Source organism: Engystomops pustulosus, chromosome 5, assembly GCF_040894005.1.
Source record: "Engystomops pustulosus chromosome 5, aEngPut4.maternal, whole genome shotgun sequence".
Lineage (NCBI taxonomy): Eukaryota > Metazoa > Chordata > Amphibia > Anura > Leptodactylidae > Engystomops > Engystomops pustulosus.
Window position 1 is genome coordinate 73,849,584 of NC_092415.1, and position 72,089 is coordinate 73,921,672.

Here is a 72,089-nt window from a genome sequence, read left to right on the forward strand (position 1 = left end):
GGCGGCGCTGCGCTGCCCTGAGAGTGGCAGCATCTGGGCTGGACTTCCTGAAATGCGCACAGATGCGGCGCACCTTCGTGAGCAAATCAGACAGATTGGGGTATGTCTTGAGGAAACGCTGAACTATCAGATTTAACACATGGGCCAGGCATGGCACATGTGTCAGTCTGCCGAGTTGCAGAGCCGCCACCAGGTTACGGCCGTTGTCACACACAACCATTCCCGGCTTGAGGTTCAGCGGTGCCAGCCACAGATCAGTCTGCGCCGTGATGCCCTGTAATAGCTCTTGGGCGGTGTGCCTTTTGTCGCCTAGGCTCAGCAGTTTGAGCACCGCCTGCTGTCGCTTAGCGACGGCACTGCTGCTGTGCCTAGAGCTACCGACTGATGGCGCCGTGCCCACGGATGGTAGTTCGGAGGAGGAGGTGGAGGAGGGGTGGGAGGAGGAGGAGGCATAGTAGGCCTGAAACACCTGGACCGAGGTAGGCCCCGCAATCCTCGGCGTCGGCAGTATATGAGCAGCCCCAGTGTCAGTCTCGGTCCCAGCCTCCACCAAGTTAACCCAATGTGCCGTCAGCGATATATAGTGGCCCTGCCCGGCAGCACTCGTCCACGTGTCCGTGGTCAGGTGGACCTTGTCAGAAACGGCGTTGGTCAGGGCACGGATGATGTTGTCTGACACGTGCTGGTGCAGGGCTGGGACGGCACATCGGGAAAAGTAGTGGCGGCTGGGGACCGAATACCGAGGGGCGGCCGCCGCCATGAGGTTGCGAAAGGCCTCGGTCTCTACTAGCCTATAGGGCAGCATCTCCAGGCTAAGCAATCTGGAGATGTGCACATTAAGGGCTTGGGCGTGCGGGTGGGTTGCACTATATTTGCGTTTCCGCTCCAGCGTCTGGGGTATGGAGAGCTGAACGCTGGTGGATGCTGTGGAGGATCGTGGAGGCGACGATGGGGTTTTTGTGGCAGGGTCCTGGGCAGGGGGCTGACTAGCAGCTGACACAGGGGAAGGAGCAGTGGTGTGCACGGCCGGAGGTGAACGGGCTTGTTGCCACTGAGTGGGGTGTTTAGCATTCATATGCCTGCGCATACTGGTGGTAGTTAAGCTAGTAGTGGTGGAACCCCTGCTGAGCCTGGTTTGGCAAATGTTGCACACCACAGTCCGTCGGTCATCCGGTGTTTCCTTAAAGAACCTCCAGACTTCTGAAGATCTAGCCCTCGCCGCAGGAGCCCTCGCCACGGGAGCTTCACTAGTTGACACATTTGGCGCTGATGCACCAGCTCTGGCCCTGCCTCTCCGTCTGGCCCCACCACTGCCTCTTCCAACCTGTTCTGGTCGAGGACTCTCCTCCGTCTCAGAAGCACTGTGTTCACCCGGCCTCTCAACCCAGCTTGGGTCTGTCACCTCATCATCCTCCGATCCCTCAGTCTGCTCCCCCCTCGGACTTCCTGCCCTGACAACAACTTCCCCACTGTCTGACAACCGTGTCTCCTCATCGTCGGACACCTCTTTACACACTTCCACTACGTCAAGAAGGTCATCATCACCCACAGACTGTGACTGTTGGAAAACCTGGGCATCGGAAAATTGCTCAGCAGCAACCGGACAAGTGGTTTGTGACTGTGGGAAGGGTCCAGAAAACAGTTCCTCAGAGTATGCCGGTTCAAATGCCAAATTTTCCTGGGAGGGGGCAGACTGGGGGGGAGGAGGCTGAGGTGCAGGAGCTGGAGGAGTGGCGATTTCGGTGACATGGGTGGACTGCGTGGAAGACTGACTGGTGGTGGACAAATTGCTCGAAGCATTGTCAGCAATCCACTACATCACCTGTTCGCACTGTTCTGGCCTCAACAGTGCTCTACCACGAGTCCCAGTAACTTCAGACATGAACCTAGGGAGTGTAGCTCTGCGGCGTTCCCCTGCTCCCTCATCAGCAGGTGGTGTCTCACCCCGCCCAGGACCACGGCCTCTGACCCCTGCAGTAGTTGGACGCCCACGTCCCCGCCCTCGTCCTCTACCCCTAGCCCTCGGGTTAAACATTTTTAAAATGAGAGTTATAACTTTATTTTTTTTTTTACTTTTTTTTGTTTTTTTTTGTGTTTTTTTTTTTTTTTGTGTTTTTTGTTTTTTTTTGAGTTTTTAAAACCAAACAATGCTATCCTATTGCTATGGCTATTTTCTAGCCAAGTATCAAAGCACACTACTATGCCAGATGAGATGACACTGAGTTAGTGCCTAATTGAAATCCAACCCCTACTAAATTTTCCCACTTCGGTCTTTGCTATGGATATGTGCGTCACTAAGCGCAGAACACAGCGGTCGCAAGTCTCACTACAAATTGCTCAGAATTGGCTAGTACATGCACTGCAGAAAGTACAGCCACCAGCAGATCAACCAGAAATCAAATATATAGAACGCTACTGTATGCGTAAGTAAGCTCTTTGTATTCTCCTATGGCTATTTTCTAGCCAAGTATCAAAGCACACTACTATGCCAGATGAGATGACACTGAGTTAGTGCCTAATTGAAATCCAACCCCTACTAAATTTTCCCACTTCGGTCTTTGCTATGGATATGTGTGCCACTAAGAGCTAAACACAACGGTAGCAAGTCCCCCTGCTAATTCCTCACAAAATGGTACTAGATGCAAATTAAAATAAAAAAAGTAGAACGTTATTGTAGCCCTAAGAAGGGCTGTTGGGTTCTTTGAGAATCACTCCTGCCTAACAGTAAGCTAATAGAACACCCTAACGCTTTCCCTGACCAGCAGCAGCTCTCTCCCTAGCGGCATCCAGACACAGAATGATCCGAGCTGCGCGGGCAGCGGCTAGTCTATCCCAGGGTCACCTGATCTGGCCAGCCAACCACTGCTATCGACGTGTAAGGGTACCACGTCATGCTGGGTGGAGTGCAGAGTCTCCTGGCTTGTGATTGGCTCTGTTTCTGGCCGCCAAAAAGCAAAACGGCGGGAGCTGCCATTTTCTCGAGCGGGCGAAGTATTCGTCCGAGCAACGAGCAGTTTCGAGTACCCTAATGCTCGACCGAGCATCAAGCTCGGACGAGCATGTTCGCTCATCTCTAATCTATCCTTATACCACATGATTTGAGTAGGTGTTCTATCCCGTAGAGGTATAGTCTCAAAAGGTCAGCAAGGTTCTTCAGAAAATGTATGCTCAGATACTGCAACAAAGCTGTGTTGCTTATAAATAGAAGTTTTTAGTGAATGTTTGTAAAGTCTGCATAAACAATAATGTTTTGAAGCTGTGAATTAAACATATTTGGGCACATTTACTAAGGGTCCGCTGGGTTTTTGGCACTCACGATCGGATTTTGGTTCATCGGCGCTGGCTTTCATGCAACACAAATATCAGGGGGGGGGGGGAGGGACAGGCCGTCGGACGATCCAACAGTTTCTGACAACACTTGGGATTTAACATCTCAAATTGTGTCGCAAGACCAAGCACTTACATACACCAGGAATAAGAAGGTGAACTCCGGCGGACCTCAGCGGAGAAGCAACACATGGAGGATCTCGGCTGCACGATCTTGGTGACTTCATCTTTGTTGGACCGTCCGGATCAGGGATCACGACAGGACCGGGTAAGTAAATGTACCCCATTGACTTGAAAGTTAAAGTTAGATATTTTAGCAAATTTCAAGAACCATTGTACTATGCAAGGAAAGCCTCATTAAAAACTTGGAGGAGATTTTGATTCTCTATCCTCCCATGATCAGGTTGTGCATAAGTGAGCCTAGATGCTGGGATCTGAGCGCATTTTTTTAGGTCAACGTTTAGGAGTAAAAATGGTATACTGTAGGGCAGTGGTGTCGAACCTATGGCACGGGTGCCTGTCTCTTTACCTCTCCACTGCACTCCTTTGCAGCCATCTTCATCTATCCCCTGATCCCATGATACCTACCACATAGAAGGGAAGCTATTAACCTTTCTTGAGTATACAGCACAGACTAAACTTCATGTAACCCACTACTAGTTTCTGCTACTTATTTCATGCTCCTCCATGTGATGAAAGCTTTCAAATTAGTCATAATATAAATCTTGCGTGTACAGACTATGCAGTGATCAGTGGATTTACTAGTTGAAGTTTATGGGTTTTGCGACTAAGGTCCTTTATTGGATAAACCAAGGCAGCATGGGAATTGAATGCAGCATGTAGAAGACTTAATACTAGGGCATAGACAGGGACAGGGTAGACTGCACCCAATTTGTCATTTAGGAAGACTTTTGATTAGTAGTTTCATAACAGAAAAGTGCTATTATTGTGTTTTGAAAGAGGTATTCAATCATACTAACTAGTGATGAGCAGACCGAACCTCAAAATTCTGGTCTGTACCACATTTGGTGGGTTCGGCATCCACTACTCCTAAAGCCAAACCATTCATGCTTTGGGGTTATTTTGAAGGAATAAGCTCCAAGCTAATTTATTGACTACTGAGCAAGCAATCAACCAGCTTACAGCCTATTAGCAACTTCAGGGATGTCATCTGTGGGCATGGCTGTGATTGTACAGGTCCGATATATGACTCTGCAGTGCAAGAGCATGGTCACATGTCCAGACACCATTACACAGAGGAGACAGAGTTAGGGAAGGATGTCGCTGTTCATATTCAGATAGGCAGGGGCGTCCCAAATACCAATGTAAAAAATTGTCCTTTGAGGGCACTTGGGTATGGACAGAAAGCTACTGTGATTAGAAACAGATGAACATCTTAAAGTATTTGCTGTTGTTAGGAACTGCATTGAGGTACTGATGAGTGCGGGACCGGACCACACTATCAGCTTTTAATGGATCATCGGCAATATCTTAAAGACACAATCTCAGGATGGTTTGCAGTTGCTTTCAAATATGAAAGGAGCTGATCAGAGATGAGCAAGCACTAAAATGCTCGAGTGCTCATTATTCCAGACGAACTTTTCCCGATGCTCGAGTGCTCGTATGGAATAACGTACCCCATTGAAGTCAATGGGAGACTCGAGCATTTTTAACTGAAAGAACACATTGAAAGAACACTGAAGAACACATTGTAGATGCTTGCAGATGTTTTCACTGAAAGAACACATTGAAAGAACACTGAAGAACACATTGCAGATGTTTCTGTACATCTGCTAACTTATCAGAAGACACACGTGCTGAACGGTGTTCTTCACAATAGTATGGGAAGCACAAATGTTTCCATACATCTGCAATGTGTTCTTCACACATATTGTTCTTCAATATAAGTAAATGCTCGATCTTGAGCGGGTGAAATACTTGTCCGAGCAACGAACCGTTTCGAGTACGCTAATACTCGAATGAGCATCCAGCTCGGACGAGTATACTCGCTCATGCTTTAGCGTTTGCCATTTCATCAAAATCTGAAAGTTACTGTCACATTATAGCTTGCAACTGTATCAAAAGCTGAAAGGTGTTATTGCATTATAGTTTTTAGTCTTTGCATCATGGAGCAATATCTTAAAGGCACAATATCAATATAGTTTGCCATTCAACAAAATCTTAAAGACACTATCGTATTATAGTTTGGAGTGGTATAAAAATTTAAAAGGTGCTTTTGCATTATAGTTTGCAGTTCCTGCATCACCCAGCAATATCTTTAAGGCACAATTTCAGCTTAGTTTGCTGTTCCATAAACAACTAAATGACGCTGTCACATTATAGTTTGCAGTTACATCAGAATCTAAATCTTGCTGTAACTGTCAGGTTCGCAGGGGAGAATGCTTGGACTTCTGGTACTTCTGGTGGTGTTAGCAGCGTTCTTCACCTCTGGCACGTATCCGCACAAACTCCACCTCTCGCCCGCTACCAGCGGTCTCTGGCACGCGCCCTGGGCAGCAGCTGCTATGACCTTGCGCTGTTTAGGGGTTGTGTTCTGGACTGCTGGGAATTGTGGTACCTCTGCATGATGCTTGCCATTGTGCTTGGTTATTCTGCCCCATGAGGGGTTTATTCCCAGAAGTTGTCCAGCTCCTATCAGATTCTGGAGGTGGAGTTCTGGCTGCATAAATTGCAGCTTCAAAAGTCACCTGTGCCAGTGTTTGAAATCCTTTTCATCGCTTGCTCTCTGCATTAGGTTTGACTTGCTCTGTGTCTAAATTGTTGTGATCTCGGCTAGGTTTTGACATTGACTCTTTACTTACTAATTTTCTTCTTGAAGTACCCTCTCGTTGTGACCCTGGCTAGTTTACCACTCTTTTGTGTTTTATGTTTGTCAGTCTGTTCGTGTTTTCCCTTCCGGCACTTTTCTAGTGTATTTTGAGTCTTCAAATAGTCACCCCAAGGGACAGAGGTTGGGGTAAGCTCAGGGCATACTAGCCCCAGTCTTCTGTGTTACCCAACCCTAACAGTAACATTATAATTTGCAGTTCCTGAATAACAGAGCAATATCTTAACAATACAATATCAATATAGTTTGTAGTTGCATCAAAATCTTAATGGTGCTGTTGCGGTATACAGTAGTTTGCAGTTTCAGCATCATCCAATATTTGCATCAGTGGTAACTTCCACACTTAGACCTTTTTGTGTCATACAGCCCTCAACACTAATGATGTTATTATTTTTTCACCTATATCCTCAACAGTACTGCAGGTTTTTTTTTTTTTTTTAATGAGGACAGGTAAGTAGCCATGGGGGTGCTGCTGTTTGTGATGGATGTGGTGCTGCAAGGAGAGATCACATTCTGTCTATGCTTGCTCCAAGTTCCACTGGTGTGAGTAGGCTCCAGGGTGTGCAGCATATACTGCTCAGACCCAATATGCCACTTGAAGCGGAGGTCAACTAACTGGTACACGACCGCCCGTCGTGTATTACAGCGGCGGTCGGATCCTGCTGCATGGAGAGGGCTCACGGGCTGAGCCCTCTCCATAGCCGGTAAGTCTTTGCTGCATATTGCAGCAAAGACTTACCGGTAACACCCGCGATCGGTGCTATCGGTTATTACAGCGATCGCTTCCGCCAAAGCTGCCGGCAGCATCAAAAAGATAGCGGCGCATGGGCGCTGCCATCTTACCTAGGATTTTCGCTCCCCGTGATTTATCTCCATGGTAGCCTCGGGTCTTTCGAAGACCCGAGGCTGTTTCGTTTTAACTCCTTCATTTAAATGTGCTGATACCACATTTTAATAAATGAAGAGGAAAATCCCCATATACTGCCATACTGTAGTAGGATCTATCAGACAACCTAGGGTTAAAGTGCCCTAGGGAGTCTGAAAAATAGTTAAAAGAAAAACAAAAAAAGTTTAAAAAAAACCCTAAACATTCAAATCACCCCCCTTTCCCTAGAACTGACAGAAATATAAATAAACAGTAAAAATCATTAACATATTAGGTATTGATCCGTCCAAAAATGCCCGATCTATCAAAATATATTCACGGTTTTTCAATCCGTTTAACCCTGTAACGGAAAATAGTGCCCAAAGTCGAAAATGGCACTTTTTTGCCATTTTGAAAAATATAAAAAAATCTATAAAAAGTGATAAAAAGGTTGTACAGTACTAAAAATGATATAATTGAAAATATTATCAAATATCACAAAAAATGACACCACCCACAGCTCCGTACAACAAAGTATAAAAAAGTTATTAGCGCCAGAAGATGGCAAAATCAAAAAAATTATTTTTGTACAGGAGGTTTTAATTTTTGTAAATGTATGAAAACATTATAAAACCTATACAAATTTGGTATCCCCGTAATCATACCGACCCAAAGAATAAAGTAGACACGTCATTTGGGGCGCAAAGTGAAAGACGTAATATCCAAGAAAATGGCGCAAATGCGGTTTTTTTACCATTTTCACTGCATCTGGAATTCTTTTCCCGCTTCTGAGTATATATATTTTAATATTTAATACCATCACTATGAAGTGCAATTTGTTTTGCAGAAAACAAGCCATCACACAGCTCTTTACGTGTAAAAATAAAAAAGTTATAGATTTTTGAAGGTGGGGAGTGAAAAATGAACATGAAAAAACAGGAAAGGGCCCAGTCCTTAACCGGTTAAGTAGGAGACCATGCCTCAATTTCCATGGCATTATCTTCACCACAATCACCCCCTTTCAAATGACTCTCCTAGTTAGAAATCTGTGGCGCATCCACCTGCTTCTGTCCCAGATATATAGTAAAAGATTCCAAAGACATTGTGGTGAAGGATGAGGATGTGGTGGGCAGACCATCAGACGAGATCTACTATGATGATGAAACCCAACTTCTAATTGTCAATGGTTAAAGAGGACCTGTCACCAGATTTTGACCACCCTGACTAACAATGCCTGCTGATAAAGGGTTACAGGTTCTCCCCATATCACCTAAAATTAGCTGCCCATGTGGGACTGTACCTTAATAACAAATATTTTTCTGATATGCAAATTAGTTTTTGTGACTCATGTCTGGTGTTTGTGACTCTCAGGCTGGCAGTGAACAATGTCCCATTATTCTTACTGACAGCTGTGCCTCTTCAAATCACTGCCTCGCCTCCTTGTGCTTAGGGACTAACTGCTAATATTACTACAGATATACACTCACCGGCCACTTTCTAAGGTACACCTGTCCAACTGCTCGTTAACACTTAATTTCTAATCAGCCAATCACATGGCGGCAACTCAGTGCATTTAGACATGTAGACATGGTCAAGACAATCTCCTGCAGTTGAAACCGAGCATCAGTATGGGGAAGAAAGGTGATTTGAGTGCCTTTGAACATGGCATGGTTGTTGGTTCCAGAAGGGCTGGTCTGAGTATTTCAGAAACTGCTGATCTACTGGGATTGTCACGCACAACCATCTCTAGGGTTTACAGAGAATGGTCCGAAAAAGAAAAAACATCCAGTGAGCGGCATGTCTGTGGGCGGATATGCCTTGTTGATGCCAGAGGTCAGAGGAGAATGGGAAGACTGGTTCGAGCTGATAGAAAGGCAACAGTGCCTCAAATCGCCACCGGTTACAACCAAGGTAGGCAGAAGAGCATCTCTGAATGCACAGTACGTCGAACTTTGAGGCAGATGGGCTACAGCAGCAGAATACCACACCGGGTGCCACTCCTTCCAGCTAATAACAGGAAACTGAGGCTACAATTTGCACAAGCTCATCGAAATTGGACAGTAGAAGATTGGAAAAAACGTTGCCTGGTCTGATGAGTCTCGATTTCTGCTGCGACATTTGGATGGTAGGGTCAGAATTTGGCGTCAACAACATGAAAGCATGGATCCATCCTGCCTTGTATCAACAGTTCAGGCTGGTGGTGGTGGTGTCATGGTGTGGGGAATATTTTCTTGGCACTCTTTGTTGCTGACATGTTGCTGACCATGTACATCCCTTTATGACCACAATGTACTCAACATCTGATGGCTACTTTCAGCAGGATAATGTGCCATGTCATAAAGCTGGAATAATCTCAGACTGGTTTCTTGAACATGACAATGAGTTCACTGTACTCAAATGGCCTCCACAGTCACCAGTTCTCAATCCAATAGAGCATCTTTGGGATGTGGTGGAACGGGAGATTCGCATCATGGATGTGCAGCCGACAAATCTGCGGCAACTGTGTGTTGCCATCATGTCAATATGGACCAAAATCTCTGAGGAATGCTTCCAGCACCTTGTTGAATCTATGCCACAAAGAATTGAGTCAGTTCTGAAGGCAAAAGGGGGTCCAACCCGTTACTAGCATGGTGTACCTAATAAAGTGGCCGGTGAATGTATAAAGCTCTATGTACAGATGAAAAATATTGTGCCATTTTTTTTACACAGTGCCTTTTTTACATTCATGACATGTGACCAGTGACATAATCACAGGTCTTTCAGCCTTCTAAGAATAGCAAACTGTACACCATGTATGTGATTAAACGAAATCACAGCAGCCTCCATGGAGGAGGAGAGGAGTAGAAGTCCATGAAGGCTGCCGTGACTTCATGTAGTAAGATACATGCATGGGGTACAGTTTGCTATTGTTAAGAGGCTAAAGTACCTGAGATGATGTCACTCTGGTCACATGACATCAACTGTGACCACTAAGGAAGCATGAGGCATGGGGAGGAGTAGATGGGAGGGCCTGGCCAAACAGGAGACACCCACTTTGATGCCAGAAAATATAAGATAAAAGGTTTTTTATGTAGATGTAATGTAAACAATTTTTAGTTAATAGAAGGGTGTCAGTTGATTAATATAGCTCTATAGGAGCCTGACACTGGCTGTATATATGCAAATGTGGTGGCAGGTCCCCTTTAAGGATCACAATAGTGACGGCTTGGTGGTAGAAGAAAGTGAATGGTGAAGATGAGGTCCTAGACCCACATGAGTGGAAGGCAGTGATAGTCTGGATTAGGAGGTGGTGGTCAGGAAGCCAGCAGGACAAGCAAAAGGGTTCCAAGGAAACAAACAGAGCCAACAAAGTCCATCCTACAGGGATGTTTCACTATATGCAATTATAACTTTAGAACACTATAACTTTCTGAGATGATTTTTAAAGATTTTTTGTGGCATGTTTTACTTTACCTTAGTGGTGTATTTTGGTTGAAATGTTTTGCATTTATTTATGAAAAATGTCAAATTTGGCAAAAATATAGAGAAATGTGCGATTTTCTGATTGCTAAATGTTCTGTTCATCATATAGTTAGTCGATCATCCCAAATAAGTTACTGCATTTTTCAGACTATAAAACGCTTCTTACTATAGGACGCACCCCAGATTTAGGCTTCCAAAAAAGGAAAAATATATTTACACCAATTAAAATATCCCTGTTAGTCACACTAAAGCACAACACACACAGATTTGCTCCATCCATACATTTTACACACACAGCTCTGCTCCATCCATACATTTACACAAACAGCTCTGGTCCATCCATACATTTACACAAACAGCTCTGCTTTATCCATACGTTTACACACACAGCTCTGAATCTTCCATACAGTTACACACACAGCTCTGCATCTTCCATACAGTTACACACACAGCCCTGCTTCATCCATACAGTTACACAAACAGCACTGCTTCACCAATACAGTTACACACAGGGGTGGGGGAGAATTCTTTATAACTATTTAAAGGATTTGTAGTTATACAGCTTCCCTTTAACAGTTGCGGGTGCTCACCGTATATAATATAAGAACCATCAAAAAACGAAAGCACTCCTATAAGTAGATTCTGAAGGTTATTTTTATTCAAGTGACACTGAAAACATAATGGGACTTATTTACTAAGCGTGCGCAGCCTCACTTTTGTCTGATTTTCCGACATTTTTGGGGATAGTATGGTTATGACAGGTATTTAACAGTCGATTGGGTCGCAAGCGATCGGATTGTGGCACAGCTGCGCAGGCTTTCATGCGACAGGAATTGGGTTTGGGGGGGGGTGTTTCAGTCGGACAATCCAACTGATTTGCAATGAGCGCTGGATTTAACATTCAAATTGTGTTGCAAGATCAAGCACTTACATGCACCAGGAAGAAGAAGATGAACTCTGTCAGACCTGAGCGGTGTGCGACACATGCAGGATAACAGAAACACAATCTTGGTGAATCGCGGCACAGTGCATTCTCATTGGACAATGCATTTTCAGTGAACTCCTCCGGACAGGAAAATAAATGAGCCCCAATGTGATGTTTTGGGCATAGACAGCCTTTGTCTAAAAGAGCTTTGGAGGGATATAGATGAACAGCTGTGGTTTGGCGTTTTGGAAGGGCGCAGCAGCATATGGGATCAGGGAGAGGACATGAATTTACCTTCTTTATTGGTATTTGCAATATAGCATAACTTGCGTGTTTTATGCAAATTAAGTATTTTCCTATTTTTATGTTAAGGTATGATTCAGATGGCTCTTCAAGTTACAAAGTTCTTTATTGGATACTTTTGATATGGACCAATTCTGAATACATTCAGGTGTAGTAATTTAACAAATTAGCAGTTAGTCATTGTTAAACATTTCCTTAAATATAATTATTGAATTCTTCTACTGTTGATGATGTGAACTACAGAATCAGAATGTTGCCTCATGGGTTGAATAAACAGGGATTTTTTGCACCCTTATTATAACCCCTTTTGAGGCTGCAGTGGTCCATGCATTGTGAAACAAATAGAAAAACAGTCTGTAGTGAATACAGGGAACCGGCTATTTTCTGTGAGTTGTGTTAAACACCTTCAGTCATGTTGACCAGTGCTTTATTTGTAGGATGATGTGTTTTCTCTTGTTTGGAGGTTTGAGGCCTTTCAAATTGAAATTGGAGAGAAAATGAACCTGGAACATATTGAGAAAGAAAATAATAGGAAGAATAACTAGGAAGAATAATAGAGGAACAGCACAAATCAGAATTGTAAGACGCTGCAATGCTGCAAAAAGGTTTTTTCATAGTGAATGAAATAATAATAATAATAATAATAATAATAATAATAATATTATAATATTTATATAGCACACACAGATTAATTATATACTTACAAGCATGTCAAGAGAACAGGTTTTTAAAAAAAAAAAATACATAAGTAAAGATTTAGAGGTCTTTTAAGAAACACTTAAAAGTGGAAATATGACATATACCTTGTATTCATTTACAAAGCATTACTTCTAACTAATTTCAGCCCAAGTCCTATATCCCTCCTGGAGTATTAATTTCTGGGCTCAGTTTTTCTCCTAAAGATACCTTATGTATGTCATGTCTATGATGATTCCATCAGCAATAAAAAAAAAGCTTATGACTTGACCTATTTTCATAAGAAGATATGTATGCAAAGACAATCTCAGGTTAAATAAGGAATAATGACAGAACAAAACATAACTAAGATCATCCCATCATGTTTCTAAGATCTTATCAAAGTTCTCAATCCCATACAAGAAAGATATTAATCATAAAGAATAGTCTAATACTTTAATTCCTTCCTTCTGAGATTATTGAAAGCACAGGGCATTCTCTAGTATATTGGCCAGTGAATAGACTATAATTCTTTTGTGTAGATAAGTAATGTTTATTTGATCTTTATACATAGATAATCTTAATGTTTTATAAATACAAAGACAAAGCAAACATAAAGTATATGTAGACATTTGTTTGTAATCTTTTAGGCTCTAATGACACAATTGACTTTTATGGTACTGTAAAGACCAAGAACCAGGGATGTCGAAGACCCTGATTCTTCGTTGTGACTAACACAGCGAAATTCAGTTAGTTGAAAATAACAGTTTAAAAATATCTAAACAACATTAAAACATTAAAACGTAGCAACTAGTTGCTTAACCTACTATACGCTTGTCAAATGAATGATTAATTACATGTGGGGTCCTCTGTTACTCAAGGCTTCCCATTCACCTGGAGCCAAAACATCTCTTCCATACCATTTCCATAAATTGGCCATATCCTGTTCTTATGATGTCCATTATTTTTCCTCCAAAATACTATACTCAGTGGAGGGAATTCATTAAGAATGGAATTTTGAACCTCAGTCTTAATTTCCATTATGCTGGCTCACCACACTTGTGATTTACTAAAAGCTGCCATCTAAGTAATTCCAGAAGTGATCTCCACCTGACAGACTGGGGGCCAGATATATAATCTTTTTTTGCAACTTTTTGGTGTGTTTTTTGCAAATTTTTTGGCTCAAGTATGTGTTTTTTGAGAGTTTTTTGAGACTTTTCAAAAATAAGTGGCACATGGATTTTAGCCATGTTCTCCTTATTTAACTTAGTAATCCAGATGATCACATCTATCTAAGCAAATTTTGACATTAGACAAATATGGCGCAAAATACATTTCAGGTGCAAAAAACAATGCAAAATAGAAAAACTTAAGATAAATCTGCCCCAGGTCTGACTTGAAGATTTCAGCTATAGTTCAGCACCCAACCCAAACTGTTTGAAAAGGGACCTTTCTACATTCCTTGAAAACTGGCATACAGGCCAATGTAAATCTCCCCCAATGTTTAGAGTAAGCTAGGAAAATAAATCCAGTGCACAGCCATGCTTATTTCATATGGGACTACGCACTCATTCCTTGTGGAATGGACACCTACAAAACCAAAAACGCACACCATGTTACGCACATGTTGCACATATATTTTGCACCCTGTGCTGCATTCATCCCAATACTTACCTATCCTTTATTACTTAGAAGTCAGATTTAATCAACTGGTTTAGCTTTCTGCATTTATCAATATATTTTTCTTCTCATCAGTAAAATCTTCCCATTTAACCAGAGAATTTTCTTTTAGACTTATAACCTTATGCCTAAACAGGGGCCTTACTATGTAACTATCATGGCTTTCCTGTTGTATGGGGAGCCTAAGGGTATTTATTTTCTTCTTTTAGTAGTACCAAGAGTCCTTGACCACACGTTTTTCATTCATTCCTAAAATACAGTGGGGGTCATTTACGGGTCTGTCAGACGCATTTTCGTCGGGTTTCCCGATGATTTCCATTTTGTGCCGAATCGCCCTGAGATTTTGGTATACACGATCGGATTTTGGCGCATCAGCGCCGGCTTACAAGCGACATAAATCAGGGGCAGTCCTTCGGACAACCCGACGGATTCGGACAAACCGCAGAATATAAAAAAGGTTTTGTGTCGCAAGATCAAGCACTCACATGCACCGGGAAGAAGCAGATGAACTCCGGGGGACCTTGGCACAGCAGCGACACATGTAGGAACTCGGACACACAATCTTAGTGAATTGCGCTTGCCCAAATCCTCGTCGGAGAACGCACCGCGGGATCGCGACGGCAATGGGTAAGTTAATCTGCCCCAGTATGTTTCAATGCACACCAATCTAAGGGCACAAAAAATGCTTTGTTATAATGCATTTCTAGAGTTTCTGGTGAATGACTTCCACTGGTGGTGTTTTTTGAGTGGGTTAACGTACACAACAGCACTAGAATTAGCGACACATTTTTTATGGTGTAGTGGCTATTTCTGGTTACTGCAGAAATCTCCCATCCATTTAAACAGAAGAAAGCTTGAAAGGCATGAGAAATTATATAAGGCAACGTTGTGTAAGCTATTTATACTCCTATATTTCAACATATATCTCTCCATATTATTGTATGTTGTCAGTTCTCCTGAGTTTCTATGGGTTCTCATTTGTTAGCTGCAAATAAACCCCTTCAAAAAAATCGTAGAAGCATTTTTTTTCCCTTTTTAACCCAAATGCTTGGGAATTTTTCTTCCATCTTCTGAACAGCTAAAGAACACAATTTTGCTTGTACCACTTACTTAATTTAATGCATTGTATGGTTCCATGGGTTACATGTATCTTTTATGTTACATTATGCTCAAATGTTGTACTACAGTCTTTTGTGATTATTATGACATCTTATACTCTGTATAATATAGTTGCTTTATTGTTTTGCTTTCTTTTTTTATTCTTTTAATAAACTTTGATAGCAAAAAATAAAATAAACAATTCTGCTAGTTTATGCACAGCAGAAAAATATTAAATACATTAATTATTATTAGTAGTAGAAGTAGAAAAAAGGAATATCATAAAAATAGTATAGGTGTATTACTATCATCGGGGATACAGATAGCAATATGTGTAATATGATCTAATATCACAGTGTTATCACTGTAGTAAAGTAAAGCTTTTGTGTCCATAAAAATATTACCACTAGTATAGCTTTTAATCTAATATTAGTTGTAAAGCATTTTGTAATCTTATGCAGCATGTGGGTAGCAGGGATGATCTTGAATTAGCATGCAATATAAATCAGCTTTACATTTGTATCAGATTATGCTTATATTATTTTTTATCTGTTTGCTGACAATGTTACAATGTTCTTTATTCCATCCAAGTAAGATAATCAGTGTAAATTTCAGAAAAAGTAAATAATTAGGTCTTTAAAATTCTACGGAAAAGGATCCTACTATTATAAAAAATGATTAACGTTATAATAATAATGATAATAATAATTATTATTATTATTATTATTATTATCATCAATGATAGTAGTACAATAAAACCAAAGTTTAATAAATTGTCTGATAACAGAATTAACCTCAGTCTCCTTAAGTCTTATACCTTACACGGTACAGTTAAAGGGGTATTTCCAAAGACAAGATTCTTAAATATACTCAGGATAACAAAATTACACTAATTCAAATACAATGTTATTTAACTACAAAACTTCAACATTTCACTGATATAACTCCAACCTGTCCCTATCAATCATGGTGCATACAATTCTGGTTCTATGGTCGAGCATGGCAAATAGCTTTTCCTGTCTGCTTGATGCAGTGTGGTCTCTGCCCCCCTACCCCCCATTACAGGAGGAGCTCACATACAGACACTTCCTGCCAGCAAGCAGCAGTGTGCACAGACTTACACTACAATTTACAGCTAAGGTCTTTATCCAGTGAGAAGGTGGGCATTGATCTAGCAGAGCGGACAGTGTTTGGTATAGCTCAGTTAGTTGTAGCAGAGTTGTAGTATATCATTGTGCGCTATATGCATCTCATGGATCTCATCTCTCAACTCTCTTTCTCATATCCATTTTTCAATGTGTCATGTACTAGTGAATGTTTACAAGCTATATGAAAGTGTATATTAATCTGTACCCTGATAATCTGAGCACATTGCCAGCATACAAAATCCTGTGGAACAAAGGAAACATAAAGTATCTACTTAGAGAGTCCCTTCCCACACTCTGATATTTTACACTGACCATCACTGAGTTGTAGGAGCTAAAATAGCAATAAAACTGAGTAAAATTATAAAGTATGTCTGGGCTCGGGGTCAGTGAACCCCCTGGACCACCGCGGATGATGACACTAGCCGAGACCTGGAACCGGAATCTAAGTGGCACCTGGTCTTCACCAGAGCCCTCCACAAAGCAGGAAGGTCTTGCTGCAGCATGGTGTCACCAGGTTGTTCCACAGGTGAGAATTGTCCACGGTGGCCACCAAGGTCGAAGTACCAATTCAGCTGGCAGTCTCGAGGTCGGGGACAGGCCAGTCGTCAAGGCAGGCGGCAGTGGTTCAGAGTCTGGAACGGAGCAGGAGATCAGGGCTTGCAGCGGAGGAGCAAGGTCAGGTTCAGGTCCGGGGTCACAACAGGAGAGCAGAATACAAAAGACACACAGGGAAAGCTTTCTCATAAGCTTGGAGCACTAAGATCCAGCAGGGGTAGCTTGGAGAAGCCGACCTTTAAGGAAAAACCAGAAGTGACCAGTGCAAACCTGTGCCTGTGAGCGCGCCGACCAGCAAAGACGGGAGCAGGAATGCAGAGAGGTGAGTGAGGACCAGGTGACGGGGCGCCGCCACAGAGAGGGGCATTGTGTAAACATCACTAGGGGATTAAAATCTGAGAAATTTCTGTCATGGGCAAACCCCTTTGAGTCCCGATTTCAGAATTCATAATCCAAGTTTTGATATTATATCTGTTAATGGCTTTGCTTGTATGTTGATAAAATGTTTTGAGATTGTATTGAATTAGTTTAATGAGGAATTCTGTAATTTTACTTAAATGTAAGCAGTATATGATTGTCCATCACACTCTGAAATAATTTTATGCAAATTGCACTTTACATTTATAGCCATGTGGAGGATCACACAATGTATAGCAAATTTTCTCTGTCACTGTGGAATGAATGCCAACCCATGTTCTTATAATTTTAAATGCATTTAAAAATGCACCAATGTGCACAAAGTCTAAAAATTATTGTATAATTTATAGTATAATGTACATTAAGTGGGATGAATTAGCTTGATACTTTAAAGGAAACCTGTCAACAGAAATTTACTGAACAAACCACTAGCAGAATGTTTCTTATGACAATTACAATGCTCCCCAAAATGCAACACAGCAATTTAAATACAGATGCTGACTGAATGCCTCCAGTACTGATCACAGATGTAACTGGTGGGGGATCAGGTTCAGGTACTGAAACAGATGTTTTAATTTTTTATTTGGGTGAGTTTGAATATTCATGGGTCTAAACATCACTAGAGATTTACTGCTTAAAAGCACATTTTTATTTAGTTATTCTAAAAAGGGGTTGCTTTTCTAAAAACAAACTCCACTCCTGTAACTGTAGGATCCATCTATGAGGAAGGTATGGTTTCTTTTTAATAATTTAGCATTAACAATTTGTAAAAGCCCTTTCATTTACTCTTAACAAACGCCACATACAAAATTCAAATAACAAATATTCTCTTTTGTAAGAAATTTCAGGTAGAAAGTATGAAAGCTAAGATAATTCAAAGCATCTATGCATATTCTTTCTTGATTTTTTTATAGCAATAATAGTCTTAAGTGCTTAGTATGGTTCCAGAATAGTTTTTAAGACAATGTAAGACACATGCAGTATAACAACTGTGACATAATGAGATACAAAGGGTGAGAGTGTTTTTGATAATTTTTTTAATAGCATTGAAATACTGTATCTTAGTGAGAGATCTCAAAATGCTTAAAAGTGGTTGTTAGAAGAAATTTACTGTAGGAGTGATGTATTGAATTAATGGTAACATCATGTCAGAAATGGATTTATTCAGCATTTATTTGGTGAGGTCACCTTCCCTTTGAAGAGTGATACACTAGATGAAACATTGACCATTGCTAGGGAAAGGGTAATTGAAAATGATGCTAAATTTTGAAGTCACCTACTTTATTCAAGGTTGTTAAAATCCACTGCAGATAACACATGGCTCAAACCCCAGATGTTAATGATGCTTTAAGTCTATTATTGTATACTGAACTTGTTAAAATTAGTTGAAAAACCGTGAATTACATTTTTTAAATATTGTATAAAAGCAAATAAATGTAGATGTTATATTTTTATTGTTTATATTGTTATTCTGTTTTACCTGTTTATCAATAACCTTGTAGAGGTAATGTGCATTAAAATAATGTATGCCCCAGTTTTACACTTCTTTAAAATCTATTTCACAACATGTTTGCATGGTCTAGTAATCATCACACCCTTCCAAACACTTTCTGGATGTGGAAACTGATGTCTCATAAGAGAATTGTCTGTCCACTTCCCAGTACTTGCCATAAAAAATCTTTGGGTCTTGCAAGCATGTTCTTTATTTCCATATCATTTGATCATTTCATAATTGCTAGTTTTCTAACCATCTGTTTGTCTCTTGATTCTGTACTGCATTGTTCTCTTGGTTTTGAGATGTATTTTTATATTAGATGAGATTGTATTTGATCATTCTTCTGTGTTTGTTTGTCCTGTTTTTTGTTTCCTTTTCAGTTTGGCACAATATAGGAATGTGAACCAGTTGTCATCTACCATCTGCTGGATGGGTCTAGCTTTAGGGTTCACTGTCATTGTCTTTTTCTGTTCCATCTTGTTATCAGTTCCTAAACTGCAGAATTATATACCCCTTCCAACTCTTTTTCACTGCCCTTATAGTCTCTACATAACCCTACCCTTATATTAAAACTGATTTAGTATTATTCTTCTAGCTAGGAAAGCCTCTCTACCTTTGTAGCTTGGTATCATAGACTTGGCCATCTGCTGAATCTGCTTATATATCACTAATTGAATAATAAGTTTTTCCCACACACAAACCATCTAATTTTGTCCTTATTCTGATGGTTTCATTCAATGCTCTGCCCCAGAACTGCCTTTTTCTATCTATAACTTGTGTATTAGAGCACATAGATTCCAAAGGATTTTACTCCCTGCTAAGGTTCTGCTATTTTATGATCCTTTTCCTCTACCTTTATAAAACTAAATCACCCTCCCACCTGCACTAACAATCACAGTTAGTTCCTTAGTATCACAAATCCACTGCCTTTGGATAATCTTTTTTTCTGCCTAGTATTTAAACAACAAAACCTTATGCTGCCTCAACATGAACAACATTTCTCAAATCTGTGTTTTACTTCATGCCTGAAGAAGGAGAAGCGTACCTCCGAAATGTAGCAGCAGCTTGTTTGTCGGGCCACTGGACCCACTACACAGTGTGGACTGATTCATACCATTGCTGACAAAATTCAGGATTGGTAATGTTTGTTACAAACATGTACTTTTCTACTGTATTTATTAGATGAAAAAATTGTTACATAGAAGAAAGAATATGAAATTTTGCATTGATACTAATTGTATTGTTTATTGTTAACAATACTGCCTTATGAGGTGGCTTGGCATCTAATGAATACTAGCTGAATTGGATCCAGATTGTTGCTGTGTGAGCAAAACCTATAATTTTTATGACTTTACATGTTCTCCCGATGTTTGTATCTTTTTCCTTTTGGGTTTTCCAGTTTCCTTATCGCAAACCTGTCCAGCAAATAGAGCAACCTGTCCAGCAAACAGAGACTGTGCAACTGGTGGCAAACTAACCCAACAATGTCCCCACAGGCTTTCCCATTATCAGGAACCCACTAACAGACCCTGAGAGACTCTGCAAAGTGAGAGGGAGAACTTACTTTGTCTCACAGCTACTGGATGTTGGAGTGGACAGATAACATGAAGTCATAGCAAAACAAGCCAATAACCAACAACAAGTGTGAGTCAGGTAAAGTGGGGTTACACTGGTAGAGACAAGACACAAAGGGACGAACAACAGATAATATATGGATAAGCAAAGTCAGACAGAACCAGGTCAAATCGAAGATGGTGGCGAGGCACAGAATTGTATAGTTAGAGAATGGTTGAATAAACGTAGCTGAGGTCGGACACACAAAATAGCAAAAGCAGTAGACTAAGTGTAGGGCTGCAATAACCAGCAACCTCTAATGGAATAGGGTGGAATATAAAGGTAATAAAGGCTGCCTTCAGCAGCTGACTGGTTCACACAATCTTATACGGAGAACATGGCACACACCAATTCTGAATTTTTCAAATGATTTTTATTTCAGTGATTTTATCACATAGCAAAGCCTTCACCATAGTAAAAAGAATTTTTAAAGAGTAATTTTTCACAGATCTTTAAATATTTAGTACGACGTTTCGGTCATCACGACCTTTGTCAAGTAGGATCTGACCTAGGGTGGAAAAACATGCAGTAAATACAAGGCTAGAGTATGTTATCTAGGGGGGAGGGGAGAGGGTATAGTGCAAATATATACATATATACAAGACGTCCTTTGTAATAGACATATAAACATCTTGGTATGTAGGTATTGAGATACATATCATTGGTAACATTGGCAAGACACAAAAAATGAAATGGTGAGAGAGAGAAGTATAGGGTAGCGTTTGTGGAGAGGAATCTAGGTATGGAAAAGCGATATATAGTGGGGTCGATGGGGCAGCAAATCAGGGAGAGAAAGGGCTGTAATACTTACATGAGAAGTCTGTAATAGGGGGGAGTAGTGAGGCCGCCAGTGTGTGGCCGCGAGGTGGTTTAAATAGCGTGTGCGCGTCACCGGAAGTGCACTGCGCATGACCGGAAGTGACGTCCGGGACATCGCAGTGCAAAACCGGAAGTGACGTCCGGGTTGCTGTAGCAACGGAACGCTGTGTGGGGACAGGAGCGCCGGCACATCGCGCACCCTGCAGAAATGTAGGGTGTGATGTGTCGCATCTGGCGGGCTAGGGGGGTATATATTGGAAAGGAGGAGTATATATTGGAAAAAAGGGGAAGAGCTGTAGGGGAACAAAAGATTGAGTAGAGAGTAAGTTATATGAGTAAAGTTGTTGTATGGATAGTAATAGAGTATCAGCCTAAGATTAGGTCTAATGATTGGGTGTACTATGTGTGGTAATTACCATCCTGGGAGAGAGAGAGAAGAGCGATGCAGATTCTATGCTGTTATTTTTTCTGTAAGAGAAGGGAAATAACATAAGTTAAAGTAAATCACATCCATGTAGCATAGAAACATACAAATATGAAAATACATAAGACATTAGGAAAAGGTCCGGTCATAAGCCCTATTCAGGCCCAATGGTTCGATTGTCTGCAGGGTGTGGATCCAGTAGGATTCACGATTACGCAAGAACGCTATCCTGTTGCCCCCTCTGCGGGGGGTTTCCACCTGTTCGATTATTTGGAAGCGTAATTGAGAGGGGTGGAGGTGGCACTTGACAAAATGCGCTGGAACTGGTAATAAAGTTTGATTTGTCCTTATCGTTGATTTGTGCTTGCTAATCCTGTCCTTTATGGGATTTACAGTTTCTCCCACGTATAGGAGCCCACATGGACATTTGAGAAGGTAGACCACGAAACGTGAATTACAGGTGAAGTATCCTTGTATAGGGTACCGTTGTCCGGTCCTGGGATGGCAGAAGGATTCCCCACGAATGATGGAAGAACATTGACTACAATTAAGGCAGGGGAATGTGCCTTTTTTAGGGGTGGACAGAAACATTTCCTTAGTTTTTTGAAAGCTTCCTATGTCAGCCCGTACTAGCCTATCCCTCAAATTCTTTGTGCGTTTATAGCACATGAGGGGGGGAGATTGGAATTCCTGGATGTCGGGGTAGGCTTGTTTGAGTAGTGGCCAGTGTTTTTTAATAGTTCTAGTCAGAAGTGGGGAAGTGGGATGGTATTGGTGAATGAATGCTACTCTTTGGGGTTTCTCTTTGGGTTTATTGTTGGTTTGTGTGGTGAGTCTCCTCTCTGTTTCCGTTAGAATGTTTGTGGGGTAACCTCTCCTCTGAAATTTAGCTGCCATTTCTGTCATTCTTTCCTTTTTCTTTAATGGGTCACTGACTATTCTGTTCACTCTATTGAATTGGGATATTGGGAGTGATTTCTTGGTCTGTGGTGGATGTGAGCTGTGGAAATGTAAGAGTGTATTTCTGTCGGTCGGTTTGACATAAAGATCTATAGAGATGTTTCCTAGGGAATCCTGTATCACAAGTGTGTCTAGAAAGTTCATCTGGTGGGTATCATGATGCAGTGTGAACTGCAATTCGGGTGTGACGGAATTGAGGTAGTTGTGGAAAGTGAGTAAGGAGTCCAATGAGCCCCTCCATACGCAGAACACATCATCTATATATCTTCGCCAATATAAGGAGGATTGCTGAAACGTCTCGTTGTTGTATACATGGTCCTTTTCGAAGAAGGCCATGTATGTGTTGGCGTATGGAGGGGCTACGTTGGACCCCATAGCAGTTCCCTGAGTTTGGAGGTAGAATTTATCTCCGAAGAGAAAGAAATTGTTGTAAAGAATGGTATGTAGGAGTTCCAGGATAAATTCTCTTTCGTGTTCGCCTATCTGGTCTTGATCTAGGAGTCTGCTAACCGCATCAATGCCTTTTTCGTGGGTGATAGACGTGTACAGGCTGCATACATCCCAAGTCACTAGGATCGAGGGTTGTGGAAGGGGAGAAAGGGCTTTTATAGAATCCAAGAATTGTGTGGTGTCCAGTATGAAGGATGGGGTTTGTTTGACCAGAGGGGTGAGAATTTTTTCGAGGTAAATAGATAGGGGTGCTAGTAATGAGTCAGTGGAGGCCACGATGGGTCTGCCCGGAGGTTTATCTAGTCTTTTATGGATTTTGGGAAGGGTATAGAAGACTGGTGTTATGGGATGGTGATTGACTAGGAATTGTGCGGTTTTGGAATCGATGGTACCTAGGGTCAGATATTTGGTGATGATGTTGTGGATCGATTGAGTGATTTGTGGTGTGGGGTCTTTCTGAAGTTCTTGGTACGTAGTGGGATTTCCTAGTTGGGAGTGAATCTCCTGTATGTAGTCAGTTTTGTCCATCACTACGATGGCACCCCCCTTATCTGCTGGTTTTATGACCAGGTTTTTAGAGTCTTGTAGATTCTTAAGGGCCTGTTTCTCTAGGGGGCTGAGATTGGAATGGTATTTGTATTTATTTTTCTTTATGTTGTCTTTGAGCTTCTGGACGTCGCTCTCGACTAGTGAGATGTAGGTCTCGACTGGGTGATGGTGGGTGGGTGGATTGTATTTACTCTTGTTTCGTAACCCTAGTTTGTTAATAGTGATGTTGGAGGTATTATCCGAGTCTGTGGTGGTGTATGGGGATTCTGCAAAGTGGGTTCTGAGATGTAGAGACCTATAAAAGCGGTGTAAATCGTCTTCTAAGTTGAAGGTGTTAAGCGGGGTTGTGGGACAGAAACTTAAACCTTTGCTCAATACGGCCATATCTATAGGGGTTAGTGTTTGGGAAGAGATGTTGACCACCTGGTCACACTCACCTGGGATCGGGTCTGAGCTTTGGGTGGAGGAGGTTGTTTTCTTCTTGCGCCCTCGTCTCGTTGGTCGTGTGTGTCTTGTGTTTGTGGATCCTGATGTTGGTAGGAGGGAGTGGGGCGACCGTGGCCTAAAAAACGGCGTTTGCGTGAGTCGTTGGATCTATCGCCACTTGATGACGAAGATCGGCGTTGAGAGCGTCGTCTTTGTCGGTAGCCTTGAAAGTTTGAATCCTGCCACTTGTAGACTCTTTTTTGTTGGTAATCCTCCGTGTCTCGTAGAAATTTGGTCCTCTTCTTATTCTCTGTTTCAACTCTGAATTCTGAAATGGTTTGATCCACTTTATCTTTGAGTTTTGTCCAATCGTCTGGAGGTAGGGAGGAGCTTAGTTGTTGTTCGATAGACTTGAGAAGATTGGAGGTCTCTGTAATATTTGCTTGAAGGGTCTCTACGGTTAGGAGGATCAGGTCAAATGAGCATTTGTTGAGAATGCTTTCGAATTTTTTGCAAAATTCCGTATCTTCTTTAAAGAGAGTGGGAAACAAGTTGCAGCGGAGCCCTCTGGGGATTCTTTCCACCTTATAATATTCGGTCAAGGTTGCACAATGGAGTTTATAAGCTGAGAACTTTCTGTATTCCCTTTCAAAGTCCCTGGCTCGTATTTCTGAGGTCGGAGTTTGTAGGAATTGACTTGTCAGTGTTACCTTTTCAATGATCTCGTTTGCTTCTTCTTCATTGTATGAGAAGGTATTAGTCGACATCTGGACGTATTAGGTGCTGGTCCTAGGTGAGAGTGTTGACACGTAGAACAATAGTGACCGCACACTTGAGGGGGGTGGTGCTCAATGTAGGATTCTCAATCCACGTTCAATCTTATACGGAGAACATGGCACACACCAATTCTGAATTTTTCAAATGATTTTTATTTCAGTGATTCTATCACATAGCAAAGCCTTCACCATAGTAAAAAGAATTTTTAAAGAGTAATTTTTCACAGATCTTTAAATATTTAGTACGACGTTTCGGTCATCACGACCTTTGTCAAGTAGGATCTGACCTAGGGTGGAAAAACATGCAGTAAATACAAGGCTAGAGTATGTTATCTAGGGGGGAGGGGAGAGGGTATAGTGCAAATATATACATATATACAAGACGTCCTTTGTAATAGACATATAAACATCTTGGTATGTAGGTATTGAGATACATATCATTGGTAACATTGGCAAGACACAAAAAATGAAATGGTGAGAGAGAGAAGTATAGGGTAGCGTTTGTGGAGAGGAATCTAGGTATGGAAAAGCGATATATAGTGGGGTCGATGGGGCAGCGAATCAGGGAGAGAAAGGGCTGTAATACTTACATGAGAAGTCTGTAATAGGGGGGAGTAGTGAGGCCGCCAGTGTGTGTGGCCGCGAGGTGGTTTAAATAGCGTGTGCGCGTCACCTGAAGTGCACTGCGCATGACCGGAAGTGACGTCCGGGACATCGCAGTGCAAAACCGGAAGTGACTTACTTTAACTTTTGTTATTTCCCTTCTCTTACAGAAAAAATAACAGCATAGAATCTGCATCGCTCTTCTCTCTCTCTCCCAGGATGGTAATTACCACACATAGTACACCCAATCATTAGACCTAATCTTAGGCTGATACTCTATTACTATCCATACAACAACTTTACTCATATAACTTACTCTCTACTCAATCTTTTGATCCCCTACAGCTCTTCCCCTTTTTTTCCAATATATACTCCTCCTTTCCAATATATACCCCCCTAGCCCGCCAGATGCGACACATCACACCCTACATTTCTGCAGGGTGCGCGATGTGCCGGCGCTCCTGTCCCCACACAGCGTTCCGTTGCTACAGCAACCCGGACGTCACTTCCGGTTTTGCACTGCGATGTCCCGGACGTCACTTCCGGTCATGCGCAGTGCACTTCCGGTGACGCGCACACGCTATTTAAACCACCTCGCGGCCACACACACTGGCGGCCTCACTACTCCCCCCTATTACAGACTTCTCATGTAAGTATTACAGCCCTTTCTCTCCCTGATTTGCTGCCCCATCGACCCCACTATATATTGCTTTTCCATACCTAGATTCCTCTCCACAAACGCTACCCTATACTTCTCTCTCTCACCATTTCATTTTTTGTGTCTTGCCAATGTTACCAATGATATGTATCTCAATTAGAGATGAGCGAGCACTAAAATGCTCGGGTACTCGTTATTCGAGACGAACTTTTCCCGATGCTCGAGTGCTCGTTTCGAGTAACGAGCCCCATTGAAGTCAATGGGAGACTCGAGCATTTTTCAAGGGGACCAAGGCTCTGCACAGGGAAGCTTGGCCAAACACCTGGGAACCTCAGAAAAGGATGGAAACACCACGGAAATGGACAGGAAACAGCAGGGGCAGCATGCATGGATGCCTCTGAGGCTGCTTAAATGCACCATTATGCCAAAATTATGGGCAACAGCATGGCCATGACAGAGTGACAGAATGAAGCTAGATAGCATCTAAAACATCCAATAATTGACCCTGACACTATAGGGGACGGCATGCAGAGGCAGCGGCAGCAGCGGAAGGCTAGAGAGTGGCATGGCGACTAGAGATGAGCGAACATACTCGTCCGAGCTTGATGCTCGATCGAGCATTAGCGTACTCGTAACTGCTCGTTGCTCGGACGAGTATTTCGCCCGCTCGAGAAAATGGCAGCTCCCGCCGTTTTGCTTTTTGGCGGCCAGAAACAGAGCCAATCACAAGCCAGGAGACTCTGCACTCCACCCAGCATGACGTGGTACCCTTACACGTAGATAGCAGTGGTTGGCTGGCCACATCAGGTGACCCTGGGATAGACTAGCCGCTGCCCGCGCTGCTCGGATCATTCTCTGTCTGGATGCCGCTAGGGAGAGAGCTGCTGCTGCTCAGGGAAAGCGTTAGGGTGTTCTATTAGCTTACTGTTAGGCAGGAGTGATTCTAAAAGAACCCAACAGCCCTTCTTAGGGCTACAATAACGTTATAATTTTTGTTTTTTTTTATTTGCAGCTAGTACCATATTGTGAGGAATTAGCAGGGGGACTTGCTACCATTGTGTTTAGCTCTTAGTGACACACATATCCACCTCAAACACCAAAGTGGGAAAATTTATTAGGGGTTTGAGTAGAATTAGGCACAGTCTGCCAGTTTCTTTTTATTTTACGTTTATTTTTTTCATAACTCAGCGTCATCTCATCTGGCATAGTAGTGTGCTGTAATACTTGGCTAGAAAATAGCCATAGGAGAATACAAACGTCTTAATTACGCCTACAGTAGCGTTATATATATTTGATTTCTGGTTGATCTGCTGGTGGCTGTACTTGCTGCAGTGCATCTACTATCAAATTGGGAGCAATTTGGAGTCAGACTTGCGACCACTGTGTTTTAGTGACGCACATATCCATCGCAAAGACCGAAGTGGGAAAATTTATTAGGGCCCGGGGTTGTATTTCAATTAGGCACAGTCTGCCAGTTTCTTTTTATTTTACGTTTATTTTTTTCATAACTCAGCATCATCTCATCTGGCATAGTAGTGTGCTGTAATACTTGGCTAGAAAATAGCCATAGGAGAATACAAACGGCTTAATTACGCCTACAGTAGCGTTATATATATTTGATTTCTGGTTGATCTGCTGGTGGCTGTACTTGCTGCAGTGCATCTACTATCAAATTGGGAGCAATTTGGAGTCAGACTTGCGACCACTGTGTTTTAGTGACGCACATATCCATCGCAAAGACCGAAGTGGGAAAATTTATTAGGGCCCGGGGTTGTATTTCAATTAGGCACAGTCTGCCAGTTTCTTTTTATTTTACGTTTATTTTTTTCATAACTCAGCGTCATCTCATCTGGCATAGTAGTGTGCTGTAATACTTGGCTAGAAAATAGCCATAGGAGAATACAAACGTCTTAATTACGCCTACAGTAGCGTTATATATATTTGATTTCTGGTTGATCTGCTGGTGGCTGTACTTGCTGCAGTGCATCTACTATCAAATTGGGAGCAATTTGGAGTCAGACTTGCGACCACTGTGTTTTAGTGACGCACATATCCATCGCAAAGACCGAAGTGGGAAAATTTATTAGGGCCCGGGGTTGTATTTCAACTAGGCACAGTCTGCCATTTCCTTTTTTATTTTACGTTTTTTTTTTTCATAACTCAGCGTCATCTCATCTGGCATAGTAGTGTGCTGTAATACTTGGCTAGAAAATAGCCATAGCAATAGGATAGCATCGTTTGGTTTTAAAAACTAAAAAACACAAAAAAAAAAACAAAACAAAAAAAAAAAAGTTAAAAAAAAAATACAAGTTATAACTCTCATTTTCAAAATGTTTAACACGAGGGCTAGGGGTAGAGGACGAGGGCGGGGACGTGGGCGTCCAACTACTGCAGGGGTCAGAGGCCGTGTTCCTGGGCGGGGTGAGACACCACCTGCTTATGAGGGAGCAGGGGAACGCCGCAGAGCTACACTCCCTAGGTTCATGTCTGAAGTTACTGGGAATCGTGGTAGAGCACTGTTGAGGCCAGAACAGTGCGAACAGGTGATGTCGTGGATTGCCGACAATGCTTCAAGCAATTTGTCCACCAGTCAGTCTTCCACGCAGTCCACCCATGTCACCGAAATCGGCACTCCTCCAGCTCCTGCACCTCAGCCTCCTCCCCCCCAGTCTGCCCCCTCCCAGCAAAATTTGCCATTTGAACCGGCATACTCTGAGGAACTGTTTTCTGGACCCTTCCCACAGTCACAAACCACTTGTCCGGTTGCTGATGAGCAATTTTCCGATGCCCAGGTTTTCCACCAGTCGCAGTCTGTGGGTGATGATGACCTTGTTGACGTAGTGGAAGAAGTGTGTAAAGAGGTGTCCGACGATGAGGAGACACGGTTGTCAGACAGTGGGGAAGTTGTTGTCAGGGCAGGAAGTCCGAGGGGGGAGCAGACTGAGGGATCGGAGGATGATGAGGTGACAGACCCAAGCTGGGTTGAGAGGCCGGGTGAACACAGTGCTTCTGAGACGGAGGAGAGTCCTCGACCAGAACAGGTTGGAAGAGGCAGTGGTGGGGCCAGACGGAGAGGCAGGGCCAGAGCTGGTGCATCAGCGCCAAATGTGTCAACTAGTGAAGCTCCCGTGGCGAGGGCTCCTGCGGTGAGGGCTAGATTTTCAGAAGTCTGGAGGTTCTTTAAGGAAACACCGGATGACCGACGGACTGTGGTGTGCCACATTTGCCAAACCAGGATCAGCAGGGGTTCCACCACTACTAGCTTAACTACCACCAGTATGCGCAGGCATATGAATGCTAAACACCCCACTCAGTGGCAACAAGCGCGTTCACCTCCGGCCGTGCACACCACTGCTCCTTCCCCTGTGTCAGCTGATAGTCAGCCCCCTGCCCAGGACCCTGCCACAAAAACCCCATCGTCACCTCCACGATCCTCCACAGCATCCACCAGCGTTCAGCTCTCCATACCCCAGACGCTGGAGCGGAAACGCAAATATAGTGCAACCCACCCGCACGCCCAAGCCCTTAATGTGCACATCTCCAGATTGCTAAGCCTGGAGATGCTGCCCTATAGGCTAGTAGAGAACGAGGCCTTTCGCAGCCTCATGGCGGCGGCCGCCCCTCGGTATTCGGTCCCCAGCCGCCACTACTTTTCCCGATGTGCCGTCCCAGCCCTGCACCAGCACGTGTCAGACAACATAATCCGTGCCCTGACCAACGCCGTTTCTGACAAGGTCCACCTGACCACGGACACGTGGACGAGTGCTGCCGGGCAGGGCCACTATATATCTCTGACGGCACATTGGGTTAACTTGGTGGAGGCTGGGACCGAGTGTGACCCTGCGGCTGGTCATATACTGCCGACGCCGAGGATTGCGGGGCCTACCTCGGTCCAGGTGTTTGAGGCCTACTATGCCTCCTCCTCCTCCCACCCCTCCTCCACCTCCTCCTCCGAACGACCATCCGTGGGCATGGCGCCATCAGTCGGTAGCTCTAGGCACAGCAGCAGTGCCGTCGCTAAGCGACAGCAGGCGGTGCTCAAACTGCTGAGCCTAGGCGATAAAAGGCACACCGCCCAAGAACTATTACAGGGCATCACGGCGCAGACTGATCTGTGGCTGGCACCGCTGAACCTGAAGCCAGGCATGGTTGTGTGTGACAACGGCCGTAACCTGGTGGCGGCTCTGCAACTCGGCAGACTGACACATGTGCCATGCCTGGCCCATGTGTTAAATCTGATAGTTCAGCGTTTCCTCAAGACATACCCCAATCTGTCTGATTTGCTCACGAAGGTGCGCCGCATCTGTGCGCATTTCAGGAAGTCCAGCACAGATGCTGCCACTCTCAGGGCAGCGCAGCGCCGCCTCCAACTGCCCGCTCACCGACTGTTGTGCGACGTGCCCACGAGGTGGAATTCAACACTGACCATGTTATCCAGAGTTTAACAGCAGCGCCGAGCGATTGTAGACTGCCAGATGTCAACTTCCACCAGAACTGGTATTCAGGTCAGTCAGCTTCCTCAAGTCTACAATGAGGAGTGGACGTGGATGTCTGATATCTGTCAGGTGCTGAGTAACTTTGAGGAGTCAACACAGATGGTCAGTGGCGATGCCGCCATCATCAGCCTCACCATCCCGCTGCTTGGCCTGTTGAAAAACTCTCTGGTCAGCATGAAGTCGGAAGCTTTGCGCTCCTCACAAGAGACAGGGGAAGAAGATTCCCTTGTTGATAGCCAAAGCACCCTTAGGTCTGTTTCTCAGCGCATATCGGAGGAGGTGGAGGTGGAGGAGGATGAGGAGGAAGAGGAGGAGAATGTTGGCGAGACACAAGAGGGGACCATTGTTGAGTCCTACACTGTTGAGCGTGTATGGGCAGAAGAAGAGGAGTTGGAGGAGTTGGAGGAGGAGGAAATGGACAGTCAGGCCAGTGAGGGGAGTGAATTCTTACGCGTTGGTACTCTGGCGCATATGGCAGATTTCATGCTAGGCTGCCTATCCCGTGACCCTCGCGTTCAAAGAATTTATTCCAGCACCGATTACTGGGTGTTCACTCTCCTGGACCCATGGTACAAGCAAAATCTTTCCACTCTCATCCCTGGAGAGGAAAGGAGTGTGAGAATGCATGAATACCAGCAGGCCCTGGTGCACAAGCTGAAACAGTATTTCCCTTCTGACAGCGCTAGCGGCAGAGTGCGTAGTTCTGCGGGACAAGTAGCGAGGGAGAGTAGGCGAGCAGGCAGCTTGTCCAGCACTGGCAAGGGTACGCTTTACAAGGCTTTTGCCAGCTTTATGTCACCCCAGCAAGACACTGTCACCTGTCCCCAGTCTCGGCAGAGTAGGGCTGATCTTTACAGAAAGATGGTGAGGGAGTACGTAGCTGACCATACCATCGTCCTAAATGATCACACAGCTCCCTACAACTACTGGGTTTCAAAGCTGGACATGTGGCACGAACTGGCGCTCTACGCCTTGGAGGTTCTTGCCTGCCCTGCCGCTAGCGTCTTGTCAGAGCGGGTTTTCAGTGCAGCTGGTGGCATCATCACCGATAAGCGTACACGCCTGTCGACTGACAGCGCTGACAGGCTGACGCTTATCAAGATGAATAAAGCATGGATTTCTCCTAATTTCAAATCTCCAGCAGGTGAAGGAAGCTCAACCTGAATAATTTATCCACTCCTCCTCCTCCTCATTTTCCTCCTTCCCCTCCTCTTTCTACAGTAAAGCAGAGGAAACTGGCTGTTTTTTGACAGGGCCCACTGGCTCTAGGTATAGTACTTTATGCATTTAATTTTTCTGGAGGGCCACCGACACGGTCCTCTGTTTTAAACAATTTTTGGGAGTGCCACATACAGGCACTCAATCTATTCAATTTTTCTGGAGGGCCACCTTTCCGGTCCTCTGTTTTAAACAATTTTTTGGGACTGCCACATACAGGCACTCAATCTATTCCATTTTTCTGGAGGGCCACCTACCTGCTCCTCTGGTTTAAAAACTTTTTTGGACTGCCACATACAGGCACTCAATCTATTCCATTTTTCTGGAGGGCCACCTACCTGCTCCTCTGGTTTAAAAACTTTTTTGGACTGCCACATACAGGCACTCAATCTATTCCATTTTTCTGGAGGGCCACCTACCTGCTCCTCTGGTTTGAAAAATTTTTTGGACTGCCACATACAGGCACTCAATCTATTCCATTTTTCTGGAGGGCCACCTACCTGCTCCTCTGGTTTGAAAAATTTTTTGGACTGCCACATACAGGCACTCAATCTATTCCATTTTTCTGGAGGGCCACCTACCTGCTCCTCTGGTTTGAAAAATTTTTTGGACTGCCACATACAGGCACTATCCAAATTGAATTGTCTCCATAGCAGCCTCCACACGTTGTCTCCATTGCTACCTCCAAAAGTCGTCCATATAGCTGCCTCCATACATCGTCCCTTTATCAAACGAGGTTTGTCAGGCCGAAATTTGGGTTGTTTTCATGGATTCCACATCAAAGTTGTTAACTTTGTCGCCACCCTGCTGTGTTATCCACAAAATACACTGGCAAACTTTTACCATTTACGGATATTATTTCAGCGCTTCTTGCGCATCTGTTTACATTCCCCTCACCCGCCATATCCTAAACTTATAAGAACGCTACTACACTTGATCTTATACAAAAGGTTCTTAGAAGTGCTGTTTGGGGAGTAGCCTAGAGACAGGGGCTTGGATTGGCGAAAGCTCGCCTAGCAGCGGAGCGCCAGCTCCAGGCGCATCATGCGCTTCTTGCGCATCTGTTTACATTCCCCTCACCCGCCATATCCCAAACTTATAAGAACGCTACTACACTTAACTTGGTGCAGGCTGGGACCGAGTCTGACCCTGGGGCTGGTCATATACTGCCGACGCAGAGGATTGCGGGGCCTACCTCGGTCCAGGTCTCAAAGGCCTACTATACCTCCAAATCCTCCCACCCCTCCTCCACCTCCTCCTCCTCCGAATTACCATCCGTGGGTATGGCGCCATCAGTCGGTAGCTCTAGGCACAGCAGCAGTGCCGTTGCTAAGCGACAGCAGGCGGTGCTCAAACTGCTGAGCCTAGGTGATAAAAGGCACACCGCCCAAGAGCTATTGCAGGGCATTCCACATCAAACTTGTTAACTTTGTCGCCACCCTGCTGTGTAAGCCACAAAATATACTGGAAAACTTTTTTCATTTACGGATATTATTTCAGCGCTTCTTGCGCAGATGTTTACATTCCCCTCACCCGCCATATCCCAAACTTATAAGAACGCTACTACACTTGATCTTATCCGAAAGGTTCTTAGAAGTGCTGTTTGGGGAGTAGCCTAGAGACAGGGGCTTGGATTGGCGAAAGCTCGCCTGGCAGCGGAGCGCCAGCTCCATGCCAAGAACCAACTAACATAGTTTTAACTGCAGCACCTTTAATCTACTACTAGTTCACTGCCTCCATACATCGTCCCCTTATCAAACGAGCTGTGTCAGGCAGAATTTTGGATTGTTTTCATGGCTTCCATGTTAACTTTGTCGCCACCCTGCTGTGTAATCCACAAAATATACTGGCAAACTTTTATCATGTACCAATATTATTTGAGCGCTTCTTGCTCACCTCCTTTGGTTCCTCTCTGCTACCCATTGGTTTGAAGCCTGAGTCCATTTAGGGTATGTCGCCATGCCACTCTCTAGCCTTCCGCTGCTGCCGCTGCCTCTGCATGCCGTCCCCTATAGTGTCAGGGTCAATTATTGGATGTTTTAGATGCTATCTAGCTTCATTCTGTCACTCTGTCATGGCCATGCTGTTGCCCATAATTTTGGCATAATGGTGCATTTAAGCAGCCTCAGAGGCATCCATGCATGCTGCCCCTGCTGTTTCCTGTCCATTTCCGTGGTGTTTCCATCCTTTTCTGAGGTTCCCAGGTGTTTGGCCAAGCTTCCCTGTGCAAAGCCTTGGTCCCCTTGAAAAATGCTCGAGTCTCCCATTGACTTCAATGGGGCTCGTTACTCGAAACGAGCACTCGAGCATCGGGAAAAGTTCGTCTCGAATAACGAGTACCCGAGCATTTTAGTGCTCGCTCATCTCTAATGGCGACATACCCTAAATGGACTCAGGCTTCAAACCAATGGGTAGCAGAGAGGAACCAAAGGAGGTGAGCAAGAAGCGCTCAAATAATATTGGTACATGATAAAAGTTTGCCAGTATATTTTGTGGATTACACAGCAGGGTGGCGACAAAGTTAACATGGAAGCCATGAAAACAATCCAAAATTCTGCCTGACACAGCTCGTTTGATAAGGGGACGATGTATGGAGGCAGTGAACTAGTAGTAGATTAAAGGTGCTGCAGTTAAAACTATGTTAGTTGGTTCTTGGCATGGAGCTGGCGCTCCGCTGCCAGGCGAGCTTTCGCCAATCCAAGCCCCTGTCTCTAGGCTACTCCCCAAACAGCACTTCTAAGAACCTTTCGGATAAGATCAAGTGTAGTAGCGTTCTTATAAGTTTGGGATATGGCGGGTGAGGGGAATGTAAACATCTGCGCAAGAAGCGCTGAAATAATATCCGTAAATGAAAAAAGTTTTCCAGTATATTTTGTGGCTTACACAGCAGGGTGGCGACAAAGTTAACAAGTTTGATGTGGAATGCCCTGCAATAGCTCTTGGGTGGTGTGCCTTTTATCACCTAGGCTCAGCAGTTTGAGCACCGCCTGCTGTCGCTTAGCAACGGCACTGCTGCTGTGCCTAGAGCTACCGACTGATGGCGCCATGCCCACGGATGGTAATTCGGAGGAGGAGGAGGTGGAGGAGGGGTGGGAGGATTTGGAGGTATAGTAGGCCTTTGAGACCTGGACCGAGGTAGGCCCCGCAATCCTCTGCGTCGGCAGTATATGACCAGCCCCAGGGTCAGACTCGGTCCCAGCCTGCACCAAGTTAAGTGTAGTAGCGTTCTTATAAGTTTGGGATATGGCGGGTGAGGGGAATGTAAACAGATGCGCAAGAAGCGCATGATGCGCATGGAGCTGGCGCTCCGCTGCTAGGCGAGCTTTCGCCAATCCAAGCCCCTGTCTCTAGGCTACTCCCCAAACAGCACTTCTAAGAACCTTTTGTATAAGATCAAGTGTAGTAGCGTTCTTATAAGTTTAGGATATGGCGGGTGAGGGGAATGTAAACAGATGCGCAAGAAGTGCTGAAATAATATCCGTAAATGGTAAAAGTTTGCCAGTGTATTTTGTGGATAACACAGCAGGGTGGCGACAAAGTTAACAACTTTGATGTGGAATCCATGAAAACAACCCAAATTTCGGCCTGACAAACCTCGTTTGATAAAGGGACGATGTATGGAGGCAGCTATATGGACGACTTTTGGAGGTAGCAATGGAGACAACGTGTGGAGGCTGCTATGGAGACAATTCAATTTGGATAGTGCCTGTATGTGGCAGTCCAAAAAATTTTTCAAACCAGAGGAGCAGGTAGGTGGCCCTCCAGAAAAATGGAATAGATTGAGTGCCTGTATGTGGCAGTCCAAAAAATTTTTCAAACCAGAGGAGCAGGTAGGTGGCCCTCCAGAAAAATGGAATAGATTGAGTGCCTGTATGTGGCAGTCCAAAAAATTTTTCAAACCAGAGGAGCAGGTAGGTGGCCCTCCAGAAAAATGGAATAGATTGAGTGCCTGTATGTGGCAGTCCAAAAAATTTTTCAAACCAGAGGAGCAGGTAGGTGGCCCTCCAGAAAAATGGAATAGATTGAGTGCCTGTATGTGGCAGTCCAAAAAAGTTTTTAAACCAGAGGAGCAGGTAGGTGGCCCTCCAGAAAAATGGAATAGATTGAGTGCCTGTATGTGGCAGTCCAAAAAAGTTTTTAAACCAGAGGAGCAGGTAGGTGGCCCTCCAGAAAAATGGAATAGATTGAGTGCCTGTATGTGGCACTCCCAAAAATTGTTTAAAACAGAGGACCGTGTCGGTGGCCCTCCAGAAAAATTAAATGCATAAAGTACTATACCTAGAGCCAGTGGGCCCTGTCAAAAAACAGCCAGTTTCCTCTGCTTTACTGTAGAAAGAGGAGGAGAAGGAGGAAAATGAGGAGGAGGAGGAGTGGATCAATTATTCAGGTTGAGCTTCCTTCACCTGCTGGAGATTTGAAATTAGGAGAAATCCATGCTTTATTCATCTTGATAAGCGTCAGCCTGTCAGCGCTGTCAGTCGACAGGCGTGTACGCTTATCGGTGATGATGCCACCAGCTGCACTGAAAACCCGCTCTGACAAGACGCTAGCGGCAGGGCAGGCAAGAACCTCCAAGGCATAGAGCGCCAGTTCGTGCCACATGTCCAGCTTTGAAACCCAGTAGTTGTAGGGAGCTGTGTGATCATTTAGGACGATGGTATGGTCAGCTACGTACTCCCTCACCATCTTTCTGTAAAGATCAGCCCTACTCTGCCGAGACTGGGGACAGGTGACAGTGTCTTGCTGGGGTGACATAAAGCTGGCAAAAGCCTTGTAAAGCGTACCCTTGCCAGTGCTGGACAAGCTGCCTGCTCGCCTACTCTCCCTCGCTACTTGTCCCGCAGAACTACGCACTCTGCCGCTAGCGCTGTCAGAAGGGAAATACTGTTTCAGCTTGTGCACCAGGGCCTGCTGGTATTCATGCATTCTCACACTCCTTTCCTCTCCAGGGATGAGAGTGGAAAGATTTTGCTTGTACCGTGGGTCCAGGAGAGTGAACACCCAGTAATCGGTGCTGGAATAAATTCTTTGAACGCGAGGGTCACGGGATAGGCAGCCTAGCATGAAATCTGCCATATGCGCCAGAGTACCAACGCGTAAGAATTCACTCCCCTTACTGGCCTGACTCCAACTCCTCCAACTCCTCTTCTTCTGCCCATACACGCTCAACAGTGTAGGACTCAACAATGGTCCCCTCTTGTGTCTCGCCAACATTCTCCTCCTCTTCCTCCTCATCCTCCTCCACCTCCACCTCCTCTGATATGCGCTGAGAAACAGACCTAAGGGTGCTTTGGCTATCAACAAGGGAATCTTCTTCCCCTGTCTCTTGTGAGGAGCGCAAAGCTTCCGACTTCATGCTGACCAGAGAGTTTTTCAACAGGCCAAGCAGCGGGATGGTGAGGCTGATGATGGCGGCATCGCCACTGACCATCTGTGTTGACTCCTCAAAGTTACTCAGCACCTGACAGATATCAGACATCCACGTCCACTCCTCATTGTAGACTTGAGGAAGCTGACTGACCTGACTACCAGTTCTGGTGGAAGTTGACATCTGGCAGTCTACAATCGCTCGGCGCTGCTGGTAAACTCTGGATAACATGGTCAGTGTTGAATTCCACCTCGTGGGCACGTCGCACAACAGTCGGTGAGCGGGCAGTTGGAGGCGGCGCTGCGCTGCCCTGAGAGTGGCAGCATCTGTGCTGGACTTCCTGAAATGCGCACAGATGCGGCGCACCTTCGTGAGCAAATCAGACAGATTGGGGTATGTCTTGAGGAAACGCTGAACTATCAGATTTAACACATGGGCCAGGCATGGCACATGTGTCAGTCTGCCGAGTTGCAGAGCCGCCACCAGGTTACGGCCGTTGTCACACACAACCATGCCTGGCTTCAGGTTCAGCGGTGCCAGCCACAGATCAGTCTGCGCCGTGATGCCCTGTAATAGCTCTTGGGCGGTGTGCCTTTTATCGCCTAGGCTCAGCAGTTTGAGCACCGCCTGCTGTCGCTTAGCGACGGCACTGCTGCTGTGCCTAGAGCTACCGACTGATGGCGCCATGCCCACGGATGGTCGTTCGGAGGAGGAGGTGGAGGAGGGGTGGGAGGAGGAGGAGGCATAGTAGGCCTCAAACACCTGGACCGAGGTAGGCCCCGCAATCCTCGGCGTCGGCAGTATATGACCAGCCGCAGGGTCACACTCGGTCCCAGCCTCCACCAAGTTAACCCAATGTGCCGTCAGAGATATATAGTGGCCCTGCCCGGCAGCACTCGTCCACGTGTCCGTGGTCAGGTGGACCTTGTCAGAAACGGCGTTGGTCAGGGCACGGATTATGTTGTCTGACACGTGCTGGTGCAGGGCTGGGACGGCACATCGGGAAAAGTAGTGGCGGCTGGGGACCGAATACCGAGGGGCGGCCGCCGCCATGAGGCTGCGAAAGGCCTCGGTCTCTACTAGCCTATAGGGCAGCATCTCCAGGCTTAGCAATCTGGAGATGTGCACATTAAGGGCTTGGGCGTGCGGGTGGGTTGCACTATATTTGCGTTTCCGCTCCAGCGTCTGGGGTATGGAGAGCTGAACGCTGGTGGATGCTGTGGAGGATCGTGGAGGTGACGATGGGGTTTTTGTGGCAGGGTCCTGGGCAGGGGGCTGACTATCAGCTGACACAGGGGAAGGAGCAGTGGTGTGCACGGCCGGAGGTGAACGCGCTTGTTGCCACTGAGTGGGGTGTTTAGCATTCATATGCCTGCGCATACTGGTGGTAGTTAAGCTAGTAGTGGTGGAACCCCTGCTGATCCTGGTTTGGCAAATGTGGCACACCACAGTCCGTCGGTCATCCGGTGTTTCCTTAAAGAACCTCCAGACTTCTGAAAATCTAGCCCTCGCCGCAGGAGCCCTCGCCACGGGAGCTTCACTAGTTGACACATTTGGCGCTGATGCACCAGCTCTGGCCCTGCCTCTCCGTCTGGCCCCACCACTGCCTCTTCCAACCTGTTCTGGTCGAGGACTCTCCTCCGTCTCAGAAGCACTGTGTTCACCCGGCCTCTCAACCCAGCTTGGGTCTGTCACCTCATCATCCTCCGATCCCTCAGTCTGCTCCCCCCTCGGACTTCCTGCCCTGACAACAACTTCCCCACTGTCTGACAACCATGTCTCCTCATCGTCGGACACCTCTTTACACACTTCTTCCACTACGTCAACAAGGTCATCATCACCCACAGACTGCGACTGGTGGAAATCCTGGGCATCGGAAAATTGCTCATCAGCAACCGGACAAGTGGTTTGTGACTGTGGGAAGGGTCCAGAAAACAGTTCCTCAGAGTATGCCGGTTCAAATGGCAAATTTTGCTGGGAGGGGGCAGACTGGGGGGGAGGAGGCTGAGGTGCAGGAGCTGGAGGAGTGCCGAATTCGGTGACATGGGTGGACTGCGTGGAAGACTGACTGGTGGACAAATTGCTCGAAGCATTGTCGGCAATCCACGACATCACCTGTTCGCACTGTTCTGGCCTCAACAGTGCTCTACCACGATTCCCAGTAACTTCAGACATGAACCTAGGGAGTGTAGCTCTGCGGCGTTCCCCTGCTCCCTCATAAGCAGGTGGTGTCTCACCCCGCCCAGGACCACGGCCTCTGACCCCTGCAGTAGTTGGACGCCCACGTCCCCGCCCTCGTCCTCTACCCCTAGCCCTCGGGTTAAACATTTTGAAAATGAGAGTTATAACTTGTTTTTTTTTTTTAACATTTTTTTTTTTTTTTTGTTTTTTTTTTGTGTTTTTTAGTTTTTAAAACCAAACGATGCTATCCTATTGCTATGGCTATTTTCTAGCCAAGTATTACAGCACACTACTATGCCAGATGAGATGACGCTGAGTTATGAAAAAAATAAACGTAAAATAAAAAAGGAAATGGCAGACTGTGCCTAGTTGAAATACAACCCCGGGCCCTAATAAATTTTCCCACTTCGGTCTTTGCGATGGATATGTGCGTCACTAAAACACAGTGGTCGCAAGTCTGACTCCAAATTGCTCCCAATTTGATAGTAGATGCACTGCAGCAAGTACAGCCACCAGCAGATCAACCAGAAATCAAATATATATAACGCTACTGTAGGCGTAATTAAGACGTTTGTATTCTCCTATGGCTATTTTCTAGCCAAGTATTACAGCACACTACTATGCCAGATGAGATGACGCTGAGTTATGAAAAAAATAAACGTAAAATAAAAAGAAACTGGCAGACTGTGCCTAATTGAAATACAACCCCGGGCCCTAATAAATTTTCCCACTTCGGTCTTTGCGATGGATATGTGCGTCACTAAAACACAGTGGTCGCAAGTCTGACTCCAAATTGCTCCCAATTTGATAGTAGATGCACTGCAGCAAGTACAGCCACCAGCAGATCAACCAGAAATCAAATATATATAACGCTACTGTAGGCGTAATTAAGACGTTTGTATTCTCCTATGGCTATTTTCTAGCCAAGTATTACAGCACACTACTATGCCAGATGAGATGACGCTGAGTTATGAAAAAAATAAACGTAAAATAAAAAGAAACTGGCAGACTGTGCCTAATTGAAATACAACCCCGGGCCCTAATAAATTTTCCCACTTCGGTCTTTGCGATGGATATGTGCGTCACTAAAACACAGTGGTCGCAAGTCTGACTCCAAATTGCTCACAATTTGATAGTAGATGCACTGCAGCAAGTACAGCCACCAGCAGATCAACCAGAAATCAAATATATATAACGCTACTGTAGGCGTAATTAAGACGTTTGTATTCTCCTATGGCTATTTTCTAGCCAAGTATTACAGCACACTACTATGCCAGATGAGATGACGCTGAGTTATGAAAAAAATAAACGTAAAATAAAAAGAAACTGGCAGACTGTGCCTAATTCTACTCAAACCCCTAATAAATTTTCCCACTTTGGTGTTTGAGGTGGATATGTGTGTCACTAAGAGCTAAACACAACGGTAGCAAGTCCCCCTGCTAATTCCTCACAATATGGTACTAGCTGCAAATAAAAAAAAAAAAAAATTATAACGTTATTGTAGCCCTAAGAAGGGCTGTTGGGTTCTTTTAGAATCACTCCTGCCTAACAGTAAGCTAATAGAACACCCTAACGCTTTCCCTGAGCAGCAGCAGCTCTCTCCCTAGCGGCATCCAGACAGAGAATGATCCGAGCAGCGCGGGCAGCGGCTAGTCTATCCCAGGGTCACCTGATCTGGCCAGCCAACCACTGCTATCTACGTGTAAGGGTACCACGTCATGCTGGGTGGAGTGCAGAGTCTCCTGGCTTGTGATTGGCTCTGTTTCTGGCCGCCAAAAAGCAAAACGGCGGGAGCTGCCATTTTCTCGAGCGGGCGAAATACTCGTCCGAGCAACGAGCAGTTACGAGTACGCTAATGCTCGATCGAGCATCAAGCTCGGACGAGTATGTTCGCTCATCTCTAATCTCAATACCTACATACCAAGATGTTTATATGTCTATTACAAAGGACGTCTTGTATATATGTATATATTTGCACTATACCCTCTCCCCTCCCCCCTAGATAACATACTCTAGCCTTGTATTTACTGCATGTTTTTCCACCCTAGGTCAGATCCTACTTGACAAAGGTCGTGATGACCGAAACGTCGTACTAAATATTTAAAGATCTGTGAAAAATTACTTTTTAAAAATTCTTTTTACTATGGTGAAGGCTTTGCTATGTGATAGAATCACTGAAATAAAAATCATTTGAAAAATTCAGAATTGGTGTGTGCCATGTTCTCCGTATAAGATTGAACGTGGATTGAGAATCCTACATTGAGCACCACCCCCCTCAAGTGTGCGGTCACTATTGTTCTACGTGACTGGTTCACACAAAACTGCACACAAATCTCACACCCAGTTTTCCCTGAGGAAAAGATCCTGAAAGGGATCTGTCAATCTCAGGCAAGTCTGATCCCTGATTCCATTCAGACCTTGTCAGAAAGTTTTGACATTTCTCCTATGTTATATACATTATATCATATATTATTTTCCTATACTATATAAATAAGAGTATAGTAACTGTATTTTTGTCAGCACTGTTATGTGTATCAGAGATAGAAGGTTTTGAAGCTGCATTGGTAGCATGGTCTAATTGAAAAAATAAAAAAATAACCAAATAAACCATGTCATCGATGTAAAATATATAAAACTAAAAAGGAATGACCAAAAATCAAAAATCAAAGTATACAGAGAGAAAATCTAGGTATAAGCCACACAAGAAAAACAGGACAATGTAATCATGCAAACATTTTGGCAAATAATAGTCCACTACAGCTGCTATTAAATGGTAATGAATAAAAGAAAAGAAATTTGAGACAAAGCTGGACTCTGCAATCACTTTAAAGCATCTGTAACAATCCAACCAAAATACTATTAATACGTGTGTCAACACAATGCTCCAACTTCATAGTGTGAATGCATTTGAACAGTTTAAGAAATGGAATGAAGAATTTCCTCCGGGACAGTCTTTTCTTTTTTCTCTGAGATTCTTCATTATGCTGGCATTGTGATACTTCTATTTTATTTGTGTAAAGATTAAATTGCACATCCCTCACAGTGCTTTTTCTGCTCCAACTGTCATAGGTCATTGACCTTCATGGAAGTGAGATAATAGATACACCGTCTGTTATTTGGGCTGGCAGTGTTCTTCCACAGTCCAGCACTTCTCTATTGTTATATTTTGAAAGCAATTAAATAAAAACTTTATGAAACAAACCAAAGTTTTGTACTGTATTCCATACAACAACAGATACACAGATACACTAATAAAATAATAATTACCTTTCAAAAATTACAGTCTTTTACTCCCAAAAAACATCAAACATTCACATACACATTGTAAATGTGTATGTGAATGTTTCTGTTTATGGCCTATAAGTATCAACACGTTCTACACGTAACAACAGATTGAAAGAAATCTTCAATGCAGTTCATCAATCATGAAATTATGATGACTCTTTATAAAATAAAGATCTTTATTAATATATTTTATGCTGTGACTTTGAATTGCATATAGTATTTGAGTGCTATTTATTTGTGTAAGTAGGGGGTCGATTGACTGTTTAGAAGTTAAGGATAGTACCAAAGGATATGATGCATCATGTAATAATATATTCAATTATTAAAGTCATAAAGTCATTTGTGCAGCGCTGTGTAAATCTGTGTGTGCTATATAAATAAAGAATTATTATTATTATTTAGGAAAATAATAAACTGAGTTACAGTGTCATATTTGTATGCTGCATTCAAAAGCCAGATGAGGACCCAGCTTTCTAATTCCATCATAAATTCCACTACTTTTAAGTGAAAGAAGCATCTTATGCTAGTATATTGCTGTTAATTTAGCCTTCAGCCTATATACAGTAAAGATATTGTGTTCATATAGACACTGTAGGGCGCAGTTTCTATAGTTGCCTTATGGTACATCCATGTGGCACCATAGTTTCTCCTAGAGGGTTGCAGTCACATACTGTATTCCACAATAAGTTACCTTATGGTAAAGAGGTTACACCACTCTTTTTACTTACGACACAATAGGGTTAATTTACTAAGGGTCCGAATGCCGCACTTTCGTCAGGTTTCCCAACGATTTCCATTTTGGGGCAAATTGTCCCATGTTTTTTGTCGCATGCGATCGGATTTTGGTGCATCGGCTTGCACGCGACAGAAATCGGTGGGCGGGCCATTGGACAACCCGACGGATTCAGACAAACTGCGGAATTTAAAAAAGGAATTGTGTCGCAAGATCAGCGCAAAAGCGACGGATGCAGGAACTCGGACGCACAATCTTATTGAATCAAGGCAGACCCGAATCCTCGTCGGACAAAGCACCACAGTATGGCGACAGGACCGGGTAGGTAAATCTTCCCCATTATTGGAATAGGCCATAATTTACAAGGACCATATGGGACCACCAGTATTTGTGGATATAAGAGACCAAACGTCCTGTTCATAGAACATTGGCAAATTTGCTACCTCATAAAAGAGAACCCACCAGTTTAATGAAACCCACCAAACCACCAATAATTGGATCATTTACTAAGGGCATGAATCACTCTTTTTCATCGGGTTTCCCGAAAATTACCAGTGTGTGCCGAATTGCCCTGGGTTTTTGGCGCACATGATTGGATTGTGGCACATCGGCGCCGGCATGCATGCGATGGAAATCGGGGGCATGGCCGGACGGATTCGGAAATACCGTGGTATTAAAAAAAAAAAAATATGTCGCTTGACATGTGTTTACATGCACCCAGGATAGGATGGTGAACTCTGGCAAACTCCAGTGGACATCGGCGCAGCAGCGACACCTGGTGGACATTGGGCGAACTACCTTAGTGAATCGCCGGAAGACCCGAATCCTCGACGGAGTATGCGTCGCTGGATCGCGACAGGACCGGGTAAGTAAATCTGACCCAATATCTCTTTGTGTTCAAAATAGGTGTTAAGTTAAGGTTGTAGTGAGCTTGTGTGACAAGTCATGCTCTTAGGCTATGATTGTTAGTCTTCACACCACAACTGCTAGGCTACATATGTAACACTTTTATGGTTTGGTTTCATACATGGGGAACATTTCTTATATTGAAGATTTATATTTTGACTTACAGATGTTTCATTTGACTACATATACTACTTATATGTAGCTAGATGCACATCAATTTAACACAATGGGGCACATTTACTTACCTGTCCGAGTCGCGATCCCCAAGGTGCGTTCCCCGATGTTGATGCACTGTGCCGTGATCCACATAGATCCTGCGCCTGATATCCTGCATGTGTCGCTCCCCGCTCAGGTCCGCCGGAGTTCACTTTCTTTTTCCCTATGCATCTAAGTGCTTGACTTGCAACACAAATTTGAATGTTGAATCCCGTGGTTTGTCCGAATCCGTCGGATTGTTGATTTGAAATGTGATGAGGACTGCGTTTCTGTTGTTCTTTGTGTACCTTGGCTTCTAATAAAATTAATTTAATAAAAAAAAAAAAAAGCTAGCATCTTTCTTATTCCTGAGGTAGGGGACAATGATGTAGCAGAACAAAGTTCACTTGGCTGAATAGAAAGTATGCCTCTTGTCAGGATACCGGTGCGACTGAGCTAGAAGAACATGAATATGCATAGATGATGAGTCAACCTTACAAGCAGACTTTGGAACTTTACAGGCATTGGGGGAACAATATGGGGATAATTTTACTGCTGTTTAATAGCGTTTTCAAAGATATGTTTAGTTAGTATGGGCTAGTTTATCTGACAGGCTCCTTTTAAAGGCATCCATTGAAGTTGTGCAGAGTCATATACTGTACTATGCTTGCTCAAATTAGAATTCTCATAAAAGGAATATGTAAAAAAGCCACAGTGGGGCAGATTGAACATTATTCAGGATCTTAATCCAGTTTTTATGCATGACTCATGTCTTGATTGAATGTCTTTTGAACATCAGATTTATTACATGAGCTTAGACAGCTTGAATACTATGGCATAGGGTGTAAATGTTTGGAGTGGAAATTTGCATTTTTAGCTAAAAAAAAAGCCCAAAGGTTGCAACTTTGGCGCAACTAGTTGCTACATCGTTGAAGCCCTGTCTGGCCAGATATATCAAGAGGCATCAAAAGGCACCAGCACTAGCGTATGATAAGTAACCCCCAAAAGGTGGAGTGGGTTGGGAAAAGTCTCAAATAGTCACAAATTTGATGCAAATCAGTAGAAGAGATATTAGTAAGACATTTTGCAGACAAAAACTTGTGCACCAGTTTTTAGACTTAGGAGCTCTTCTTCACCACAGATTCATCATACTGTAGTTGCTTAGATTGCTTGATAAATCTGGCAAGTGCGGTGTTATGGTTTGCAAATAAAGGTGCATTTTTTTGAGTAAGCTGGGTGGGTGAAAGTCAGTACCTGGAGTTTTGACCTCAATAAAGAGACCAAGTAAGTGATTCTGTTTAAGTGCTGGATTTCCTCTTTATTGTGGTCATAAATCAGTCTTATGCTGCATTCAGATGGCCATTGGGGGATGGGTATATACTTCGGATATACGTCCCCCATAGGCCAGCAATGGGCTCACGGCATCATATGGAGCGGTACGGTGCAGTACACATGCAGCACCGTGCCATTCCATACCTGGGAGAAAGAAAGGACATGTCCTATCTTTCCCCGGAATACAGCACTGTGTGTCATACATCGCTCCCCCCCTCTGGCAGTGCTCACCCCCTCCTCCTCTCTCGCATGCCGACGTGTGCCTGACGGCTACGGTATGAGGGGCACACGTTTGTCTGAATTTAGCCTTAAACAAGGGGAGGCTAGGGAAAAGTAACAAAAAATTAGGCAAAGCAGATGGCTATAGGAAAAAACCTGACTACAAAGATGAAAACCCTGCAATTGCAGACATTAAAAGGGCCTTGTCACATCAAACCAGCCATATTTACAGACTGTTTTGGAGCATCAGTTCAAAACTGCAGTTTATCTAACTACCATGTATACTTGAGTATATAACCCAACCTGGATATAAGACAAGGAACTGTTTTTTACCACTAAAAACTAGGTAAAGTAAGTAAAAATAAGCCTTGGGTGGGAAAAACATTGGTCACAGCCTCTGCCAATAAATAGCTAGACAGCCCACCCAAGATCCCAGTATATAGCAAGCCCATGCTCCCACTATATAGTCAGCCAACCCCTAGTATATAGCCAACCCTTGCTCCAGTATATAGCAAGCTCACGCCCAAGTATATAGCCAGCCCATGGTATATAACCAGCCCCATAGTATATAGCCAGCCATCCCCCAGTATAAAGCCAGTCAGTCCCCTGTATATAACCAGACAGCCCCCCAATATGTAGCTTACCAGCCTCTGGTATAAAGCCTTCCAACCCCCAGTATATAGACAGCCAGCCAACCCATGGTATATAGCCAGCCTTTCCAAAGTATATAGCCAGCAAGCCCATGCCCACCTTGTCCCCAGCACATAAAAATAAACTCACTACTCACCTTTCTAATGCCCCCCATGCAGGTTCTCTTCTTTCTTACATCTGCCAAGGTAACCTCTGTAATAAATTAACATATTAGTTAGATAAACTGTAGTTCAGTGCAGAAAGTATTCCAGGATTAGCTAAAGATACATTAGGGGTTAGAATTTAACTGGGAACCTACTATAAGATATACCTTAATAGGTATATTTCTGATGCTTTTATATCCTTTAATCTTCCTTTTCACTCTTTTCCCTTTCTTTAGTAGTTCTTTTGCAGGGGAATGGGTTAAAGGTTTCAACCAGGACAGCTGTAATGGTATTAGTGATAGATGTCAGACACCAGCGGTACACACATAAGGCTTCCTATTACTTGAGGTCATGTAAGTTGACAGTTTCATACAGAAGTGTCACAGGATGAATAACTGAATAGCAGTGAAATGTTGAGTGCACTTTTGTTCATATATGTTCATTGTATGTGTGTAAATAGGATGTTTATGTGTTTAGAACTCTTGCAAATTTGCATATCATCATCTGAAATGAGAAACATGAATTATTTTTTTTATTTATAATTGAGTTGTAGTTGCCTTGTTTGCATCGCTTTTCCAGATGTTAACTTACATTTACTGACTCTGCTCCTGTGAGATTAAAGCAGTTTATTATTCAGTTCAAAGTCATACTGCTGTTTGAAGCAAAGTTGGAAGTGTTTTTTTTTTCGTTCTGAGTGTTCCCTTGAGTTCCTTACATGAAAATGTCCTTCTCGGAGCTGTGATAAAGCTAGTGAAGTACAGGGGACATGTTTCTCTAATCTGTAATATGAATCTCATGCTTTGTTTTCCTAGCATTTGTTGCTATTCTCTTCTCCGTAAGCACGTTTATCGAGGTCTACCAAAAGCCCAGAAGCACATAGGTCAGAGAACAGCATTTTGATGGATTATGGGATTGTAACTGTCTGTGCCAGCTGACAGCTTTTATTGGCTGGGAGGATGAGCCTGTAAACCTTTATATAATTATAGTATTAAAGCCACTGTGCCTCTGTGTTGCTGGCACTTGTTCAGGGATCAATGTGAAGATAATTTCAAAAATGAATAGTAAGTATTGATCGTCCCTTGGTGGAGTCTTATCAGTGTCTAACGCAGAGTACTGTAGATTATAACTTCAATGTCATTTATGATGATATGATACGTATTGCAGAGTAGCAATTTAAACAAAGAGGTGTTTTAATTCACAATGGTTTTTTTTTTCAGTGTGATAGGTAATAAATCACAATCTGTGTAATTTTTAGAAATGAACACATGTTGGCAGTGGTTGTGGGGCAGTTCCTAGGAGATCTGAAAATGACCAGCGAGGGCAGATATCAACAGAGATTCCTTCTGAATGATTGGCCCTTAGTTGATTCTGACATTCAGATGACCTTGGGGCCTCTGCTACCAGCTGCCGGTTAATTTTCTTCACTGAGGACATAGTGTAACTTTCTATCTGCCTGCCAATTACCTGACATTTCCAACTTATCACCTTATATTTTTTAAGATATTGAAAGCACATCTCCCCTTTGACATTTAAACCAAGGATTTTTTTTTCCCTACAAGGACAAGTTTCATGTAGGCTGTTTGAACAAAAAGAGCAACTAAACAGTGAGTATGAGATTAAATGGATGACCACTTACAGTAATGACAAAAATGTTTAATATATAAATCAGGATTATTTTGATAGTGGTTCTATTATGCTGGTTCCTTCTTCATACACAAAGTAAAATATAAATTCCAAATATGTTGTAACTTTTGCTGGTTTGCATTGTTTATTTCTAGACTACAATGTATCAGACTTTAAACTGACCAATTCTTGAATCTGATGCAGTTTGAGCACCCTACACCCACCAGAGGCAAATGTTCTTAGGGTCTAGCCTTTAATTTAACTAGAAATGGTACCAGAATGCTGTAAAAACTGCAAGTAGCATTTCATAGTATCATTGATTGATAAATCCGTTACAGTATAAGTCTTGACTTACTTTTCACCAGATTTTATGGAATTCACTGTAAGCCCCAAATGACATGTCTACCTTATTCTTTGTGTGGGTACAATTATGGGGATACCACATTTGTAAAGGTTTTATAATGTTTTCATACATTTACAAAAATTAAAACCCACTGTACAAAAAACATTTTTTTGATTTAGCCATCTTCTGGTGCTAATAACTTTTTATACTTTGGTGTACGGAGGTTTGGGAAGTGTTGTTTTTTGCGACTTTTGATGACGTTTACAATGTTATCATTTTTAGGACTGTACAACCTTTTGATCACTTTTTAACCCCTTCCTGACATTTGATGTAATAATACTGGGATGGGATACATGGTGGGAGGTGCGTTCCTGCAATTTGCAGTATTATAATGTCATGCTTCTGGTACCGCCTCCTGAACGGAGCCGGTACCAGAAGGATGGGGTGCCAGCTGTACGGGGACCCGGCTGTGACACACTGAGCATGCTCACTGAGCAGTGTATTTAGGTGAAGAAGAGCTTGAACAAGCGATCAATGAGAGTATCGCTTGTTCAAGCCAACCTGTTAAAGTAAAAAAAAAAATGTTAAAAACACTTGATATAAACATTTATTAATAAAAAGAATTAATTAAATAAAGTTAAAGTCCCCTAAACACAAACATTCCCTATATATATCTAATAAAGTAAAAAGACACAAAATCACCAGAAAAAAACCCACATATTTGGTATTGCCGCGTCTGTAACAATCTGTACAATAACTCAGTAACATTAGTGGACCCGCTTGGTGAGCGACGTAAAAATGAAACCTGAAAAACTTGCCAAAAATGAACATTTTTCAATAAATCACTTCACAAAACTGTTCTAAAAAATGATCAGCCCTAAACCTAAGCCCTAAACCAGCTCTGTCAACCAAAAAATATTAGTGTTATATCTCCGTAAAGGCAATACAAAAATAAAGGAGATTTTCCCTGTATTAGTTTTAATTCAGTAAAATTGTAAAAATATATAAAAAACTATATAAATGAGGTATCACCATAACCGTAGTGATCCATAGAATAAAGATAATGGGGGTCATTTACTAAGGGCCCGATTCACGTTTTCCCGACGTGTTACCCGAATATTTCCGATTTGCACCTATTTTTCCTGAATTGCCCTGGGTTTTTGGCACACGCGATCGGATCGTGACGCATCAGCTCCGGCATGCAAGTGACAGGAATCGGGGGCGTGGCCAAACGAAAACCTGACAGATTCGGAGAAACCGCCACATTTTTTTTTTTAAAGTGTCGCTGTACACGCGCTTACCTTCACCAAGAATAGGATTGTGAACTCCGGCGGACCTCGGCGGACTTCAGCGCAGCAGCAACACCTGGTGGACGTCGGAGGAACTGCCTTAGTGAATCGCCAGACGACCTGAATACACCGCAGAGAACGAGCCGCTGGATCGCGAATGGACCGGTTAAGTAAATATGTTATTTTTATGGTACGGTGAATGACCCCAAAAAGATACAAGAAGAAAGGAAACCAAAATTTACAATTTTTTTCCTACATACATTTAAGAGTTAATAAAATCTCATCGATGAGCTAATGACCCACTTAAATGTAGTATTTGTAAAGTGCATCTAATGTCGCAAAAAATAAGCCCTTATTTGTCCAAATTTCCCAAAAAATAAAGATTGTATAGCCAATAAAAAGGGACAAGGCATAATCTGCTCTGAATAGCGCAGCTTCCCTTCAATGTCATGGCGTGTGCCCATACAGCAGGTTACCACCACATATGGGGTATTGTTATACGCGGGAGAGATTGGGTATCAAATTTTGTGGACAGTTTTGGTATTTTATCCACTGAGAATTTGTACAGTTTTTGAAAAACACATTCATTTAGCCAAAAAATGCAAATTTCAAAATTGCATCTGATCTTGTTTTATCCCCTGTCAAATAATTAAAGGGTTAACAACCTTCATGAAAGTTGTTTTACATACAATAAGGGGTGTAATTTTTATAATTTGTGGGGTTTTACTTTTATTTAGGCCTCTTAAAGTGACTTTTTTATGCCACCAGAAGCTTTGCCGACGGCGATCGGCAGGAAAACACCTGTGATCAGTGCAATATGCAGCAAAGACTTACCGGCTATGGAGAGGGCTCATCCCGTGAGCCCTCTCCATACACCTGCACCCAGCATGTGACATAATATTACATCATATGTCGGTGAGGGGTTAAAATCTAGATGTGGACGTTTGAAAAAATATTCTCTATTGAGTTTAGTGGGTACATTGGCAGCAGGATGAGATCACAGCTGCTTTAAGATAATGGCCAGGCTGTAAGGAGAACACATGCACTGTAAACCCTCACCATACACCCCTAACCACATGGTGATGTACAGGTGATCGTGTGGGAAAGGGTTAATTCGGACTAAGAATAAACAAATAGCACTCCATTTCTCCTTTATGCCTTAGTGTTTTCATTGAGTATTATTATGTTGTCATGGTTTAACAGAAATAAAACCATAGCAATTTCCACATACTGTTCCTCCAAGCAGAAGGATGCCAAAACATTTGTAAAGTTAGTTATGTATTAACTAATTCATGGATCAGAAAATACATATTGAATACAGTGAAAATTCCCAAATTTTGCATTAAATAGTGGTCTTAATAATCTGCTCAAGCAGGTGGTATCATTCACAGAACCACTTCAAATACAAGGTTGCAGTGCTTTAGTATGTTTCATGTCTGATATCTGGTTTCTTAGGCACAGCTCCATTTGTTCATGTTGGCTGTACCAGGCATTAGAGATCAGGTAGCCACAGCACATCTGTCCCCAGTAGATAGGTAGCCAGTGTAGCACGTTCCCCCCCAGTAGGTAAGTATCCAGTGCAGCACATGCCCCCGGTAGGTTAGTAGCCATGGCAACACATGCCCTCAGTATAACGGTAGCCCCCTCTAATTCCTCCAGTAGATAAGTAGCTACTGCACATACTGCTACTGCCCCATACTAGATAGGTAGTCACAGCACAAGCCCCCAGTAGATTGGTACTCACAGCACATGCCCTTCAGTAGATTGGTAGCTACCACACAATCCCCCCTGTCGATTTGTAGCCACTGCATAATCTCCATCGCAGATAAGCAACCACCACTCATGCGTCCCACAGCACATACCTTCCAGTAAATTGGTAGCCACCACACATGCCTCCTAGTAGATAGGTATCCACTGCTCATGCTCCCCAGTAGATAGGTAGCCACAACACATGCCTCCCTGGTACATAGGAAACCACAGCACATGCTCCCAGTAGATAGGAAGTTATAGCTTATGCCCACAAATGTATAGGTAACACAGCAAAAAAAAATAAAAAAAATGAATACTCACCTACCTGTGCTCCCTGCAGCTGGCTACTCCTCACTTCTACACTATTCACTCTTCTCTGTGACCCAGATGATGCTGCTGTCATTGCTAAAGCAACAGTGCCTAGGTCACAAAGAGGAGTGGAAATCTGGGTCGCAAAAGAAGCAGGCAGTTCGCCCTCCCCCCTATGATGGTGGCCCTGGCTATATTTATTAATGTGTCAGAACCACAATATTGCTAATTTTCCGACACTCAAAACTTCTGACCCTTTTTTTGGGGGGGGGGCAACTTTTGGTGCACAGTTAGAGCTGCAAAAAGCTGGACTAACAAGTTCTTTTTCACCTTCATGAATTTTGAGTTAATTTAGACCAAATATTTAGTTGTGTGCCAATTCATTAATCCCTTGCACCATAATCTAACAAACCAGTACAAATAATCGCACAATATGTGTGCCAAAAACCCAGACCCTGCAACAAAATTAATGAATGCCCCCCATGGTGTATGTACAAATGTGCTGTATAAAAATGCAGATCATTTTTTGATAGTATCTGTATGAAAATGAGCATTTTGCAATGGTTATTACTGTGAGTTTAACCCACTCTCTTGCCTAGTTTTACTATACTGTGCTCCTCACTCAGAATTAAATTATAGTGTCTAGCTCTTTCTGTCCGACTACAATGCACTGTGCCGTGATAGCTCGCCTGATATCATGAATGTGTTGCTTCCCCACTCAGGTTCGACACCTTCTTTTTAGTGGTGCATGTTAGGGCTAGGGCTTGCGGCACAATTTGAAAGTTAAATCCTGCGCTCAGACTGAATCAGTCGGATTGTTTCACTGAGCACCCCCCAAAACTGAGCTGCATGGAAGCCAGGGCAGCTGCGCCAAAAAAGGCTTGCGTGCGACAGAATTGCAACGCACCCACTATTTAAATACCTGTGCAAGCCTTTTCCCATTAAAAATAGGGCGCAGTCCGAAATAAATGTGGCAAAAAAGCCTTTGTAAATGTGCCCCATTGGTCTATATGTGAACAAAAAGCTGACATGGTGCCTTTAAAGGAATAAAAATCACTTAAATCCTGTGCTACTTGAAAATCAAAGTTTACAGATATTTGAGCGATGAAGTCAAACAAAATAGTAACTAATGTATTTGCAAAGAATATGAATAGGATAACTTATTACAGCAGCACCACAATTAGTAGAAGGTAAAAATCTCCTATGGTTTAATATTTTCAATACATACTGTATATTCAGTATAACAGTCACTGGACATATTTAAAGGATTCATTTGGTCCTCAGACTTTTTACAAGGATTAAATTCAGAGCGGTTGCTTTGTTACCACCACACTGTGATGAACACAATTATAATCAATGCAAATTATTGAGTTTTACTGCTGCATTATGTTGATGGTGTAATGTGTTGCTTTGCAGTTTGTTTATGCATTCATTATTTATTCATATCACAAGATTAACAATGGTGTATAATGCTGTCAGCAAAACCAGCATAAGTTTAAGCCATATACCATCCCCATTTGTGGATTTTTACTTAAAGCACATTATTTTGTTCTATTATACGTATGCTATGAATTTCATTCTAAACAAATGGAGAAGAGTTTAAGGACACCGCCTGAAGCATGCCATGTCCTTTAATTGCCATTTACATAGCAGAAGAATCATTAATTTCTAATTCACCTATTATTCACCCTCTTTAGAATGCTATGTCAATGTCAGTTTTGGGGCAATGGAATTAATGCAGTCTCTGAATGACTTCAGAAAGCAACCATTGCATTTTTCTTCTTCATGCTTTTTGACCTGAGATAGAAAGTATTTAGACAAAGAGAAGCTTAGGGCTCTTGTTTATATATGATTTATGTTACCGCATTAACCCTTCATTGACCTAGAAATACAATAATATTAAAACGGTTTGACACATGGAAAATCAAAAGGCCTTTTATTGAAAGTACTATTGTCCGCATCATAAGTTTCCTCAGTGTGATGGCACAGTTACAGAATCAATTTCCTATTACTATTGAACAGCGTATTGAAAAACCAATGGACGGAATCTTTTGTCATTTCTGTTCCAGTGACCAGAAAATAGCTCCAAATAAGACCTTTAAATCATATCACTTCAGGCATTTCTAAGTTAACAACTTGAATTTGGAAGCAATTTTCATATACAATTGAATACCAGGACAATGGGAATAAATTGGAAATTAACAAATGAACCGATCTTTATAATTAACAGATTGTTTTATGTCTGTAATATAGTGTTTGCAACAATAAATAAGAAATTACTTCACACAAATTATTAACTAATACTGAGAAAGACAATGCAAAATATAAGTGGAAATATTAACTTTTTATGGAGCACATTTACTAAGGGCTTTGCGCTAGTTTTCTGTCAGACTTTTCATGTTCTTTTTAGTGCAAACTACTTGCACAGGTATTAAAGAAGTGTCTGTGCCACATTTGTGTCGCACATGACCCTTTTGTGGTGCAGCTGCACTAGGCACCATTCTTCACAAATTAGGGTGGTGTTACGGTGCTGAGTCAGACAGTGCACCAGATTTAACATGCAAAGTCAGACAGAATTGTGTTGCAGGCCCCATGTTTAAGATGCACCAAAAAAGTGGTGCACTCTGTCAGAGCAGTGCATCAGATTCATGAAGAACGTACACCAGAAATCCTGAATCTGGCGCACCCTGCGCTATGCACAGGCAAACTGCATATAGTGTTAATTAATGTGTCCCAATGTTTTATGTGTGTAAACTACAGTGTTTTTAACAGTAAACCCAAAATTACTTCACACAAATTATTATTAAGAACAGTGCAGTCTGTACTATGTGCAGTTTGTACGTTTAGTGTGCAGGATTCCTGGCGCCGGTTTTTCATGAGTCTGGCACCCCTGCACTGCTCCGACAGAGTGCACATTTTTTTTGGTGCACCTTTAACATGGGGTAGGCCACACATTTCTATTTAACTTTGCATGATAAATGTGATGCTCTGTCCGATTGAGCAGCAGAATGCCCCCTTCAATGCAGAGTTTTGTGTCGCATGTAGGTGTAGTGCAGCCGTGACACAAAATGTGCCGTGCACCGGAAATGTTTCTCAGACACTTCTTAAATACCTGTGCAAGCTGTTTGCACTGAAAAGAACGTGCAAAGTCTGACAGAACACGGCGCACAGCCCTTAATAAATGTGGTCCTATATGTCTCTGGGGCCCCTGGAGGTCAGACCCTGTACCCCTGCAAGCTGAAATGGACAGCTGTTTGTGTCCATCCCATACAATTTAATCAGACATCTGACTTCATATGACAAAAGTGATATTTGTGACATGTCTTGTTAATTTATTAATAAGTTGTAAAATTATAATACATTCACTGATATATTTGACCTCAAAATCAGTACCAGTATAAAAGTTTTCTGTGTTGGCACTTACAGCATGTTAAGGGTTTGCAATAGCTAAGCCAACACTTTTATATCTATGAATTGACTATTTTAAGTTCATTGTACATTGATTTGTGATGCAAAAATTTTCACGTCAAAATTGGATGCAAAAAAACGCACAGCAATTGTAATAAATTCCCCCCATAATGTAATAAGAAACTTCTGCATTTCATTGGATTAAGCTATACGTCTCTGCTCAGGGCAACACAAGTGTGATCCATTAGCAGGATTACTGAAGAGACAGCTTTGGGGTTCTTTGTAGATGTCTTAAATCCAGTCGCTAAAAAAACTTGATGATACAAAGGAAGGTGAATCCTTTGTTCTTGGAAACCACAGACCACAACAATAAAATTGTTAGAATAGAGGTTTAAATCCCTACAGTTCACCGCAAGATATATGATGGTAACCTACATAACTTACTGATAATAATCCGGGAGGGTGGTCCTAATAGGGTCAGTTTATTTCTGGACAAAGAAATCAATGCTTGACTGTTTAGTATCTCCAATAGGATTAATAATAGAAATAAAGTACAGGCGGTCCCCTACTTAAGAACACCCGAGTTACAGACAACCCCTAGTTACAAATGGACCCCTGGATGTTTGTAATTCACTGCACTTTAGCCCTAGGCTATAAAAATCAGCTGAAGATGTTATAAAAGGTGCCTGCAAATAAGCTTTATTGTTAATTCTGGTTCTTATGACAACCCAACATTTTTAAAATCCCTTTGTCACAAAGACCAAAAAAAATTCTGTTACAGTTTACAATTATAAACTATACAGTTCCAACTTACATAAAATTCAACTTAAGAACAAACCTACGGAACCAATTTTGTACGTAACCCGGGGACTACCTGTACTAGGAGACTACAAAGCCCCTGCATTATTCAACTGGGGTTACAGGAGACAAAAGACACTCATGAAACATAGTATAAAGACCCTTTCTCTAAATTCTAAACTAGAAGTTTTAATGTAAATGCCGTGGTCTAACTCACTTTTCCAAATTGTAATAGCTGTTGTCTTAAAAAAACATAAAATATTAGTTTGCTGTTATTGATGTGGTTTATAAAAACACCCATAAAGATATACATTATATAACACAAAATGAAATATACAGTACACAAACTATCATCTCGGACCAGTAAATTAAATAAGTGTCAACATAAATTACTCTACAATGTATTAACTTTTTTCCCCGAGAGGAGTATCTTAATTAATACCTAGTTTTGATGCCAATCATGATTAAATGTATTAATTACTTACTGTATAAGATGTAACAGTGTTATATGTGCTAAGCATTCCACTAAGCCTCCACAATATTGAAGGAATCTATATTCTAAGGATTTGAAAACATGTCAGCCCACCTAAATTACATATTGATTAGGTTTAATTGCATTCCACCCATCAGTATTAGGTTTGAAAATTCATAAAATAGAAATAATGTACTCTTTGTGGATGATTACTTCTGGGGCATTTAAATGAATTCCATCACTTAACCCTGAGCCTAGACACATTATTGAGCCTTTTAATATAACTGGTCAAAGACCAATGCAGCAGAGAAACAGTTTATAGCTTTCACAAATAAATAAGTAAAACAACAACCATATAAATTCATATAGATTTTCTTTTCAGAGGAAATAGCAAAGTTTGCATTAAAATACACATCCATTTCCAGTTATTTGTAAAAAAAAAAGCCATAAAGCTGTGAGTATTAATCTTATAAGTTCTTGTGGTTATAATTATGTGTCTGGTGCCATTTTTGCTCAGGAAATATAGCTAGGAGATTTGCAAAATCTATTATGTTAGTATCAAGGGCTACATTTACAGATTTCATTCACTCTCAGATTTGTGGTCAACACATTAACTGTTTTCTCTGCTATAATTGACCCTTTAGACAAATCTAAATGTCATATTCTCTTTTGTTTTTCATTATACTAGCATATACAGAGAGTGACTTTTCTACTATACTGCGATTATAGGATGCTTCTTGCAATGTTGGTAAACAAGTGCTTTTATGAAATGTATTGTTATCTATTATCTAATATATAAAGCTGGTGTGTGTGGATGTGTATGTGAAAGGAATCTGCTCTTCTGATAAATCTCCCCATAGACAAAGTGACAGTCACAGTCAGAGACAGATAGATCGAGACAGAGACAAATAGAGAAAACTGGAGACAGAGAAAGTCTGAGACAGAGACACACAGTCAGAGTCAATAAGAGACATTCAGAGACACTCAGAGACAGAAACAGTCAGAGACAAAGTGAGAGAGAGACTCAGTGAGAGAGAGAGACAGTCAGAGACAGTCAAATAAAACCAGAGACCAGAGACAGTCAGCTACAGACAAAGATAGTCAGAGGCAAACAGAGACATGCAAACAAAGACAGTCAGAGACACTCACAGAAATAGTCAGAGACAGTCAGAGACAGTCAAAGGCAGTAGGAGACAGAGATCGTTGGAGACAAAGATAGTCAGATACAATAAGAGACAGAGACATTCAGAGAAAACCAGAGTCAAAGAAATACAGAGACAGCCACAGACAGAAACAGACAGTCGGAGACAGAGACAGTTGGAAACAGAGAAAGTCAGAGACAAACAGACATATACAGTCAGAAACAAAGATGGTCCCAGACAGTCAGAGACAGAGACGGTCATAAATTGTCACTGACAGGGATATCAGAGACAGAGACGTCAGTAACGGAGACAGTTAGAGACAGATAGACACAGACAGAGAAATTCAGAGACACTCAAAGACTGAATTGGTGACAGAGACAGTCTGTGACAGTCAAAGACAATCAGAGATAGAGATAAACAGAAACAGTCAGTCATAGACAGAGAAACACAGAGACAGTCAGAGAGAAAGTCAAAGAGAGATTTTTGTTAACCCATCCTATTTTGTTACAGCTAAGAGCAGTTATTTACTTTTCTAGGCAACGCCGGGAGCTACAGCTAGTCTAAAATATAAAACTGAGTGTATGTGTGCGTGTATGTACGTTTGCTAAAGGAATCTGCACTGTTGCATTCACAATCACCAAGTTTTGCAAAGCTGCTCTGTGTTACTCAGGGAATGTCATATATTTGGTTTTCAGATTAAATTTTCACCCCAAGCTTTTCAGAATAAACCTATTAACCACCATATACAGAAGCTATTATCTGTTGCTGTTGTTGCAGTTAGAAGCTGAGCCGTGATTTGGTTGCTATTTTGCCACAAGTCATTATTGTGGGCTCTAAGCTTTGATTGGTTACAATAGGAAATAAGTATAAGACAGCTTATATGTGAGGTAATATGGATAGGGATCCACAGATAGGGGGAGGTTAATCAAAAATATCTGAGGTAAAACTGTTCCAGTTGCCCATGAAAATCAATCAGAGATCAGCTTGAGCTCTGATTAGTTGCCATGGGCAACTAGAACAGTGCTGCTCTCAGACACTTCTCATATATCTCCCCATAGACAAAGTGACAGTGACAGACCAAGACAGTCAGAGACAGTCAAAGACAAAGACATTCAGAGACAAAGACAGACAGAGACATAAACAGTCAGAGTTAATCGGAGTCAGAAAGACAGACCACGATAGTCATAGACAGACAGTGACAATCAGAGACAGACAGAGATAGTCAGAAACAGACAGACAGAGAAATTCAGAGGCAGTCAGAGACAGACAGAGATATTCAGAGACAGACAGATAGTCAGAGAGAGATAGACAATCAAAGACAGAAACAGAGACAGTTGGAAACAGAGACTGTCAGAGACAGAAATGGTCAGAGACACTCAGAGACAGAAATACTCACAGAGACAGTCAGAGAGATAGATACATGCAGTTATTTACTATTCCAGGCAACGCCAGGAGCTACAGCTACAGTAGTTAAATATATACAAACAAAGAAGCTTGTGCTCATTCAATTCTTATATGGGCAAAATGTTGTGTGTGCTAGACCTTGACCCCGGTCTAGGGGTCCACAAAATCGAATTTATTTAATAAAAAATTAATAACTAAAGCATCATATCTCTTTTATAATAACTTGTAATGTAAACTTGTATGTATCACTATAGCAAATAGAATAATTCTGCTTGGTCCATACAGATAGCTATACAATGTTGATCACACAAGAAAACCCTTCTCTGTACAGACTTGCTACAACATCTACTATAGGCAATAGCTTTTCATGTAAAAGAGAGAGTGATCAAAAAATGACAAAAGTGAAAAATATAAAGTCTCCATTATCCTAAGGGAAATCCCCAACAATAGAGCAACAGAGAGAGTGCAGAGTACATCACAAACAATAACAAAACAATAATATTAGAGATATATGAACAAAAAGAAAAAATGCTAAAAAAAGACAAAAAAGTAGACACGCAATGATCATCAGCTTGAAATTCAGTCTGTGGATGGGACCTACAGAGACTTGTTAGGTGGTGAGCACAGCTTACTTCTGTTTGGGTCTTGTTGGTTGAGCAAGGCCCAAAACGTACAGTTTTAAAACATACGGTGCCAGCTCTTCTTGTATGTGGTTTGCAGACTCTGCGTTCGGCACTCCTAAAAGTGCTGTAAATTGATTATTTACCTCACAGCTTCTGTTCGTCTTAAGCGTAGAAATGAGACTAAGTGGCATGGGGACAAGGCTTGGCTTTCTGTGCGTATTTGGAGTATAATGGCCAGTTGAGATCTGTAGTTCCACTGGTTATCCTTCATAAGAAAATCCTTTGTATCTCTGGGATCCGTAATTCCACCACACGTATACTGTTTAAAGAGGTAATTCATGTATTAGGTGTTGGTTTGAATAGTCACTTATACTCTCGCCATGAATGACATCCACACACAAAAATCGCTAGGGTTATCATACAAAAAGTTGGCTAGAAGGCAATACATGCATTTTGGAATGCTTGTTTCTTCCTCTTGCTTATATAATTGCTTGGACCATTTTATACTGTCGTGTGAGTTATTACAAAAACCTGGTTGTTGGTGACTTATAAAACATGGGGTTAGGGGATAGGGGTTCATAGAATGTAATAATATGTTTATAAATTGTACATCAAGATACTTCAAATAAACTTGTACTATGTATAATCATTATAAACTGTGTATAATGAATAGAGAAGGGCGGATTTATAAAAATTCGATTCAACCCGGTTCATCGAATTTACGCAGAAAATTGTATTCGAATCGCATCAGTGCATGTGATGTAACAATACGTCATATGCCTGGTGCGGGTGCATGGAGAGGGCTTACGTGTGCCCTGTGTCGCTGCTGCGCCATGGTCCGCCAGAGTTCACCTGCTTCGCCCCGGTGTATATGAGTGCTATTCTTGCGACACAAATTTTTTTTAAAATTTTGCGGCTTTTCTGAATCCGTCAGTTTTTCCGACGGCCACGTCCCCCGATTTCTGTCACGTGAAAGCCGGTGCCGATGCACCACAATCCGATCGCATGCGCCAAAATCCCGGGCCAATTCAGCGCAAATCGGAAATATTCGGGAAACCCGGTTAAAATCTGCGTTTCAGACCCTTAGTAAAAGAGCCCTATTTTAATGAATGAGGGAAATCCCCATATACTGTCATACTGTAGTATGGCAGTATATGATAGGATCGATCAGACAACCTTGGTTTAAAGTACCCTAGGGAGTCTGAAAAACTGTAAAAATAAAAATAAAAAAAAGTTTGAAAAAAAAAATTATAATAAAAAACTAAAAAATCAAACCAACCCCCTTTCCCTAGAACTGAAATAAAAATAAATAGACAGTAAAAATCATAAACACATTAGCTATTGCCGAATCTAAAAATGCCAGATATATCAAAATATAATAATGTTTTTTTCACTGTGTTTAACCCCATAATAGAAAATAGCGCCCAAATTCGAAAATGCCACTTTTTTGTCATTGTGAAAAATATAAAAGATTCAAATGTTATACAGTCCTAAAAATTACAGCAATGAAAACATTATCAAGTTGCAAAAAAATGACACCATCCACATACACCAAAGTATGAAAAAGTTATTAGCGCCAGAGGATGGCAAAATTAAAATTTTTTTGAGGAGGAACACAGTGAGGAATACTACGGCCATACAGGGAGGGATACAACCACCACACAGTAAAGGACACTACTGCCACACAGTGAGGGACACTACCGCCATACAGTGAGGAACACTCCCTCCATACAGTGAAGAATACAGCCATACAGTTAGGAACACTACCTCCATATAGTGGGGAACACTACCGCCATACAGTGAGGAATACTACCGCCATACAGAGAGGAACACTACCCCAATACAGTGAGGAACACTACCGCCATACAGTGAGGAACACTACCCCCATGCAGTGAAGAACACTACCTCATATAATGAGGAACACTTCTGCCACACAATGAGGGACACTACACCATACACAGAGGAACACTACCCCCATACAGTTTGGAACACTACCGCCACACAGTGAGGAATACAGCCATACAGTGAGGAACATGACCCCCATAAAGTGAGGGACACTACCCTCATCCAGTGAGGGACACTACCCTCATCCAGTGAGGGACACTACACCATACAGTGAGGAACACTACACCATACAGTGAGGAACACTACCACACACAGTGAGGAACACTACCACACACAGTGAGGAACACTACCACACACAGTAAGGAACACTAACCCCATACAGAGAGGAACAGTACCGCCATACAGTGAGGAATACAGCCATACAGTGAGTAACACTACCGCCATACAGCAAGGAATACAGCCATACAGTGAGGAACACTACCACTATACAGGGAGGAACATTACCCCCATTCAGTGAGAAACCCTACTGCCACACAGGGAGGAACACTACCGCCACACAGTGAGAGACACTACCGCCACACAGTGAGAGACACTACCGCCACACAGTTAGGGACACTACCACCATACAGTGAGGAACACTACCGCCATACAGTGAGGAACATTACCATTGTACAGTGAGGAACACTACCCACATACAGTGAGGAACACTACCCCCATACCGTGAGAAACACTACCTCCATACAGTGAAGAATACAGCCATATAGTGTGGAACATTACACCCATACAGTGAGGAACACTATCACCATACAGTGAGGGACATTACCCCCATACAGTGAGCAATACTACCCCCATAAAGTGAGGGACACTACCCCAATACAGTGATGAACACTTACACTGCTCTCTAGACATTTTTGCAATATAGTTACCACCTCACCAATATTTCTTTACTTCAAGACTGTAAATTTGATAGCCAACGCTGATGCGCCAAAATCCGTTGCGCCAAAAACCCCTGTTAAATGCGGCAGAACTCGGAAATGGTCTGGAAACCCGACGAAAATGCGGTCCGCGGACCCTTAGTAAATGAGCCCCATTATGTCATTTTGTGAAAAGGTCAGACAGACAGAGAGAGTTTACTTAAAAAGATGGCTCTGGCTAGTCCACTTCCTGCCAGGAATTTCTTATGGCCAGAAATACAGACGTGTTCTTAGAGTTACCTGGGTGCACCTCTGTAATCAAACATGACATTATCACTGAGCAGGGGTAAAGAAATAAAAAAGGCTGTATCAAGTCCTTCATTAAGGCAGGTCCTCCGATGTCCACCAGGTGGCGCTGCACCAGGTGGCGCTGCTGAGCATCGGAACGCACTCAAGTTCACCAGCCTATTCCTAGTGAAGGTAAATGCAAGCTCTGCGACACTTTTTTTTTTTTAATGCGGCATTTTTTCTAAATCCGTCGGTTTTCGTTTGGCCACGCCCCCGATTTCTGCCGCATGCATGCCAGCGCCGATGCGCCAAAATCCGATCGCGTGCGCCAAAATCCCGGGCCATTCAGGGGAAGTCGGCGCAAATCGGAAATATTTGGGTAACCCTTCGGGAAAACGCGAATCAGGCCCTTAGTAAATGACCCCCATTGAGTTTAAGGGTTAGCGCCATTGTTCTGATTCCAAAACCCAAGGGGACATTGCAATTTTGCAGCAATTTTAAAAAATTGAATGAGGTATCCAAATTTTATGCAAATCCCATGCCATGGCTTAGTACTTCACTGCACTAAATCCTACCAAGGGATATTGGCATTTTTCACTATGTCGTATTACAGTTCAGGCTTCACAGGGCCCCTAAAAACATTCAAAAAGCTAATGGACCCAGTGTTAAAGCCTCACAGGAGATATACCTAAGCATACCTAGATGATATCATCATCTTCATCCATGACTGGGAGAGTCACTTGGCCAAGATACAGGCCACAAACCCCAAAAAACACACTTTGGGAATGGAGGAGACACACTATTTAGGGTTATTTATTGGTCAATTTATAATTAAACTGCAAGTCAACAAGATCAATCCAATTTAGGGTTGGTCTCAACCTGTGAACACCAAACAGGTCAAGGCATTCCTAGGTATCGTTGGGTATTACAGACGGGTCATACCTAATGATATCCGCTTCACTGACATCTTATCAAGCATTAAAGTCAGCGTTGTGCGGATCTCCCATTCTCATTATGCCAAACTTCAAGAAGGAGTTTATCGTACAGGGAGATGCACCATATGTAGGGCTTGCAGCTGTCCTGTCTCAGGAGGTGAATTGAGATGAACACATCATTACCTACCTGAGCAGGAAACCAGGTAGGGAAACTTCAGTATAGTTGAAAAAGAGTTAAAATGGGCATTGGAGACCATAAGGTGCTACTTGCTAGGGCTGCAGTTCAATCTGATAACTGACCACTCACCCTTTACTTGGTAAGCAGAACCAAGGAGAGGAAGGCAAGGGTCATTAAGTAGTTCTTGTCCCTCTAAAACTGAAATTTTTTTGTGGAGCACAAAGTCTGGAGATTTTAAAGCAATACGGATGCCTTATCCCGGATCCATTGGGGCAGATTTACTTACCCGGTCGATTCGAGATCCAGCGGCGCGTTCTCTACGGTGGATTCGGGTCCAGCCGGGATTCACTATGGTAGTTCCTCTGACGTCCACCAGGTGGCGCTGCTGCACTGAAGCTCCCCGAGGCCCGTCGGAATGCACTGAAGTTCACTGGCCTATTCCTGGTGAAGGTAAGCGCGAGTCCCGCGACACTTTTTTTTAAAAAATGTGGCGTTTTTTCCGAATCCGTCAGGTTTTCGTTCGGCCACGCCCCCGATTTTCGTCACGTGCATGCCAGCGCTGATGCGCCACAATCCCAGGGGAAATTCAGGGAAAATCGGCGCAAATCGGAAATATTCGGGTAACACGTCGGGAAAACGCGAATCGGGCCCTTAGTAAATGACCCCCATTGTTTAATGTCAGGAGGTCACCCTGATGGGTTTTAACTGAGGGGGAGAGTATGTGAGAAAGCGAAAGCAGGGGAAGGCTGTGTGTTTAAAGCCATGATTTTATCTACAGCAAAATTACAAAACTGAATGGTATGGACACAATTCAAAAAGGTTACCATCAGCATAAATTAATATATCACAAAAACTTGATCAAAAGAGGACATGTAAAACATCATTATAATAAATATCAATCTTTATTAATATATAAATAAAAACTATTTGTTAATAATGGACCACAACAAGTTGTCCACAATATCTACAAATACATGCCGTAAGGTAGGTTACATATCTCTATATAAAGCAATACAATATTGTGTACAAATAATAAACATGAAAAAAGATAATAAAGGACAAGTCACAATGCAGTGAAGACCACTGTATGGTCATAATGCAAAAAAAAAGACATCAATACCGTACCAAAAAAGGAATCACACACCATACACCTAATATGAAGACCTAATTTGGATTTACTAAAGCCAACTTTTTTTGCCTTTATCTCTGATTAAAACTTTGATAAGGACTAATAAACTTTATGGGGAAACAAAAAACTCTAGTATTGGCCACTCTTGGAAATCCTAGTTTTGGATTGCTAAGTGATTGACAGTCAGCCCTTAGACAATTATGATTTTCTCTTTTGTGTATCTTTATTATTCTTTCTATTACTCTGCCTTTCATTGAATGTTGCATCATACTTTATGCTAAGTGGTTAATGTTTAACATATAGTGGGAAGCAATGCCTAATGTTTATATGGATGTTAAGACCCAAGAGGATAAAGATGAAAGTATAAGATTAAAAGCCCAAAAAGTGGTCTACATCACTGTCCAACCAACACATGTGAGTCCCTGAATGTAGAGTTAGAATCTGGCTTCCCTTTGTGCAAGTCCAGTAAGAAGGCTAGGTTGTTTTCCACCTGGTTAAGATGAGATCCACTCATTGGGACAGATTGTTAGGTGACTATATAGATCTTGAATACCTTCAAAGTGGGCATGGTCATGGAAATTATTATTTTCTAGTGAAGCTATTCAAGGAGTTAATTTTGTGATGACCTAGGAGAGACAACATGACTTCAAGGACATTGTAGGAGTTACATGGTTTTTTTTTTTCATTCAAATTTTTTATTAAAAGATTTGAACAAGTTTAAGAAGACATTAATTATATTATGTAACATCTGTAGGGACAAGCAAACACTTTATAAATCATATCATCCAGTACATCATTCCCACTCAGGGGGAGTACGTCGGTTTGAACATAGGGGCATAGCATATCAAACATTTGAATGTTTTAAGCATGTAAGCTGTAGCACTATATATGTATGGTGTATCTAACAGTTTGAAAACAAAAAATAAAACATAACCTATAGAACTGAAAAGAGAACACAGCACAGAATATTCCATCTCTGCAGATAATACTAGGATCTAGGCATTACATCATGAGTCATGAATAGAAGCCTTTAGGAGCCAGAGGATCTTCCGATGAGGATCTTAGCAACAGTCAAGATTTTCACCAACAATTGCTTTTGATGAAATGGGAGTCAGGGAATCCCTATAAGTAATAAGGCTAATAGCGGGAAAATAGGGATGTATCTAGAGAGCACTTGTTGTAGAAGGCAAAATACCGCCCCCCAATAGGTGTGTAATAGGCGAATCCCCAAAATATATGGGACATTGAGCCCCTTCCTCCGCATCCCCTCCAACACAGGTGTGATGTGCTCGGGTACTTGGTTGGATTGGGTTATAATACCATTTTAACATTAGTTTTGTGGCGAGTTGCATGTGAGCAGAACTTTTAAGTGCTTTAGAAATTACGGTGATAGATGAACTCCAGCTCTGGGGAGAAATAGTAGTATTTAGCTTTCACTCCCACAATCTCAAAGGATGAAAGTATTGGACAGACATACACTGTATAATTTTGGTGTAAAAGAGTGTAAGGCCTTTGACATTACGGAACATTAAAGTAAAGATGTCCTTCTTATAGGAGGGTTTTGTTGTCAATTTGGCCTTGATGTAGTGTGTAACTTTGGCATTTGTCAGACAAGGCATACTGCTCTTTAAATTTGCTCAATGGGAGCAGAGTCTCCCAATCAAATAATTGCATGCAGGTGTTTACCCCTGCTTCAGTCCATGCTGTTAAAGAGGTTGAGTGGATAGCTAAAGCCAGAGTAGAGAGCTGGAGGTCTGCCCACGCTAGCTGCTTCTGCGTGGTTGCGTAGAGGGACTTCCACCCTAGGAGGGGATTAAGGCAAAGGGATGTTCCAAATGGATGCATTCAAGCAGACTCGATTTGCATCCAAGGGGCTTTAACTGTTGCGTTAAGCCATGATGAGCCCTGGGCCAATAGGTTAGCTGAATAGGCTTTTAAGTCGGGTACTCCCAAGCCTCCCATGCTTTTATGTTTCACCCAGGGGCGCACCACCCATGAGGCGAGTTGAGACTTTCGTCTCAGGCGGCGCCCTCTGGTGGTCAATGAGGGCGGCATCATGCAGGTCACTGATGTCGGCAAAGAGCAGCCAGTCTGAGCCAGGACGTGTCATGATAAAATAATAATGACCATGGCATGTCCTGGCTAGCCATCAGTCAGTAGGAGGTAGCAGGCTCAATAGAGAGCAACATTAGTGTGGAGCCAAAGATTGACTGTCAACTGTGCTGTGCAGCGCTGCAGTTGGAGTAAAAGCTGCTGCACAGCTCAGTACAGTCAGGGTCCTCCGCTTCCTTCACTCATTGATGAGGCCCCGCCCACAATTCCCGTGCCTCTGTGTACCAGGGAAGTGCTGACAGTGGCTCCTAGGGGTCCCCTACCACCTCAGGTGCAGAGGAAGCAGCTCCTCTCACAGAGGAAGCTTTTGCTGCATGACACTATCTGCTGGAGGAGACGGAACAGAGGTGAGGGGAGGAGGGAGCCAGGGGACAGAAAAGAGAGAAGAGCAGGAAGTGCTCTGAGTGTCTTCTCTGTCCTGTGCTCCCCCCTACTGCTGCAGCCTGCACTCTTATACTAGTGTGGGAGAGACAATGTTCCTTACTGGCTGCCTGACCACCTCTAACTATCTGCAGGAGAGGTAAGTGTACAATACTGTTTGTATGTAGAGCTGTAATAAGTAGAGCTTCAGACTGTAATGTATATGTAGAGTTTGTGTCAGTAACATGTATATAGTGCTTGTGTCTGTAATGTATACATAGAGCTTGTGTACATAACATGTATGTAGTGCTTGTGTCTGTAATGTATACATAGAGCTTGTGTGAGTAACAGATCACGAAAATGAGGGATCCAATGGGGTCCCATAGACCTCCGTCGGATCCTACATTGCTAATGGAGCAGACGGCTGCGCATGACCGTTCTGCTCCATTAATCTCTATGGAGCTGGTGGAGATCGGTGAGCGCATTGCTCGGCGATCTCCGTCAGCTCCATAGAGATTAATGGAGCAGAATCGTCATGCCCATTCGGCTTCTCCATTAATCTGACGGAGCAACAAGTGGTCCGATGGAGGTCTATGGGACCCCGTTGGACCCCTCGTTTTCGTGATCTGTGGGGGTCTCAGCTCTAAAACTCCACTGATCAGCAAGTTAGGCCCTAACTTTTCTTCGTGGGAAAACCCCTTTAATGGATTCCCCACACAATATGGGAATAACTTGTTGATCGGTGGGGGTCAAGGACCATGAGAACGTGGTTGTAGTACACCAAATGATTGGAACACCAGAAAGGACATGCCCTCTGACGCTCTGTTCATTGTCTATGGCACTGATGGAGAGGGCTGGGTACGGCACTCGGATATCTCCAACAGTGCCATTGAGATGAGAAAAGTAGCAGGGAGCATGTGCGAACAGCTGCTCTTTCAATTTGCAATACAAGGACCCTCCTTCTTGTGATCCGTGGGGGTTCCAATTGATTGTTTGCACTAATCATAGTAACTAGCTATTTGGCTGGCCGCAGGAGGGGGCGTTTTTCTATAGTTCGCCTCAGGCAGCAGAGAGGCTAGGTTCACCCCTGGTTTCACCAATATGTGATAGTAGTCTTTGAACCTGTCGGCTATCATTTTGGGGGAATACAATTTGCTACCATTAGATGGGTGTAATAGGAAGGGGATTCTAGATTTCTGATGTTCTGTTTTAGCCTTCGCACCATCAGTCTACCCGCCTTGTTCCCTTGGGAGTAGTAAGTAGCTTTAAGCTTCCATAGACGTTTGTCATATTGCAAGAGAAAAAAATTCCTAATCTGTAGAGGGACAGCGGTTACCTTCTAAAATTATCTTAAGTTGGGTTGTTTTTATTTTCAAGTTCTGCTCGATGCAGCTGTTCAGTTAGCATATTTAATTGGGCTTTCCTAATCTTATTATCATAAATGTTCCCCATGTACGTATTGGGCATTCCACAATAGGACACGGTCTGAAATGTGTAGGGTGGGGTGGCAAAATGTTCTCTGAATTCTTTATGAATTTGGGATCTAAGTATTTTATGTGACAAATAACATGGATTGCATCTCCACATATAAGATGGCCAATCTTGTATACCTTTGTCTATGGTAATAGTAACTGGGGCGTGGTCAGACCAATTAAGCCTATTTTTGCCTCCATAATCTGGGACAGTGTAACCCTATCTGATAAAATAAGATCTATTTGGCTATAGAATGTACAATAGTGTACAATAGAATGAAATGACCAAGCTAGATAAAAACTCTGTAGTTCAATAATAAATGAGAGAATCTCCTTAGAGCCTGTGGTGTCCTTGTATGATTTGTCACATACTCATTATTTATATATATTATTTTATATATATTTATCTGATTTGGAGCAGAGATCAATACATTCGAGTGGTACACAGGTTTTAGTGTGTACCGTATATACTCGAGTATAAGCCCACCCGAGTATAAGCCGAGACCCCTAATTTTACCATCAAAAACTGGGAAAACCTATTGACTCGAGTATAAGCCGAGGGTGGGAAATGCATTGGTCACAGACCCCCCCCCCAGTATGTATACAGCCTGCCCCCAGTAGTATACAGCTTGCCCCCAGTAGTATACAGCTTGCCCCCAGTAGTATACAGCCAGTCCCCAGTAGTATACAGCCTGCCCCCAGTAGTATACAGCCAGTCCCAGTAGTATACAGCACTGCCCCCAGTAGTATACAGCACTGCCCCCAGTAGTATACAGCACTGCCCCCAGTAGTATACATCACTGCCCCCAGTACAGCTTGCCTACAGTAATATACAGCCAGCCCAGCATTAAATGAAAATAATAAACTAATATACTCACCCTCCGGTGGCCCCGATGCGCAGCACTGCTCCCCCGATGTCCGCGCGGGTCCTCTTCTGGCTTCAGCGCCCGTCTTCTTTCTTCTCTAACTTCGTGCTGGGCGCTGCCATTGTGCCAGGTCGGGGCCAAAGGTCGGGGCCAAAGGGTGAGTATAAAAGTTTATTATTTTTTTAATATTTTTTAGGACTGTCTGACTTATGTATGACTCGTGTATAAGCCGAGGGGACGTTTTTCAGCATATTTTTGGTGCTGAAAAACTCGGCTTATACACGAGTATATACGGTAATTGAAAAAACGACCAAAATGATAAAAACAGCCCTGCAACTCAAGATACTCTCTTCTCAGGGATATAAGTACTGCCCACCAATTGGGTTCTATTGAAATCAATATTGATGTCAATGTTATACCAAAGCCAAAAGTAAAACTGTAAATGGCTATTGGTTTTTCTAATAGAGGGGGCTGTATTTTTAACAGCTAAGAAGGGTTGGGAATGATTTGTGTAATTGTTCTGAGTAAATTCAATTAACTGTATCCATACAGCAGTCTTCAGATCTAAAATATGCCTGAATCAGTTTTTATTTATTTTTAAAGTGCAGTTATGCATGTTTGGCCTGAAAGGCTATCGATACAGTGGAGAATGAGCCAGGTAAAATCACTAGAAGTGCACAGATAATAGCTTAAAAGCTGCATTTTATTTGGACAGTTAGAGATAGTAAATATCAGTGGAATTAATTAACTGTCATTATCTTCCAGTTTTCTGTTAACAGGATTATCTTTTATATTTCTAATATATTTTATTTACACCATATTTACTTAGAATTTTCAGAATACTAGAATATTTCTATTGAATAATTATTATATGCAAAGTCATAAAACTATTTTCTAGACTATTTCTAGACTATTTTCTAGTTTTAAAACAAATAAATTAAATTAAAATATTAAAATATTCTAAATTTGTAAGTGAATGCTATCCTTACATAAAATGAAAAAAAAATTAGCCAAATTTTTGGCTAAACCATGTAGGTGACTAATTGTTTAAAAGAAATGCCTAATATTGTAATTATTTGAATCTAATAAATGAAACATCATAATTGATTTTATACTGATTTTCCTGGGTTTTTAAAACACTATTTATTACTGAGCGTCCTTATTGTAGAAATATAAAGTTTCATTCTGTATGCTAATGAACCGGATGGCTGCTTAGACTCATAGTTTATTCACATCCACTATCGTGTCGGGTCCCACCCCAGTATCCTTCATATTGCTGGTGATGTCAAGTCTCACGCACACACCAAGACTTAGACACTGCTTGCTGACATCAACTGCAGTATAAAGGATACTGGGATGGGACCAAGCATGATAGTTGTCATGAATAAATTATAGGCTCACAGAGCCTGGATGCGCTCAGGTGACGTAAGCATACATAATATAACTTTATATTTCTACAATAAAAACACTCCAGACAGTAATAAAAAGTGTTTTAGAAAACTAGGAAAACACGTGAGTTATAGGCATCTACCATCAGTATATCTAGAATACTGCACAAGCAATGCCATTGTGTATAATTTGTAATTGATTAAAGAAACGACCCATCATTTTTTCACACTTGTCATACAAAAACATAAGCATTCAAAAATAAGTTTTCATCATAGGAATATGACATTTAGTACATTCTAAAGATTTTAATATTTATTTTTTTTAATAGTCTCATTTTGGGGGCACATAGACATTTGTGACGACCCTTATTAACTTTTTTGATAGGGGGGACTTAAATCTTAACTTTATTTTTTTTTACTATCACTGTGGAGACTAAATATTATTTACAAGTTTGAAAAAAAAAATCTACTAAAAGTTGCAAATAATAGCTTACTGACAAATAAAACCTTTTTTTATATAATGTTATTACAAATTGTGCCATCTTACATGAGATTTTCAACATTTAGTTTACTTCTGATGCTTCAAGAAATGTTCCCTTTCCCACACTCTCTTTTGAATCCAGAGACAGTTTCCTATG